A 65,039-nucleotide genomic window follows, 5' to 3' on the forward strand; every position below is an offset into this window, starting at 1 on the left:
TGGTACCAAGATATGATATGTGACAATCGTCTACGAATGTTATCATTTACAGCTGTAGCCATGCTATCGATTTTGATACTGAAAAAGGTGACATATAAAATATGTCAATGCGGAACTCATTCTTGATGGGGCGGTGGGGTGGTCTTGTGGTTAAAGCGTTCGCTTGTCACGCCGAAGACCCGGGTTCCATTCTCAACACAGAGACCAAGTGAAGTTAATTTCTAATCTGACTATAGAGTTTGTGAGTGAGTGAAGTGTGATTTTAAGTCATATCGGCAATATTTCGCGACAAAAACAAATTAAGATGCATAAAAAATAAAGCGAAGGACAGTAGAAACAACTAATATATCACAGAAAATAATTTATAACTATCTCTGCAATTTGATTTCTATTTCGATAGAAATATATTTTATTTTTATTTTTAATATAACAAACTTGTTATTGATCACCAGCAACTGAAGGTAGATTATTATACAAGGGACCGTGGGGACTTGCAGTACTTTAGCGACCCGCATTGACATTAGCTGGATTCACACATCCCTTTAATTAGCCGTAGGCGAGTGTACTTAGCCACACATTAAAAGAACACATATTCTTCGAAGTATGGCGAAATTTGACAAAAGAGGGAATGAAACTGGTCTCACATATCCTCTCAGAGGGACAATATATTTATGATATTTCAACCCACTTTGAAGTTCTTGCCACTAAAAGTCAAAGTTATTTCTTTAAACTACCAAATCATTTACTTATTACAATACAAAATCAAAATTTATCAATCAAGTCAATTTCTTTGATAAAATTGAAAATTAAATAAGGATGAACTTGAGTAAATCATCAGTTACCGTTTTGACATGAAAATATTTATCCCATGTAATGGTAACATCACCACAGTCAAGCATGACATACTTGAGTGAGTGAGGTAAGACTTTTTTATCACATCGGCAATATTTCAGCCATATCGTGACTAAAGTTACTCATTGCTAAGAAATGTTTCATTATAAAATTTGTCAGCTGGGGACTTTAAAATAACAACTAGCTAGTATGTAAGACTAAATTAGAAAACACTATTTAGGACAACACAATATGAAAACTGGCTGTAGATCACCAACAACCGAAGTTAGAACACCATACTAGAGACTATGGGGACTTACAATACTGTTGATACCTGCATGGACTAGAGCTGGATTCACATCTCCCTTCAGCTGTTGGCACTCTTACTGAGGGTTAGCCAATACCTAAAAAAACCCAAATATACTACTATTAAAAACGTCATAGGCTTACATGTACTTTTAAGGTTTCGGGCCTTCTCAGGAGGACAATACTTTTAAAATACTTTCACCCCCCTGGAGGATCTCAGTTATTAATCTAAACTACCAATCATAAAACTACATATATCTACAAAATATATCAATCAGACATTTTCAACTAACTCTATTTCTTTTCAAAACTCAATAAGGAGTGAGTCACTATTGAACGTCACATCGGCAATATCTCAGCCATATCGTGACGAAAACAATCCATACAATAAAAAGTGGAAACATTTTGAAGATTAAAACCTGTCGACGATGGACAGTAAAAAGACTAGAGAATCACAGATATAAATATAAAACTAGCGAGCAAAGTTAAAACATTCCAATCAAAGAAGACAGTACAATATAAAATACGGGCTATAGATCGCCAACAACTGAAGGTAGATCACCATACTAGGGCCCATGGGGACTTACATTACGTTTGACTCAATAAGGAAATGGCTATTAACATTAATAAATTGATCCTCCAATGATTTTATATCGAAATATTTTTCGCTAGTGATGGAAAAATCGACATCGTCGCATAGTAGGTGTAACCGATATAGGCTTCTTGACCATGATTCTTTTATCACAGGCGATGCAAAACGGAAGATCTTCACCTTTCAATAAGTATTCGGGAGTATACCTGCTGTGGCCAGTGCGGCATCGTAGCTAATGACCTCTTCAATTTGGACTGAAAACCCAAGTAGATGCAACCAATACAAGGTTTAATTCCATGTAATTTATTGAAACCTACTTGAGTGTCCCACTTCTTAGGTATCCCATATAACATCTGGCCCCGATTTTACTCAAATTTGAGAAAACGCAGGAAAATGCATTTCCCAGAATAAACTGAAATCAATATTAAACTCAAACTTAGTAGACAATTTAAGTTTGATGGATAGATTACTTAAGTTGTTTGGGCTTATGCAGTTGAGTTAAAAATTCAGCTGTTTCAAATTGTTAATCTCAGTTTGAAATTTGAGTAAAAACTTCATGAAAACGGGACCAGATCACAGATTTGTAATCAGATTATGGAATAAGAATTGGTGTCAGAGCTTCGAGTGCTGCTTAGTATTAGAAACGGCCATTGTGTTGCCAGAAATTCAAACATGGCTGGTTAACCAACATAGGATGATGTAGTATTGGAAAGTAGCAAGATCATTATACAATTCAATTATTTCGATTAAAAGTGAATGTTTACTGGACACAATTTTAATAGCCTGAAGGGAAGAGGGGAGTCCGAAAATGTTGTATATTGTTGATATTTGGGGTGTCTTTTGTATATATTTTATATGTATGAGCTGTTAATATGACGGCTGTTTCTTCTGTGAAGATTGAGCTGTTAGCGGGCAATTGAGAAAATATTGTTCTGGATCGAATGACAATAGCACATCAAGCTGCGCCTCCATCCTTGGATTCATCTTTAAATCAACATTTGTATGAATTATGTTTATTTCTTAGCTGATTAAAGTCCTGCCTGTATTCTAATTCATCAGTTTTTGATTTCATGAATATGAGTCAGTGCGTGAGTTAAGCCATATCGTGACTAAAAACAAGTTATAATTTGATAGTAAAGGTAAAACCATGTCGACGAAGGACAGTATAACAACTGGTTTATCACAGATTTCAATTTAAAACTAACTAGTAATGAACTATTTGTTGAGGCAGATTTGTAAATGTCTCTCAATGGTTCGCATGTTTTCTTCAACGACAAGGCATATTGAAATCATCCACATAAGTAGATCCATCGATTGAAACAGTTAAAACATAGAAAGGCTATTTATTTTAGAACTAAATAACGTGACAGGCAAAATACCGCTTTGTGGAACACCCTGGTCCTGACTGTAATGACCAGACAGCTTTGAACCCACTCGGATTGGAAATTGTATGTGCGACATGATATAAGCAAGTGTTTCAGTAGCTGATAATGGATATTATTATCACCTGCAGCAGTATCACGAAGCTCATGTTTTGAAATCACGGTATTATAGTTTGTCTTTTACTTTTGTTCTTATATCCCTGAAACTTGGGAACATAATTTGACGGTGTAAATATGTTGGCAAGACTTTCGCCAACGTTATTTGCAATTTAATATTTGTCAGTTATTAAGCTGTCACCATCTTCCTTGTCGGTGATGTGTGTGCTGTCATACGTACCGTACGCTCTCGGTAGACTCTCCATGATCCGATATGGCTTTGTTTTACGCAGTGAACGGTATACGTCAAATAGTAACACTATTTGCTAGCAGGAAACAAGACACACTAAAAAGAAAGCATGTCCTTGGTAAATTATTCATGTTCTGGGGAAACACTGCCTCACTGCACGTCATCAATCAAGCAAAGTATATACCTCTTTGTTTATCAGTGATTTGCTCTTTTGGGAAAAGGTAAACAGCTACCACTTCAGATGTGGTCTGGGTACAAGACACGTTGTATCGATTTTTTTCAAGTCTGAAGCTTAAAAATATGTAGACATATTGGAGGCGACAGCGGACGCTTCTTGTAACGGCGCATCATGTTAGAAGCCATACTACTTTTCAATGTGTACCTTCTCATTTTCACAGTTGTCCAAGGTTAGTAGCAACCGTTTTCTATCATTCCATGTAATCAACTGAGTACCAAATCCCTGTGTGAATACATGTTGGACAGATTATAATGAAGTGTACATACTGTGATGGAAACGGTATTTCCTCGCTGTGTGCGAGTTTCATTTCCTCGGAAAACACTTGGCCAATTATGGGGGACACTGAATAGGGAACGCAGGACCTGGCGATTGATAGAGCCGGGCCCATTCTACCACCCTTCTGAGTAAAGTCAGGGTCGAAGTGGTGTGTTGTGTAAGAGGAGCACTGGTCCTGGGAGCAGTGCCCTCATCCACCAGAATCCCGTCCTCCTCCGACACAGAGGCGCAACGTTAACCAACCCCGAACAGGTTGCCCAATTCAGTCGCCTCTTACGACCAGCAGTGGGGTTTTGAGGACCTATTCTGTCCCTGGTCTAAACGGTGAAGAGCTAGTAACGTTACCCAGCACTCAGCACGACATAGATAGATATATAGATAATTTAAAGTTTAATAGGTGTTCGGGCAGCAGGTCCGATTTACACCTTGCCCGTCACAAAGGTTTGCTAGGATTCTAAACTTTTGTAAAGTTGTATAGCTACCACACGCTTTAATGTAAGCAAGAATGACATTCTAAACTCAGCACGAGGAGTTTGCTGTTACCGAGTACCACATTTTAATAGGTATTCATGCATATAATCAAGTATGACCATGACGGCATCGTCGTAAAATTAACTCTTCAAATCAGGACTGACAACACACGCAGATGTCGCTTATAACTGGTTTTATTGCATGAAAGTCATTTATATCTACTTGAGTGTCTTTTGCATTAAATCACGGATACAACGTCTTTCGACAGGTTTATAGTCACTATAAAGTATCAGAAGTGGTGTCACAGACTTGTTGAGTGCTGCCTTAGCAGCAGGATTAGCCGTTGTGTTACCAGAAATTACATTATGACATGGTAAAATTTAAAGTCACATCGGCAGTGACTTTGAAAGATGTAAATTTGTAAATGTATAAATGAATAAAAACAAACGTATAAACAAGTCTATCACAAATTTACTCTTAAAACTAGCATATAAACCATAAAACGCAATTTCTATCTTCAACAATACAATATAAAAAATGGGCTATAGGTCGCCAACAACTGAAGGTAGACCACCATACTAGGGACCATGGGGATAATAAATTTTCTTCCTGCATAGACACTAGCTGGATTTACACAAGCAATTTAGGCGAATATAGCCTGTTACGACGTAAATTGTAATAAAAACGCAAATTGTAATACTTGCAGCAAATTGTAATAAACTTGACGTAAATTGTAATAAAAACGTAAATTGTAATAAAAATTGACGTAAATTGTAATACGCAAATTGTAATAAAAATTGACGTAAATTGTAATACTTTTCGTTGCGGTAAAATGTAATAAATATTTACGTAAATTGTAATAACAGTTTTAATTACTCGTAAATACGCGGGTGTTTGTTTTTCGTTGCATTTCATACATCAAATAAGCTTGTTAGGGCGATAACTCAAGAAAGAAATGATGGATTTTGTTCAAATTTGGTAGCAAGGTATATTGGCGAGATTCACCGACACAAGTGAAATGGAGTGACCTGGAGATAATTTTCAAGGTCACAGCAAAAATCTGAGGGTTTTGCCAATATAAAGATTGTTAGCGCGATAACCCAAGAATGAATTGACAAATCTTAGCTAAATGACAAAAATGATAGTCGTCCTGATATATAATCGATATAAACTGTCCTCTGTATCATGTCTTTTCGCAAATATCTTTTGAGGTTTTGATATGTATAAATATAAAGTAGGGTGGGGTGGGGATGGGTTTCTAACGTGTATATCAAATCAAATCAAATCAAATTAGACATTTGTATAGCGCTACATATCCAGAGCCCTGCTCATGTGCGCTTAGTCGAATGCTCGTTTGAAGAGGATGGTTTTGAGACACGATCGGAAACTGTTGAGATATTTTCCGATTTTCTGACATTTTCAGGTAATCAATTCCAGAGTACAGCACCCGGTCTGCTAAATGATCTGTCTCCGTATGTTGTGGTTCGGACAAATGGAATAGACTAGCTGACTAGCAATGAAATGCATCACAAATTAAACTTCAGGAAACAAAAGATGCAAGAAACATTTTTGCATGTTTGAGATTGGTAGAGGTCGGCTAGAATCAAACTTAGATATTAAACTGCACAAAAAGGCAATTTGAAACTACAATCGCTTGTTCAAATGACTCCCCCTTCGGTTTACTGAAAGAACTCGAGAAAGAAATGATGGATTTTGTTCAAATTTGGTACCAAGCTTTATTGACGAGATTTACCGACACCACTTGAATTTTGTGACATTGAGGTCATTTTAAAGGTCACAGCGAAGGTGTAACAGTTTTGCACATGCCAAGTTTGGTAGCTGCGAACTCAGGAAAGAATCAATAGATTTTGATCCAATTTTATATCAAGGTGTATTGGCGGGAATCCCCCTACACCAATTGAAACAAAATATGCAAAAAACATGTTGTAAGTTGGTAAAAGTCAAACTTAGATATTAAACTGCACAAAAAAGCACTTTTAAACTATAATCGCTTGTTCAAGTGACTCCCCCTTCATGTTTACTGAAAGGGCTTGTTTTGTAGACACTACCCACCCCCTTTCAGTTGACGTCATCATAAGGATATAGCTCATCCTAAAGTTTTCACTTATTCATACATGGTGTCAAGGGTTCAAACTAAATACTGAATGGTCACACAATTGTCAGCTCACAATATGTTGTATATCTGGACACAATGTTTTTGAAAATTTAGAATGAGGGTGTCCTCAGTCCCCGTCTAAATGTAAATCAAGCAATCCAAATCTTTGAATGTTGATGATGACGGGAAGTCATCCAATATTATGCTGAACATATTTTATATGATACTATCTGAGGGTATACCATTATCCAAGAGATAGCGCAATAGTGCAGTTGTAAGGGGTCTGCCTATCACGCTGAAGGGCCTGTTTCGAGGAGGCACCTAGGTTCGGGTCCCGAGATGGGGCACATTTGCGTAGTATCCTTGGACAAGATACTTAGATCTACACTAACTCAGTTCACCCAGCTGTAAAATGGGTACCCGTGAGTATGTGCTGGCAATGTGAGTGTTTAGTGCCTAACAGGCAGCATGGCTGTACAGTCCCCAGGGAGTTGAAAAAGTATCGGAAACAGGGATAGTGTCCTATGATCGGGGATAGTAATGTACGTAGCGCTGTGAGGCAATGTGCCTGGATGTGAGCGCCATATAAGCGGACTATTACTATTACTAGATACCAAATGGGAGATCGTTTTCCATTTTCTGCAAATTTGCAAGAAACATAATACCCCAATGTTGTGATGACTAATATCTCGTTAACCACATTACCCACATGAAATTTTGGATATGACTTTGCTAATGATTCCATCAAAATAAAATGGAAGCTGTTTTTCAAATATTGGACATCGAGAATATAGTTAGTTTGATTACTTTTTCAACGCCCCTCGTAATATACTTAAAAGAAATGAGAACGTCTAAGGAAAAAAGCATTTCGATCTCTGAATACTTCTGAGCTATTTAAATACAAAAAGCAAAGGAATAAAGTAAATAATCTGAAAAGAATAGCCAAGGGGAAACTTTTAAGCTATTTTTGATAACTATTTATCACTTCAGTCTACTCAATCAGGTTGTTACTACTTCATCGGGACCCATTCCCCTTCTTGTCACTGATGATTCTGGGATACCTTTAGGTTTTACAGATTTGGATAAAGCTCAAACATTAAATGAATATTTTGTATATATAATGTATAACAAATGTCATTGTAACCGAAAAGGAGGTATCTGATAAGACCTTACCAGCAAACAAATCTAGTGGACCTGATTGCATTAACATGAGAGTGTTAAAACGAATTTGTACATCTATAGCTGAACCTCTTTGTTTGTTGTATAATATATCACTGAGTGACTGTATTTCCTACATTGTAGAAAACGGGTAATGTTACTCCTATTTTGAAAGAAGGAAATGCATCCCTCCCAACTAATTACAGACCTATTAGTTTAATATTACCTATCCTTTGGAAAATCCTTGAAAGAATAATGGTAAAGCATGTGCACGACCATTTCCATGAACATAACATTTGAAGTAAATTCCAATCAGGTTTTACTGCTAGTCATTCTACTACATCTCAACATAGACATTTATCATAATATATGCTCAGTCCTAGATAATCACCACCTTTACTGTATGCTGTTTTAAATCCTTAACCGGCCTTTAGGTAACCGAACGTTAAATATGCGTTGTTCAGAACATGGTTAGTCATGCCGTTAGCTAACGTCGCCGGAAATGGAAACGCATACTGTCGCCTGAACCCCAAGGAAAAAGAGAAGTCGAAATTTCTCTGCTGACGAAAAGAATGTAATCCAGTCAATGGTTGAGGCCAACTCTATAGTTTATCATAGGCATGCGAATGTCGTAGCGTTACGAACCTTTTGTATTGGAACACAAGGTTCCAGCCGTTTGCATAATTTATATTTCAAAGACATATGATCCCAGCTCTGTGTGGGACTTACTTCAATTCCAGCAACAGAAAAGACATTTTAATGAAAAACTATAGCACAGCTATAGATAAAATATGATGAATCGATGAAAATAATATTAATATTAGAAGCATGTTGTCAGTGGATAGAAAATATATAAATATTACACACAGAGTTACGCTTAGACGGCTACAGTCTTAATGAATCTTTGAATTCCCACAAGACCTATCGCTCACTTTTCACTCCTTAAATTGTCATGACTGTATGGCCAAGTCGTGAAGATGCTATCAATATCATTTATTAATTATTTGCCAAGTCTGTCAAAAATTGTAATGTATGAACGCACATTGCCAAATCTTGTAACATCAAACAATATACATGTACATGTTGTGTAATTAATACCATAGCTTTTATCTGAAATATGCATTCAATACCCATAGAAACTTAATATGTTACTAGCACCACGTGCAATTAATCAAACTGTAATCGTACTATAGGCCCCAGGGCCAACACTGCTGAATAAAATCGATCTATTATCCGACCTTACTTTTGACAAGAATCTCATGAATAATACTGTGCAAAATCGTCATTATCTGAACGCCTTCACAGACGCATATTCCGGAAAGATGTCTTGAAAAACATGAAGCTGCGTCTAATTTATAGATGAACATAATTTCCTCGATACTCATTGATCAGATGAACCTTCATTTAGTTCAATTCACAAGTGACTGCAGAAAATGCATAATTCTTGTTAATGACTTCACGGTCGGAAAACATATATTATATTTCATAAGTGTATTATAGAACACTGCAACGATTCGGCACAGAAATACTATTGTGCCATAGTATTCCTTATATGAACCTATCAGTGTATAACATTAGCATTCAGATATTGTTATAAAATAAGTTAAAAATTCCAAATATTATCGTGTAATATGACAAGAGATAGTGTTGTGTTCGCTGTGACAAAAAGGTTTCGATATTCAAATATAACATTTAATCAAAGTGACTACGAAGTAGGCCTGCATATCACTCACAACAGAAATAGATACATAATAATGTTATGTTTATTTTCCTACACATCAGTTGCGATAGCAATGTTTATGCTAACTAAGTTTTCATCAATCAATGCAGCATTTTTAAAAGATGATTTGCTTCAATTTAAACATTCGAAGAATGAAAAAGAAATTAGGCCTATTGGTGAAATGATTAGTAAAAATATAATTAAAATCCATCTATGGGAAGGGATGCCAGACGGACATATTAAAACAAAATAGGATAATTACTTGGAGTATAGACTTTCAAAAATAGCATATTAATTAACAATGATGTCAGTTTTTAATAAAATCACTAATAATTCTGAAACGTTGCCGATAAGCCTGGAATCGTGTTCAGATGTTTTCATAAATACACTCACACGAACGCCCAAGTGCACTTTGCGCCCTATTGGATAGTGTTTACAAAATCACGTTTCGCGAAGGCCGGTATTGAAACGCCAATTACATCACTTGTATTTCATATTCACGAATCACTGCATTCTAAGGCTGGGACGGGTACTCGGGTACTCGAATCCGGGTCGGGTACAGCTGAAATCGAGTCCTATTTCTAGGAATCGAGTATCCGGAAAGGGAGAGAGCTCTGTAATGACAAGGGCAGACAATAGCTTGTCTTTTTCATTTTTGACGTAACACACATTTACATCATTGAGTGAGTGAGTGAGTTTAGTTTTACGCCGCACTCAGCAATATTCCAGCTATATGGCGGCAGTCTGTAAATAATCGAGTCTGGACCACACAATCCAGTGATCAACAACATGAGCATCGATGTGCGCAATTGGGAACCGATGACATATGTCAACCAAGTCAGCGAGCCTGACCACCCGATCCCTTTAGTCGCCTCATACGACAAGCATGGGTTACTGACGATCCATATTCTAACCCGGAAATTCACGGGTTTGTACATCATTGGTATTGTCCAATTAATGGAGCATAGTTTTAATGACTGTAATTTATCTGTGCATTAGCAGTGAGTAGTTAAGTTACAGTAGCAGCAGGAACAAAACGTTCGTTGTTATAACGAGGAGTGTAAGTAATGGTGTTACTCTCTATATTGGTTAAACAGACGTAAATTAAATAGCTTGGGGTCAGTTTTAATGTCTTATTACCAACTGTTCAAGTGTTCTACAATAATCTCTGTCAAATCGTGATTGAATATTCAGAAAGTTGACCCGAATGTATTTCTGACATTTCCGGGTACTCGATTCCGATTCGGGTACGTACATGCGGGTACTCGATTCCATTGTTTCCTACTCGTCCCAGCCCTACTGAATTCCTCATACATTTAGAATCTATTTACAACTGGTCTTTTTGGCACCAATACCAAGTGTCTAGATAAAGTGAAACGAAAGATATTGGGGGTGGAAACAACTGCTGTGCTCGAAAGACAACACCTGTTTGAAATGTAAACAAAGAAAATTTCGAAAAAACACTGTGTAGCATTTTCTCAAATTTTCAGACACCCATTTGCATGGAAAGAGCATAGTAGCAAGAAATAGGAAATTAAAAATAGATACAATACAGTAATGTGATGTGTTTACACGAAACTGTCAAGTTTCTGTGCTGCGTGACGCCATGACTGACACAAAATCACGCAGAACGACAACGGTAATAATCGGCATTTCTGGCTTCTTCTCTTTCTTAAAATGGGAGTGTATTTGGTAATTTCTCTGAGGTGAAGGTCGGTAGAATAAGAGTATACACAATCACCATATCCCGCCGATTACACTTTCAGTATTATAATGTAATCGTTCGGATATTTTTCCATGAAACTAATTTAATTATCTACATGTAGCCTTGTTCAATATCATATCATACGTGGGTATAGGGTATACGTGTTATATTCTTTTAAAGTGTTTGTTTGAATAATATTTACAGAAGAAATTCACACATTTAGTGTAGTAAAGCTTATATACACCTTTCCACAAGTGTTAAAAGATGAAACGTAGGCATCATGTACTTGTACAACATGTATTTTAGTTCCTATGATGTGCATAGATACAGTTTCGTATGTAACTCTTCGTCAGAATAATTTCCAATATCGAAGTCCAGTCCACGATACACCCTATCCTTTCTTTGCTGAACTGGCATCATGAAAGCAGTGTTAGCCATGAGCGCCATTTGCGAGTTAACCACACTGTTAAGAAGTTAGCGGCGATCCTTAGGTGTGTTAACTTAACGTCACGTTAACAGCCTGTTAAAAGTTAACAGAGTTTTGAACAGCAAGATAACCCTCTGTTATTAGGTAACAGTCGGTTAAATGTACTTAACGGCTGGTTAAAAGATAACCGAGTTTTGAACAATCGGGCCCTGATAGACGACAGTGTGTCTCTATTAATGGAACATTATGAAAAACTAAATGTTACTGCAGGGGTTCCTCAAGGATCTACCCTTGGTTGATTTGTGTTCCTTGTATATATCAATGATTTACCTGGAAATTTACAAAATATCTAAATAATGTTGGCCGATGACACATCAATCGGTGTTGCGGGAAAATATGTAAAATCCATAGAAGCAACTCTCAACTATGATTGAGCCCAATTGAATAAATGGGCAGAAAAGTGGTGTGGTGTGTTCTAACGGTATATCTAGCATACTTTAAGACATAGAGGGGGTGGGGTGGTTCTAACGGTTATATCTCAAATACATGTAGAGGCGGGAGGCCTAACGGGTATGAACAACAATAAAAACTTTCATGCATTTATGACCCACATTTTCGAACCTTTTATCAGTCCCTAAAAGAGAGCTGGCAATAGATTTTAATGAGCTTCGTCCTTCAACCCTGGAAACCTTTTAATATGGTTGATTAATCCTTTGTCATTTATCAAAAAAAGTAGTGAGGTTGTGCTTTATTGTTATAGATTTCTAAAATATATGGACACTATTCGGACGTTGGTAACTGTCATCTCATGGTTTGAATATAGCCGACTTTATAGAAGATAAATATCAGTTTACAACACAACTGCCTAAATCTTGGTATTTTCGAAATCAGAGAAGGGATATGCCGATATTTAGCTCGTTAACCTAGCATATTATGGTCACGAATATAATTTTCTATTTATTAACGAAGTCTTTAATTGCGGAAATTACGCGATAATCTACTTTCCAACAAAGGCAGGCTCCCCGTCATCGTTGTATTTAGAAGGCGGCTTCTTAGAAGCAACGTGACGTCATAATATTGTTCATGATGTCATGTCACCATGACAAAGTGATATTTTACCCGGTGCATATCGCATGAAAACAAATTATCCCCGATAAATTTGCCCTCGTATGTTATAAGCATTGTTATTATCATTCTTTGAGGTTAATGCCACCCGTTGAATTCTTTGTTGTATTTTGAGCGGTGAAACTAAATAAATGATTTCTTTGGTCTACCCATAACAATTAAGGTGTCAACTTCCACTGTATACCTTACAGAAAGAAGTTTTGACTTTACTTTGATAACGAGCACATCTGATCGATTCCTTGAAGCAAATGATGCAATTCAATATCATTTCTACATTTTATTTTAAATGCATCAATCAAATACAACAAATGAGGAGACAGATTGACTGCTATGTGGCAAGGAATAACTAACCAGGCGCCAGCGATTTATGATATCCTTAGCAAATGTAACTTAAAATTCCTCTCATAAAAATACAATAATATGTAGTGATATGATGAAGAAAATAATACGAACCAGGTTAAACTATGACAACGCAATATATGAATGTATGATCGAAACATAAATCATAATAAATCACATATGATTAAAACATTAAATTAACTTCAAATATGTCATTGCGTCAACATTGAAAATAATTCGAAAATAAAGAAAAAGAAACGTACATTTCAAAGCGTAAACAAATAATATCCCGTTATTTTGGGATATGCTATGAAGAACTTCAAAATGTAATAGAAATAAAATAAAATTATTGAAAGCTATTGCTCGTAAAATATGTCCTTGCGTCAACATCGAAAATAACTCCATAATGAAAAACAATTAACTTTAATTTTCGAAACATACACAAATAATCTCTGGCTTTTTTAAGACGTGTCACGAATAATTTCACAGCTGGTAGAATTAACATGAAATTATAGAAACCATATGCTAACAAAAATTGAAAATTAGTAATGACAAAGCGTTTGTCACAAACATATAGCTATTACCTCCGCCACATGTCGATATCTGAATGTAGCAATTATCCTCTGTCTGACCCTGAAAATTATGTAAACGTTACCGAAACTGTCATCTGATGCCTTGATACAAAATGCGAACAAATTCCATCCATTAGGTTTGGAGATATTCAAGAATACTCGCTTTGACCTTGAAAATAATCCGAAGGTCACTGAATTCGACTGGCGTTAGACGATACTCCCAACGCATCTTGGTACTACCTTTAAGCAAAAGTTAGACATGTGCAAAACACTTTTCACTGTGAACTTAAAATGAGCACAAGTTTCCCAATCAATTGGTGTTGGGGGAATCCCGCCAATACACCTTGATATAAAATTGGATCAAAATCTATTAATACTTTCCTGAGTTCGCGGCTACCAAGCTTGGCATGTGCAAAACTGTTACACCTTCGCTATGACCTTTAAAATGACCTCAAGGTCACAAAATTCAAGTGGTGTCGGTAAATCTCCAATCTCCAATCAATAAACCTTGGTACCAAATTTGAACAAAATCCATCATTTCTTTCTCGAGTTCTTTCAGTAAACAGAATGGGGAGTCATTTGAACAAGCGATTGTAGTTTCAAATTGCTTTTTTGTGCAGTTTAATACCTAAGTTTGATTCTAGACGACTTCTACCAATCTCAAACATAGCATATTTTGTTTCCTGAAGTTTGTGATGCAGTTTATTGCAGATTTTACGTTTTTTGGGAGTACCAAGCCAAGATACAAAGTCTTACAAAATGGGATCGTGAGGCTGCAACATAGCAAAACCAATTTGCTTGAGGCTGACAGATACTATGTAGAAAAATAAAACATAAAAACAGCTGCATTTGTATCATATTCTAGGTGAGGCTGACTACTATTTGAACGCCCCTCGTAGTTATACCCGTTAGAACACCCCCCCACCTCTCCGACTCCACATGCATGCAAGTGTGTTAGATATACCCGTGAGAAACCCACCCCCACTTTATATGTATACATATCAAAACCTCAAAAGATATTTGCGAAAAGACATGATACAGAGGACAGTTTATATCGATTATATATCAGGACGACTATCATTTTTGTCATTTAGCTAAGATTTGTCAATTCATTCTTGGGTTATCGCGCTAACAATCTTTATATTGGCAAAACCCTCAGATTTTTGCTGTGACCTTGAAATTATCTCCAGGTCACTCCATTTCACTTGTGTCGGTGAATCTCGCCAATATACCTTGCTACCAAATTTGAACAAAATCCATCATTTCTTTCTTGAGTTATCGCCCTAACAAGCTTTTTTGATGTATGAAATGCAACAAAAAACAAACACCCGCGTATTTACGAGTGATTAAAACTGTTATTACAATTTACGTAAATATTTATTACATTTTACCGCAACGAAAAGTATTACAATTTACGTCAATTTTTATTACAATTTGCGTATTACAATTTACGTCAATTTTTATTACAATTTACGTTTTTATTACAATTTACGTCAAGTTTATTACAATTTGCTGCAAGTATTACAATTTGCGTTTTTATTACAATTTACGTCGTAACATAGCCCTACATTAAAAGCACACATATTCTACGAATAAAAAAATGGTAGGATTGAATATACTTTGAACGTTTTGGAACTTACGTACACTCTCACGGGGACAATAATTTACACTACTTTAACCGCTGTTACGACGTAAATTGTAATAAAAACGCAAATTGTAATACTTGCAGCAAATTGTAATAAACTTGACGTAAATTGTAATAAAAACGTAAATTGTAATAAAAATTGACGTAAATTATAATACGCAAATTGTAATAAAAATTGACGTAAATTGTAATAATTTTGTGAAGCTCGTCGGAGAAGAGCCGGGAATATCAATAAAAAACATCAGAGGTTAGGGGTTTAGAACAAAGAAATTCCTAGCCTGCTCAGTCAGCTTTAGAAAAATTCCATCTTGATCACGGCGAAACATCAGATGGTGTAACGGATTTTAATAAGGTTGGAACGGATTTTAATACGGTTGGAAATTGGTCACTACGATCGAGCACGCTATGGACAGACCATTCAAATTTAATTAGTAAATTAGAATCTCTAACTGACAGATCTACTAATAAGTTCCAGTTGCAGAAAGTAAATAAGTCGTAGAAGCATCATTAAACATGCATAAAGTCCTCAAGTAATTTTCCTTTTGTATTGGTGTCGGTACTACCCCAAAGTGGATTATCACCATTCCAATCTCCCATTACTATCAGGTCTTTGGGAGTTGGTCATGAAGTGTCTAAATATATGAGACTGTCGAAGAGAAAGTAATGTGAACGCAGCACATAATGTTTCACGTGCTGCAACTACATGAAGAGGAACAGGGTTGTGAAGAACACTCTGCATCACCATAACAGAACATCCTCCAGTAGCGTTACTTCCCTGGGGTAGATGGTGATGTTGCCTCAATGTGGTCAATGTTGCCCTTGTACCTCCGCTGAGCTAATTCCCTGTCGATGTGCGCGTTGACAACACCACGACAAGTGTTTGATCATCTTTACATGCCAGTTAATAGGTTTCATTTTACTTTGAAATTAAAGTTACTTATTTGTTCTTTGACGTCGCAATCAACAATATTAATGCTATTTGGGGGCATTCTGTAAATTATCGACTCTGGATCAGAAGTTCCACTGATCAATAGCATGAGCATTGATCGATACGATGACGTGTCAGCGAGTCTGCCCACCGGATCCCATTAGTCACTTCTTACAAGATGCATCGGTTGCTGAAGACCAACTCTAACCCGGATCTTCACGGAACCATCCTCCTACATACCTCCAAGCGATGTATAAGACAAACTAGTTCTGTTATCTCGTATTGTGATTTACAGGCCAAACCCAGCATATGTGTGAACAACGTCTCTACATAATGAGGATGACATAGATATCAAATTTAGATTGGAACTATTAGAACATTATCCGTAACAAGTGAGCTACCGCTGTTTATCTAATAAAGGGATTGTAACCTTATCACAATATTTGACGTCGTCATGTTCACCATTACATCTTTCCCTCTTATTTATCCAGTAAAGGATTTGGCAGCTAATGATATAAATTCCACTACTTGAAGCTGTCGATTCATGTTACTGTTTCAGACTGTTGGTATTATAATCATTTTGACATTAAAATCACACATTTTATTGAAGGTGTTCCTATGGAAGTTTACACAAATGGAGCCAATAAAGTGATCCAAGACTTGACCACTTTAGGAGTTGATGCTGAAGAATGTACAAGTATTGTGTACGAGGTGAAGGCATGCCAGGACCATGGACTCAGCCTCCTAGACACCACCGGTGCAGAGCTCGTTGAATATTTGATTGGTGGTTGGTACAATGGTAGATCCAGACTAGTTATCAGGCCAACTAATGGATACAGGGAATATGGTACAGCCTCCATCCTGCACTGTGACGAATACAGGTAGGTATTCACACCAATGTACCAAATATATTATGTATTATGCTGAAATGGATATATATTATACAGTAAATATCCATTATTCAGAAGGGTTCACAAGCAACAGGCGCTTTACAGCCATTTTCAGCATGAAATGTAAATCATAGATATCCACATGCTTTTTCCAGAATAGTAAAGACAACATGTGCGTTTCTTAGGCAATGTCATCATTATTTAGTGTGAGTGAGTGAGTTACGATTTGTAGTCACATCGGCAATATTTCCCCCATATCGTTATACATTGACAAATAAATACACTTAATAAAAGTAAAACACACAGAATATCACAGATTGAAGTAAACTAACCCTAACATGTACTTTAAAATTATAAAAGTATTTACGACAATACACTACTCAAAATGGCTATAGATCGCCAGCAAATCACCATTCTAAGGGTCCATAGATAATAATGTATCCCGCCTAAAGATGTAAAAATAAAGGCACTACCGCATTGTCAATCAGATGACATTATTTGTCTGAGAAAACAACTTATACGAGTATAGTATATGGAATTCCTGTTAAATGTCACCACCGTCGATCACAAGAAAGTCCTCATTCAGAAGCTTCGGTTCAAAATCATTGACTCCAAATTTCAGTCAACCCTGCAAGGAAATTTGTGTTTGCCCATGTGTCCCCCGGCATTTGACCCAACGTGATTTAGCTGTGTACCAGTTAGTGTCACTTTTCTAAAACGCTTTGTTTCCCTATAAACTAATTTATAATTCCGACCATGTTCGAAACGTGACTACATTCCATTATCACTAATTCCCCCAAACAAACGTAACTGCTCCTAAATCCTTCATATAATATACCAAGTGTGAAATACCATAACTATCACAATATTTAGCAATGTTATCCAAATACATTCAAAGTCAATTTAATCTATCCAGTCTTTTTAATCGCAGAATATATGTTCTTTTAATGTGTGGCTAGATTTGTGTAAATTGTTGACAGCTGAAGGGATGGTGTAAATCCAGCTGGGGGCCATGCAGGAAGCAAGGTCCCCATGGTTTCATAATCTAAAGCCTGCTTTTTATATTGTATTGTCTTCTGTAATTTAACAATTTCAGATTTACATACAAGTTTTATATTCATAACTGTGATATTGTAGTTGTTTTACTGCCCTTCGTTGACAGGCTTTTTATAATTTGCTCATATATATTATAAAATCAAACTTGTTTTTAGTCGCGATATGGCTGAAGTATTGCCGATGCGACTTAAAATTTTAACTAACTCGCTCACTCTAATGTTATCAGAGTGAATGAGAGAGTGCTTTTAGTCACATCGGCAATATGTCAGCCATATCCTGACTAAACAAGTTATTCATTGGTAAGAAATATGTTTCATTATAAAATCTGTCAGGTAAGGACGGTAAACTAACTAGAAGAACACATATAAAAGTAAAACTAGCTAGTATATAACATTAAAATTAGGACAATACAATATACACCGGACTAGTGATCATCAACAACTGAAGTTATACTACGACACTAGAGACCATGGGGACTTACAATACTTTTATAATGTCATCTGGACATATGTCAGAAAATGTCAATTGAGTGAGTTAATATTTATCGTCACATCGGCAATATTTCAATCATATTGTGACGAGAACAATTTATAATTATATCAAAGATCAATAAAGTTTGAAATTAAAAGCCTGTTGACGAAGAACAGTAAAACTACTACTGTATCACAGACCTTCATTTAAAACTAGTAATCAAATCTAAAATATTTCAACTATAATGACAATACAATATAGATAGAGGCTATAGATTGCCAACGACTGAAGGTAGATCACCATACTAGGGACCATGGGGACTTACAGTACATTAGCTTCCTGCATGGACCCTAGCTGGATTTACACCATCCCTTCAGACTTTAGCAATGTAGACACATCTAGCCATACACTAAAAAACCCACATATTCTTCGAGTAAAAATAATGGAGAGTTTGAATTTACTTTGAATGTTTGTAGACTTACAGTACTGTACAGAATTTTATGGTACTTTAACCTCCTTTGAGGATACAGCCATCAATAATCTCAGTTACTAATTTAATCTTCCAATCATAAAATATTTATCTATTTACAAATCAACTAACAAATTTAATTGGAACCCGTGAAGAGACACCACCTCGTGATGGGTGCTGGGTAACGCTAAGCGCTCTTCAACCCCCCGTTGTGGACCCGGGGGTATATTTGGTCCACCAACCTGTTTGCCGTGGGTTGCGCCCCTGTGTCGGTGGAGGACGGGAGTCTGGTGGTTGAGGGCGTTCCTTTGCCCAACACACCACTTCGCCCCTCACTTCACCTAGACGGGTGGTAGAACTGGCCCGGTTCTATCAATCGGCTGGTCACGCCAAGCCCTGTGCTATAACTATATAATGTTGCACAAAATTTGAAAAGTATTAGATGATATATTTAAGTCTTGGCAAATTTTGAACTGAGAATTTTAAGTACACAATTTCATGTATGTTTTTTGCCTAGAGTCGTATGCCCAGAAGGCAGTGGCTCATGGGCCAATCTGGTGGAATCATTAAAACTTTTAATTTTTCTGCTGGTGTATATCATCCGGGTATCCTTGGTGCTGCAAGTCGGAGATCCGCTTGTTTTTAGCATTGTACTTGTGATACTCCGTGGTGGGTGGGAAGCTCGGATGACGAACCTTGAAAACTTAACCATGGCTTACGAAACCCCCTTGAAAAAAACCAAACGTTCACTGGACACTGATCCAGTTGATAATGATCAACGACTGTCCACGTCCATTGAATACTGGCCACGATTTCTTGTAATTGAAATTGTTGACAAGACACCATTAAATTTGAACCCTTTTGCCATATCTAAGGGTATTCAAGGCATTGCCGGTGAAGTCAAAAATATTAACCGTTTACCTTCCGGTGCTCTGCTGGTTGAGTGTGGAAATCGGCAACAAGCCACCAACCTTATGAGTACAGAATCGTTTGTCGGCGTTCCAGTCACAGTCACAGCTCATAAAACATTAAACACAAGCACAGCAATCATCAGAGACCGTGATCGATTGTTTGCAGATATGTCAGAACTTGACATTGTCTCTGAGATGAAAGATCAAGGCATACTCTGTGATGCTGTTCTAAAAAACAATACCTACCTGTTTTCATTTTCTTCACCAAATGCTCCAAAATCTCTTAAAGCAGGTTATTGTAACATCAATGTAGAAACGTACATTCCGAACCCTCTAGGGTATTTCAAATGCCAAACGTTCGGTCATGGCGTCAATACTTGCACATTGTCTGTTGTATGTGCTCACTGTTGTGAGAAGACACATACAACAAAAGACTGTGAAAGTAATGTCACAAAATGTACAAACTGTGCAGGGGATCATTCCTCTAACTCTAAAAGCTGTCCTGTTTGGAAACATCAAATGGAGATAAATAAAATACAATTCACCCAAAACATTAGTTTTGCAGATGCCAAAAAACTAGTTCTAAGCTCAGAGCAAAACGAGAGCTATGCTTCTATCACCAGATCACCGTCGGAAGCAACAACTAGAATAACAAAATCATCTGCATGCTGTCAGACAAACTTGACCTTGGTTAAATCTGAATCTCCTCTGATATTCTCACCTGCAATATCTACCCAAACAACAGAATCAGTTCCTAGTACGTCTCAAAGCTAATGTGAAACATCCTCTGATCTTGATGCATCATCTCAGTTGATATCACAGTCTACACAGCCCCTAAAAGGCAAAGGTAAGAAGCAAGATTCTTTGAAAAAACTCAGTGGCAGAGCCCCAAAAGGGTCAGAAAATCAAATCAACTTATACAACAAATATGGATCCCTTGAGGAAACTCAACTGTCCGTTCTAGGGCGTACAGTTTGTCGCCCATCAAAAAGGTTCGGGGAAGATCCCCAATAAATCCTCCCAAAAGATAGTTTATCACAATCATATTATACAGTGGAATTGTAGAGGACTGAGGACTAATTTCAATGAATTACAACTTTAAGTCCAGGATTTAACACCATCAGCATTCTGTCTGCAGGAGACCTATTTAAAACAGACAGATGTTTTTGTCCTACGTTCTTTCAATGCATATCATTGTTTTTCACCTTCGGGTGACAGGTCCACTGGATGATCTTCCATCCTAGTCAAACAGAACCTTATCCATAGCCCTGTCGATTTAACTACTAATCTTCAGGCTGATTAACGTTGCGTTTACATTATGCTCTCTCTATATATCTCCGTCTTCAACGTTTCACAAAACCGATTTTCAAGCTCTATATGACCAACTCCCGAAGCCCTGTATTATTATGGGAGATTTAAATGGGCACAACCCACTCTGGGGTAGTACAACTACAAACGCTAAAGATAAAATTACTGGAGGAGTTTTGTTCAGATAATGATTTATGTCTTTATAATGATTGGTTTCAACACATATTTACACCCTGGTACAGGAGCCTATTCTGCTCTCGACTTGTCAGTCACACATTCAGAACTATTAAATGAACTTGAATGGTCAGTCCACGACGACCTCTGTGGAAGTGACCATTTTCCTACTATACTAAAACCTGTAACTCCATCTGTGTACCTACATCATCAAGGCGGAATTTTAAATAGGCTAACCGGGCTTTATATGAAACACTGTGTGCTACAAAACGTAAACCTAAACATTTTATTGACGTTCCTGATGCTATCGAATGTTTTGCCGATGAACTGAATATCATAGCTGATGAGTGCATACCAAAATCCTATGCAATTCCACATATTCGAAAATCTTGGTTCAACGATGAGTGCAAACAAGCTAGGAAGGCAAGGAAAAAAGCAGAACGTATTTCCGTTGCCACCCTATGGTGCATAATTTAAACAAATTAAAATGTTTAAATGCTAAAGCGTGGCGTACCTTTAAACAAACTAAACGCCAATCTTGGCAAAATCATGTATCCAAAATAAATTCTCGAACACCCTTGTCCAAAGTTTGGAACATGGTACAGAAAATTAAAGGTAATTGTACTAAATCTAGCGTCCATCATCTTAAACATGGAGATCAATTACTTACTGATAAATTAGATATTGCGAATAAACTGGGTGAAACTCTTGCTAAACACTCTTCCTCTTCTAATTATGTGCCTTAATTCCAACAATTTCAAAAACAACAAGAAAAGAAAACTATTAATTTCAATTCAGATAATGGGGAAGACTATAATGAACTATTTTCTATTCATGAGCTCCATACTGCTCTTGAACAAGCTCACGATACTGCTACAGGGGCTGATAACATACATTATCAACTCCTGAAGCACTTACCAGAATCCTGTCTAGAAACTCTTTTAAATATTTTTGATGATATTGGACATCTTGTAACTTTTCTCCCTCATGGCGTGACGCTATAGTAGTACCAATACCTTAACCTGGACGTGATCATACAGATCCGTCAAATTATAGACCTATTTCACTAACTAGCTGTGTTTGCAAAACCATGGAACGAATGATAAATAATCGACTTGTTTGGTACTTGGAAACAAATAACCTTATAACAGATATACAATGTGGTTTCCATAAAAATAGAGGTACTGTCAATCAGTTAGTGCGTTTGGAAGCATTTGTTAAAAACGCTCTAATTAATAAACAACACGCTGTGTCTATCTGTTTTCATCTTGAAAAGGCATATGACACTACGTGGAAATATGGCATTTTAAAAGATTTACATGGCTTCGGATTGCGAGGCAGTTTTCCTCAATTTATAGCCAACTTTTAAAAGACAGACAATTTCAAGTCCGCGTGGGTTCTACCCTGTCTGATCATTACAATCAGGATCAGGATGTTCTACAAGGCAGAATTTTGTCTGTCACACTATCTAGTATAAAGATAAATAGTTTATCAAAAGTTTTAAATGATTCAATAGATGGATTGTTATTTGTGGATGATTTTGATATTTCTTGTCGCGGAAAACATATGCATACCATTCAGCGGCAACTGCAGTTGTGTTTAAACAAGATAAATAAATGGTGTCTTGAAAATGGCTGTAAATTTTCTAAATCGAAAACTAATTGCATACATTTCTGCCGTAAATACAAACATCATAAAGACCCTGAAATATCTCTAGATAGTACGCCCAACAAAGTTGTCAAGAAGGCCAAGTTCTTGGGTCTAATTTTTTACTCCCATTTAACTTTTCTGCCACATATTAAATCCCTTAAAACTAAATGCCTGAAGGCACTTGACTTGTTGAAAGTCGTTTCCCATTCTAAGTGGGGAGGGTAACAAGCTACCCTCCTACATCTATATCGATCACTGGTACGTTCCAAACTTGATTATGGTTCCATCGTTTATGGTGGAGCATGCAGAAGTAACCTCAAACTATTAGATTCTGTAGACTACCAAGGTCTATGACTTTGTCTTGGTTCCTTTAGAACTTCTCCTGTTGACAGTCTCTACGTCGAGGCCGATGAGCCATCTCTTACACAACGCCGTATAAAATTATACTTGCAGTATGTAACAAAACTATATTCTAATCAGTTAATTCCTGCATTTAACTGTGTTTTTAATCCTCTTTATGAGAATCTGTACAACAAAAAGCCTTCTCTTGTTCCGCCTCTTGCATTTGGTTTGAGAATTAAAGCATTCATTTCTGCTGCTGGCATTGAGCTGGACTATATATCTCCTTCCCGTCTTCTTTCTTCTCCTTTTGGCAACTGGTGAGGCCTGAAGTTGACCTAACTCTGTTAAAGTTTAAGAAATCTGTAACTAATGAATTACAATATAAAAAAGAATATAATCAATTAAAAAATAAATATAAATACATACAAATCCTTATTTACTGATGGATCCAAGGATGGTGGCGCGGTGGCATGTGCCACTGTCATTGGATCCAGAACAATATCTTCTCGACTACCAAATAACAGCTCTATTTTCACAGCAGAAGCTAACGCCATATTAACAGCTCTTAAATATATTAATAAACACCGTAAATATAAACAACACATAATCTTTTGTGATTCTCTTTCGTGTCTTGGGGCTATTAAAAATCTTTCTTGTAAACATCCACTTTTATTAGAAATCGTTGAATTGTATAATGAGCTTGTTACTGGCCAATGCGACATCGTCTTTTGTTGGTTACCCAGCCACGATGGCATTTCTGGGAATACAATGACCGATCTTGCTGCTAAGACAGCACTCAACAAATCTGTGACACCACTTCTGATCCCATACTCTGATTACAAAGCTGCTATTAGATCTTATATCCGTCATCTGATGCAAAAGAAGTCAGACACCCAAGTAGGTATCAATAAATTACATGCAATAAAACCAACTATCGGTTACACCTACATGGGTTGTCAGTCCAGATTTAAAGAGGTCATCATGCGACGATGTCGTATTGGCCACACAAGATATACTCATGAATACCTATTAAAAGGTGAGGATCCTCCGTTTTGTTTGTATCCCTTGTGATAAAATCACGGTCAAGCATGTCTTGCTTGACTGTGTTGAATATTCAATCACAAGGGATAACTATTTTAAATCACAAACTATGAAGGATCTTTTTACTAATATAAGTTCTCATTTAATTATTGCATTTTTAAAAGAATAAGATTTGTTAAATGATTTGTAAATAGATACATATTTTATTATTGGTAGTTTAGATTAGTAACTGAAATTGTTAGTGGCTGTTCCCCAAAGGGGTTGAAGTAGCGTAAAATTATTGTCCTCCTGTGAGGGTACATAAGTCCCGAAACATTCAAAGGAAATATAAATTTACCAGCTGTTTTAAATGTAGTATTCTTGTCATTTTAATTTTGGCTAAATTTGACTTCAATCGCCAGCGGCTGAAGGGATGATATAAATCCAACTAGGGTCCATGCAGGTAGCAAAGGCACTGTAAGCCCTGGTCCTAGTTTGGTGATCTGCCTTCAGTCGTTGGCGATCTATAGCCTCTATTTATATTGTATTGTCATTATAGTTGAAATATTTTAGATTTGATTACTAGTTTTAAATGAAGGTCTGTGTGTCAGTTTTTAAATTGTATTGTCCAAATAGTGCTATTAGTTTTAATTTTCCACACTACTTGTGATATTCTATTAGTTTTACTGTCCTTCGTTGACAGGTTTTTATAAAATGCATCTATTCCATTTCAATGTCACATATGTTCTCGTCACGGTATGGCTGAAATATTGCCAATTGACGTTAAATAATAACTCACTCACTCACAAATCTATCTCTTTTAAGAATAAAAAAATGAAAGAGATCCTTCATAGTTCGTGATTTGAAATAGATATCCCTTGTGATGGAATATTCAACACAGTCAAGCAGGACATGCTTGACCGTGATTCTTTCATCACAAGGAATGCAAAACGGATGATCCTCACTTTTCAATAAATATTCGTGAGTATATCTAGTATGGCCAATGCGACATCGTCGCATAATGACCTCTTCAAATCTGGACAACCCAAGTAGGTGTAACCGATATAGGGTTTTATTGCATGTGTCCCACTTCTTCTCCATCAGAACACAGATGTAATTCTAATGCTAGCTTTGTAATCAAAGTATGGAATAAGAAGTAGTGTCACAGAGTGCTGCCTTAGCAGCAAGATCGGCCATTGTGTTCCTAGAGTGAGTGAGTGAGTGAGTTAATATTTATCGTCACATCGGCAATATATCAGCCATATCGTGACGAGAACAATTAATGATTATATCACACACCAATAAAATTAGAAATTACAACCTTTTGACGAAGAAGAATAACACTACTTGTATATCACAGAAATCCAGTTAAAACTAGTAATGAAATCTAAAACATGGTAGGTAGAAATGACAGGAAAATGTAAAAAACGGCTATAGAATTGTGTTCCCAGAAATGCCACCATGGCTGAGTAACCAACAAAAGTGAGTGAGTGAGTAAGTGAGTGAGTTAAAATTTATCGTCACATCGGCAATATTTCATCCATATCGTGACGAGAACAATCAATTGTATACATAGTAAGTAATGGTAAATTGTAAAAACCTGTCAACGAAGGACAGTAATATAACTAGATTATCGCAGATTAGAATTTCAAACTAGCATGTCAAACTAAAAGATTTTAATTAAAGAAGACAATACAATATAAATCACGGGCTATAGATCGCCAACAACTGAAGGTAGATCACCATACTAGGGACTATGGGAACTTACAGTACCTTTGCTACCTGCATGGACCCTAGCTGGATTTACACCATCCCTTCAGCTGCTGGCGATTGTAAGAAATGTTAGCCAAAATTAAAACAAGAATACTACGTTTAAAGTACCCTCTCAGGAGGACAATAATTTTACGCTACTTCAACCCCCTTTGAGAGTACAGCCACTAACCATCTCAGTTACTGATTTAAACTACCAATAATAAAATATGTATTTATTTACAAATCATTTAACAAATCTAATTGTTTTAATAATGCAATGATTAAATGAGAACTGATACTATTAAAATGATTCTACATAGTTCGTGATTTAAAATAGTTATCCCTTGTGATGGAATATTCAACACAGTCATTCAAGACATGCTTGACCGTGATTCTTTTATCAGAAGGGATCCAAAACGGAGGATCCTCACCTTTCAATAGGTATTCATGAGTATATCTTGTGTGGCCAATACGACATCGTCGCATGATGACCTCTTTAAATCTGGACTGACAACTCATGTAGGTGTAACCAATATAAGGTTTTATTGCATGTAATTTATTGATACCAACTTGGGTGTCGGACTTCTTCTGCATCAGATCACGGATGTAGGTTCTAATGCTAGCTTTTTAATCAGAGTATGGAATAAGAAGTGGTGTCACAGATATGTTGAGTGCTGCCTTAGCAGCAAGATCCGCCATTGTGTTCCGAGAAATGCCAACTTGGCTGGGTAACCAACAAAAGACGATGTCGCATTGTCCAGTAGCAAGACCATTATACAATATAGTCATTTCTGTTTACAAGAAGGATCTTAATAGCCTGAACGCACGAAAGAGAATCGGAAAAGATTATGTATTGTTTATGTTTAGTTTGTCTTTGAATATACGTAAGAGCCGTTGATATAGCGTTAGCTTGTGGTGTAAAAATGTGGGCAATGGAATGTTAGGAACAACCTAAATCAGCACCCTTTTAAAGGAAATTCGTAGTTTCATTTTTCACGAACAATTCATGTACATGAACATCTAGTTCCAATTGTGATCAACAGAGAGAACGGATGACAACTGAATTATAGCCTTCGTAACATCTTGTTTCATATTACAGATGGTTCTGGGCATATTGGGGCAATGGAAACGTTTCTTATGGAAAAGGCAAAACGATTGGAGTCAACAAAGTCTTCGATGTAACAGACCCGACAGGTGGCTCTGTCAAACGATTAGGCCTGAAGAGTTTCAATGGAACCCCTCATCGAATCCGTTTAGGTAACGTCTCAAAAGTTTTACTTGTGTAGTTCCATCAATTGCAAATAGATAGTCAAACTTCTTGTATTTTCTGATACACATGATGCACAGTAAATAGACTATTATTCACAAACCACGGTTTGCTAAAACATGTTTCATTTCTTGCTGATTCAGGAGAAACATGCAAAGGAGATTTTCGCAGTGTCTCAGGCAAGTGGACCAACGGTCTCATCGAAGACAAATCTAACACAGACTATCTAACCTGTGCCAGAGGGTGCTTTCTACACCCTCAGTGTGGGATGTTCAGTCACAGGAACAGTCAAGAAAGATGTACACTGTTCGACAGGACGACCTCATCTTTCACGCTGATTTCCGACTCTGACTGGAAGTCGTGGAAAATGCGATATTGCAATCCTTAAATTCGTCTGACTGTAATGCTTCACATTTCGGGGTGGTTTGTGGGGGGTAGGGCAGTGTCAGTCACCCATGATCCTGGATGGATGGAAATACAGTGACATGTATTACAGGTAAATCCTTTGCACAAGTTGTTAATTTTGGCGAGATCAGTTCTACTTCACCAACAAATAGCACCTCCTGCCTTTCTTTGTTATGACTTATGAATGACATGGTTTGCAATGGCCGAGTCTATGAAACAACTGTCTTCTGTCATCTACTTCTTCAGATAGACAGAAGCGTGGTTAAATGAAAGGAGAACAAGAGTTTGCCACCAATATGGCAATGTCCCCCACCGCTAAAAAGAATGAAATATTTATAACATATTTACTAGTTTTTCCTTTTTGGTCACATACAAGATTCCTATAAAGACTGGTGTCTGCATATGTAGGCTGTCGACATAAATGAAGACATTGAGTGCTATGTTTTATGAGATATCGCGTTAACAAGTGTCTGAAAAGTGTTAGAGGTGTCGTGGTGAGCTTGAAGATAAGGTCAAGGTCACCCAAATCGACTGGTGTCTGCGTCATGCCCCAATGTAGGTTGTCACCAACCATGAAGACATGGGGTCCCAAAGTTCATGAGATATCGCGTTAACAAATGTCTGAAAAGTGGTCAAAGTGTTGTGGTGACCTTGAAGATAAAGTCAAGGTCACCCAAGTCAACTGGTATCTGTGTATTCCCCCAGTGTCACCAAATTTGAAGATATTGGGAACAACAGGTCATGAGATACCGCGTTAACAAGAATCGGGGCGTACGTACGTACGGACGGACGCTGCTGAATACAAAGTCCCCCGTTCAATAATATATAATTATATATATATATCATCCAAAACTGTTCCACGTGAGATATCGCTTGTGTGAGATCAAACGAGATCGTTTTGACAGTATATTTTGTACAATGCCCTGACAATGCTATGACGTCATGTACATGGTGAGACATAATGACATCGCCATCATTGGACCACCAGTCAACAAAGGTAATCACATCAATGATATCACACAAACTTTCAAACAGTTCATTTCTTTCAATGTCATCACACATTCACCAGATTTGATTTTGCTGACACCGAGTTTTGCTATCGTTGATAAATGTTTACTTTTGCCGGATCATTAATAGTTAGTTTCTATGTATTCAGTATATCATGCTGTCTGATCAAGGCATTTCTATTCAAATCCTTTCTGACAGATATTTGTCACTGTAATGACTTAGTCTCCACTTGCGTTATTCTCTCAGTGATGAAGCGATTCATGACTGGTTTTGATGGTATGACTGAATGATCAATGTAGTTCCGTGGCAGGTCACGCATGTCATGTTTCTTACCAAGTCGAAGAATTTTGAAGAGTGGGGATTTCTTACAGTTATTGTTGTCAATGTTATCACTCTGATGTTGGCCAAGGCGATATTTGGACATCTTCCAAAAATACATGTCACAGTGCGATCTACAGAGTTTTCCAAACATAAGCAGATACATAAAATATCGTTAAAGTTTCTGTAGAGGGAAGATAGAACTGCATGAATCAGATTTAATAGTTGTGATTTTAGTGAGTGGAGATTGGATATATCAATTGATATTTTAAGAGAGCTTCAATGCTCAGTACATAATAAGGCAGATACATGTTTCCACTTCCTTATATAGGGGTGTAAGCTGATTATTTTTCCCAGCTATGCATTTTTCAGTTGTACATATATCATTTAATAACTTAAAAATCCCTCAAAAGAAAGAGCATGTTGTTTCATACTTGAAACATAAATACATCCTTTGGCTCGAAGTATAATGTTCTGAAACTTTATGGAATCTGGTTGAATTATGGATGGTTGACGATCATATGTACTTTTGTTAGAAATACATTCACCCATAATTTACGTTTCTTATTATTCGGAAAATCACTGTGAGTGAGTATGGTGATATGTTATGAAATCAATACTAGTAATTTGTAGCCGAAATATGGATCTTTCTATTTTGCCAAAGAGAGGACTTCCTGAAACAGGTAGTATATTGTGGGTATTATTTAAACAGGTGTTTTGAAACTTAAGAAACCTTAATATTATTATTACTGATCTTTGAGTTGTATACACTGTTTGTGTATCATGGGTGTGTATCATGGATTTTATAGTGTTTATAATTCTATGCTAGAGGTGTAAACTAGTACAGATTTGTTTTGTGTCACTTTCATTTGAAACTAGTAACAAAGTAATCTGTATTTTCTGGAAACGTAGAAACTTCCTTAATTTGCATCACTTGACATTATTGATGCAAATTATCTCCCTTTCTAAACTAGTGTTTTAGGCAATTGGTGATGCGCGCACAGAGCACGTCAGTCAGAGCAACAGAGCAAACATAGAGTACATTTTGCCCAACATATTTTTTGGAGAAATCACTCTTCAGAAAATACCTTCAGATCCACATGGTCATTAAAAGGATATTAGAAGACTCCGCGTTGTTTATTCAAAACATATAATATCATTTAGTATTGTATTGTTTGAGCACACTCCAAATATGATAATGAAGTTTGTACATGTGACATTACATTGGAGATGGGTAAATACAAATTGTTCTACATTATGCCACACGTTTTTAACTAAATCACAGTAAAAACATACATGCGATATGTCTTCTAACGGATTATCTCTTGCAATATGCCTTCATTGTTAACTATTATAATAATACCACTATTGTAATATATGTATTTCTTTCCATGATGTTCATTTTTGCGAATAGGCCGTCATTTTGTCTTCTGTGCCTATTATAAATGTAATGCGTGTAATATTATGCTATAAAGTTACAAATGTAATGCTGCATTAATTAGTTCTGCTTTATGTCCCTGTTTCGCATGTTTTCAACTGTTATATGACTGTATAAATTGATAAATGCATGGTATAAATATTGATATCTACTATCTTTCTTATAATTAGATTAATAATAACTGGGAAAAATGTCCATATTAGAATATTAGGTCCCGATTTATGGCCCCACTTCCCCTCTGTAGTTCTTTTATTGTTAAAATTGTCATCCCAAAACTCTGTGATAACTTTTATTTTAAGGGATGATAATAATGAGCACTGTCTGCAAATGTAAGTACCTGTATTAATAAATATTTTATTCAAACGAAAAAAAAAAAGAAAAAAAAAATGTCTTCTGAGGGAATTTTTACTAAAATTACATATATCAATGTCAACTATCTTCTTCCTCAACAATTATTTCTTTGTATATATTATTCTGTGAAAACATTTGTACTAAACGTCTAACAGCTTACAGTCTTTTGTACATTTCCTGTAATATATGAATACATCGTTCAAAATCACATCATGCTGAAAGACAGTATTCCAGTACTCTAGTACCTGAGGGGTATTATTGTTCTTAATCAATTTATCATAGAATATCCTTGATCATTTAACACTTGAGATCTATATGTGTTGCATATTCCTGCAGAGTATCATGTAATGTATTTTTGACAATTTTTGTGTATTCTTCGTCGCGTAACGGTGCGGTATGGAATTTCCAATAACCACGGCATCTTTCATTAATCAATTTATTTGAAAGAGGTAGTATAATTGGGGAATGGTCTGACTTATAACCTGGGACAATATCAGTTTCATAAGATACATTGAACAGATCCTGAGAGACAAGGAAACAATCGAGTCTAGCTTGCTGCTGATGGTTTCTCTTCCACCATGTAATATTTTTACATCCACTGTTTTGTTCTCTCCAAATATCTAACAAATCAAATTTCTCAATCTTTTCCAGAACGGTATTTCTTGCATTGGGGTTGTTTATGTTCTTGTACTTTTCAAGATCCACTGAAGAGTTAAGCACCAGATTTTAGTCACCACAGATACTAACTGATTCATTTCTGAATTCCACGATATCATGAAATAATTTAGTATAGAATTTAGATACAGGTTAGTTAGGGTAATATTCATTCCATCCATTGTTATGTCAGTTATTATGAAATTGCCATTTTCGTCAATTAGGGATAAATGAACTTTGATTTCAATATTGTTGCATGTGTTATATTTGGGATTACACTTTCTTTGTAAAGTACAAATCTGGGATTCGAACCCGCACCCTCAGAGTCAGGCACCTAATCGCCAGCACACAAAGTCAGCCGCCTAACCCGCTTAGCCACCGCGAATTCCACAAAATGGAAGTCGGACAACTGGTAGTCTAGACTGCGGACTTTGAGTACCCCTCTGAGAAGTGTAAATTGGCACGGCTCCCACGGCCGACAGCTATGGTTACACAATGACATTTGAGAAAGAGGTCAAATGTAACATATGTTATATTTAGGATTACACATCTCTTGTCTTTTATTTCTTTCTGCTAACCCTCTGCAATTAGCTGTTACTATTCTTATACTATAGGTTCTTTATAGTTGTGTTCATTGCAGTTATTGTCTTTAATGGTATTTGCATTAGAAATGGTGTTTAAGTTTTTAAAACGTAAAACAAGGGACATACATGTAAAACAAAGAAGGTTTCCACTCCATCATCCGGAATATATAATCAAGTAGGCAATTACTTAGTCGACATATGATCAAATGCAATACTAAAATACCCAACATAAACGTGTGAGCCTAGTGATCGAAAACTGGACAATTCTTGAAATACCTGCAGATTAGAGAGTTTTAACTCTACACATGTCAAAACAACAGTATTCTATTATCAGAAACTGCACATTGATTGCAAATAATTTTGTCTACCTCGACGTACCTTTCTATCATGTTTATGACCAATAAAAATCAATAGAAAGAAAGAAATCCATAGTGACGTGTGCACAAGTCACCTGAGAGTCACGGGGGTGGTGCAATCAAGTAGGCTATTACTTTGTTTACATATACTCAAATACAATAATAAAGTACCGAACCTCGTGAGCTTAGTGATCGAAAACAGAACTGTTGTCGAAATACCTAGGAATCTGAGAGTTTTAACTCTACACATGACAAAAATCAATGTAATAATATTCTCCTATGAGAGTCATAAGCAGAAATTGCTTATCTATGCAGCCTTGCACACTGATTAGGTCAGTGGTCCAACCTGGTTAGGTGTTTGCTTTGGAAACCCTTGTACCTTTTTTGCAGAACTGTCGTTGGATGGTGTCAAGCATGTCGTTGTCTCAATGGCTAAGTTGTCTCCAGATGAAACATCCATACAGAGCACAAGGCAGGATTACTCTCTCCCACACACGCGTGGATGCTATAGGATTGAGTCCTCCAAAGTCCAGAGTCCAGAGTCCAGAGTTGTGACTGACGATTATCAGTTTCCTGAGTTTTTCACATGTCATTTGTGATCGTTCAAGTGATGATTTCAGACTACTTATATGTACTCCTACATATATGATAGAGTCTATATGGTGAAGTTCATCATCTCCGCAAAACACACGTGGAAACGGGTTGTGATGATGCGGTGGAAGAGTCAGTAGTACTTTTACCTACTTTGTATACTAGTTCTCATTTGCAAGCATAACAGTACACACTATTGAGACTGTTGGGAGAACTGCTTACAACAATCGGATCATCTGGAAGTAGCAGTCCTCGATAGTACATCCAAGGTAGCGAAATCCAAGTCCAGGTTCATCAGGGTCATTAGCAATGAAAACATGGTAATCAATTTAAAATGTCTGACAAAGGACAGTGAAACCAACTATACTAGATATATATTTAAAACTAGTAATTAAATCTACAATACTTTAACTACAGAGGACGATACAATTTAAAAACAGGCTGTTGATGGCCAACAACTGAAGGTTGATCACCATACCAGGGACCATCGGGACTTACAGTGCCTTTGCTACCTGCATGGACGATCTGCTGACGATTGTAGGAAAAGGTTAGCCGAATTTTAAAAGAACGAAAATGCTACGTTTAAAAATCTGGTAAGCTTAAATTTAACTTTGAAAGTTTTGGGACTTACGTACCCTCTCAGGAAAACAATAATCTTACGATACTTGAACCCCCTTTGAGGGTACAGCCACTAACAATCGCAGTGATAATTTATACTACCATGTTTAAAACACTATTTTAGACCGTAAAGAACCAGGCAGACATAACGCGACTCTGTCCAACTCCTTGCTTCATTGGAAACAGTTCTGAGTTTGTGACGTAGGGCTGCACAGATCGGTACATATGACGTAACAGACGCCATGTTTTTTCTTGTTATGCCGAGATCATGTAGCTTAGCAAATAATCCATTTAACAATGCCCTGTCAAACGTCTTGGCCTTCTCCAGGAAGAGAGAAAACGTCCTCTCTGTGTAGTAGGCAAGACTTTCAAAAAGACTCAGCCTCTGGTGAAATTCCAATATTAGAGGATGTGGACCAACACATTTAGAGATAATTCACTTTCCGATTCTCTTCAGTAGGAGGCGTTCAAAGTGAGTGAGTGAATATTTAACGTCACATCGGCAAACTTTCAGCCATATCGTGACGAGAACAATTTTGATTTGATAAAGAATATGTGTATATCATAAAACCTGTCATCAAAGGACAGTAAAACAACAAGATTATCATAGTTAGAATTCACAGTAGTATGTTAGATTTAAAAAATAGCATTTTGTGGACAATGCAATAATAAAGAGGCTATAGGTCGCCAACAACTGAAGGTAGACCACCATACTAGGGACCACAGTACCTTTGGTACATGCAAGGACTCTACCTGGATTTACACCATCCCCTCAGTCGGTGGCGATGGTAGGAAATGAGCCATATTTTAAGATACCAAATATTCTTCGATTGGTAGATCAATGAATTGGTAGAGCCATGGGGACTTACAGTACATTTGCTTCCTGCATGGGCCCTAGCTGGATTTACACCATCCCTTCAGCTGTTAGCAATTTAGACAAATCTAGCCAGACATTAAAAAGACACATATACTACGATTAAAAAGTGGAGAGTTTAAATTTACTTTGAATGTTTTGGGACTTACGTACCCTCTCAGGAGGACAATAATTTTACGATACTCAAACGCCCTTGGAGGACACAGCCACTAACAATCACAGTTGCTAACTACCCCTTCCCCCATTTCAACGTTGAGACCTCAAACAATTCATTTGATTCCTTCAATTTCAAAATCTCTAAGTATGAAAATAGTATGTTATTATGTTTGTAAAGTCTTCTTTTAATATGTTTATATTCAATTGAACTGAATTGCTTATCAACAATTCAACAACTCCACAGTTATATTTTACAAAACATTCAGAATTCTAAATGATTCTTTCTATTTCGAAATGCATGAATGAATCTGCTGTTTTGCAGTCACAGAGTTGTCTCTAGTCAATAAAAATTTCAACAAATGCTGAAATCAAAATCAAGTTTTATCACATTCAGTTATGGATGTAACTTTTTCACTGGAATCTAATCAAGAACAAGATAGGTAATATAATGGAAAAAGTAGTAGCATGGAACAACACCCTGATCTTCGGTATCTCTCTGATAAATACGATCAATAAGTGTTGAAACAGAAAAGAATTAACCTGAAAAAATGCATCTACATCTACATGACATGGAGAGGCAGTATAGCAAATTTGGTGAAGATGGGTCAATTAGTTTCTGAATTTTGCTCCAGAAACGAACGTTGCCATGAAAACAGAAAAAAAATGAAATTGAAAAAAAACCTCAAACCCCCAAAAGGCACATTAACATGATATTGATAGGCAGTATACCAAATTTGGTGAAGATTGTTCAAGGAGTTTTAGAGTTAAGTTGCGGAAACAATGGAAGTGCCGACGCCAACGCCGACGGAAACCCAACCAGAAACAATACGTATCCCGACCCTTCGGGGGGAGACGTAATTTATACTATCATTTATCTATTTACAAAACATTGTTCAAAATTTATCTAATAATTCTATTTTCTTTAATGAAACAATATTAAATGATAATTTATATAATAAATAGATCCTTGATTGTTTTGACACTGAAATATTTATCCCTTGTGATAGAAAAATCAATGCAGTCAAGCAGGACATGCTTGACCGTGATTCTTTCATTACAAGGGATGCAAGGGATCCTCACCTTTTCAATTAGTATTCGTGTGTGTACCGCTCATGGCCAGTGAGACATCGTCGCATAATGACCTTCTCAAATCTGGACCGACAACCCAAGTAGGTGTATTCAATATTGGGTTTAATTTGAAGTAATTTGTTGTTACCTACTTGAGTGTCCCACTTCTTTTTGCATCAGTTCACGAATGTACGATCTAATCAGAGCTTTGCAATCAGAGTATTTATCCCATGTAATTGTCCGGGTCTGTTTTAGTTTTGCCGTGACCTTTGTGGATAGGTAGGATTTTACCGATATGATGAGGAAGGTACACATTCGTAATTTATCTTATCATGATTGACAGGTGAATAGAGTGATCTGCCTGCACGCTTTAAATGTTCGTTGGTAATGTCATCAGGTCTGGTAGTTAGCCTGCTTAGCTAGACATTTCATAAGAATTGTGCATTTTGTGATCAAATTACCAAATTTGGCTCAGATGACCACTTAGGTGTGGGAAGTATTTAAAGATAAGGAGGCAGTCAATATTTCTTAATTTTTGCGCATGCGCATCAAATGAAAACAGCATGTTTAATATACATCTTTAAGTGTTCAAAATATCGCAAAATAGATATGTTTAAGCTAACAATTGATTCTTTCTTTTTCTGTTAGCAGTCATTGAAAGATATTATCTGCCTTTTTTAAAAATACATTGTCGCAGAAAAACAACAGCAATGACTGCTCCCTACAAAATGGCCACTATCAGACGATGCAACAGAGAAATGGAGAAATGTTTCTAATTAAACATACAATGAAAGTTATGAAAATGATTTTAAAATGTTACAAGTAATCATATATATCTTATATGCATCACAAAATAATAACATAATAAAAATCAAAATGGAAATAACCAAATTAGTAGAAAATTGTCCACCTTTGCTCCCTATAAGGAATTCAAGGGAGATAATAAAAAGTTGTCTGCTTTCAGAGACCAGTCATTATTTCTATCTAAAATTTTAGATTTATTTCGTGGGGCTATTTCTATCTTTCAATGACAATGATAATGATCTATTTCCACTAAATCAAGCAGATTCTGTCAACAATTCGAAAAGGACAACGTTGTCTGTCCTTTGAACTTGCGCTTCAAACTTTTTACAGCAGCTGCTGTTGATAACATAGATAACAATACCAGCTCAGCTACAGCAAAAGCGTCTTTTCGTGAAACTGGGTCCAGGCATATCCCACTTTCAACAGCCCCAGTTTGAAAATGAAGGAATAGAACGTGATGTGGTGACTGTAGACATCACAGATACATCGTCAAAGACCTTGAATCATCTACCACAATGTTACACGGAAGTGCCATCTGTAACATCTGATGTAAAATATGCCACAATTTCAAAAATGAACACTTCACTTCTGAAGGAAACTGACTTAGGTGCAAACGTAGATGACGAATATGTGTGGCTAAAGCACACAAAACTGGTTCTGGAAAACTCCCCTTCAAGTGAAACGCTGAACTTTACTTGGGTTGCATATCATGCACAAAACCAAAGTGCAAAGGATATCTTGACATCTGCAGCTCTTCTTCCTTTATTCCATGAAAGTGTTCACTCAGTTGCAATGATCAAACACTCCATGGACGTTGTTCTAGATGCTGTTCATCACCTGAATGAAGGTCAGATACCAATCATTACCTTTGATCAACCTTTGCTTGCATAAGCAAAACTGATTCAGGAAGTGGCCTGAAGTGTATGGCGAAGATCTGATGGTTGTAATGTTCGGTGGTCTACATATTGAGATGGCAGTATTGAAAACCATAGGAGTCTGACCAAGTGGAAGTGGTTGGACACAAGCTCTTGTACAGGCACTGGGATTGCTAAGTCTGGAACTGCAGATTCGTTTTTGAATGCATCACATGTCACACGGACAAGAGGGGCTCATCAAGTCACAGCTACTCCTTTGTACAACCCGCGACATCAAGCTTATGAGAAATACACTGAAACAGCTCATGACAATGGTGAAGTTCCTCAGGTATTTGATACCTGGTGTGCTGCCAACAGAACACTTTATCCAATGGTTTATTACTGAGACACAGTATTGGAATTGGAGCTCTGCATTTTATCACTTGTGCAGTCTTTGAGGAAGCCAACTTTGATTTGTACGTTGAATCTCTTACAAAGCTTACTCCATGTTTTTTTGCTTTGGACCACACAATCTATGTTTGATGGATACCTGTGCATTTGCAAGGCATGTGTGAACTTGGACACAAACATCCCGCTGTGGCAGAAGCATTCCGTTTGGACCACTTTACCGTGCAAAAGACTAAGCGGTTCTTTTCTGCAATGACTTTAGATCAAACTCATGAACAAAACAACGCTTGCATGAAAACAGCGTTCTAAATACCGCCTGCCCGACCACCCGGGACGGGTCATTTTCAGCACGGACTGCCACCTAAATTCACCTGCCCGACGGTCGGGTTAAAATTTAGACATGTATATGAAGATATTCATCATATTTCAGGATAATAAATCATTATTAATTCACTGGCAAAAATAAATGATGAATTCCAAATGGATGATACACTACGTCGCTTGTCAAACCTACATTATTTGTGGGCAGGTATGTTTTGGCCAGGGTTGGCAAGTTTTACATCTAACAAGCCTTGTGGTTTGGCTGAAATTTGTTGGAGTTTCATACCCTGATCAAAGGAGATGGAGGAGCCGTTGGATTAACTGACTACCCTGGTGCACACAGGAGATGGATGGCAGCAGGTCCAGAAGTTGCACATTTTGAATTTGAAGAACCACGACATGACAAGAAAGGCATGAAGACTCAACACCACGTTCAAACTGTCAGCATACAACAGTGCTCTCTTCACCATTAGGGACTTGGTTAATCCCTTTGAAGATGACAGGAAGGATTTGATTGTCTTGGACACGAGAGCTAGTGACCATATCAACAATGAAATCTGTTCACACAGCACATTCATTTGGCAAAGAACAGTTTGACCAGTTTACCAAGGAGCGTCTCATTGATAGAACAACACTTATTCACAACGTCATCTCAGGTACAAGCTACCTCTGGTTGTGACTACAGTGCCAAAAACTGCAAACAAAATAAAAAATCAGCTGATGTCAATGAAATCTGACATTGAACTGTTTTCCCGATTGTACACTGGGTGGCAAACAGGTGATGGAAATCTAGATGAATTATTTTGCCATGAAAACCATCCTTGCTCTGAACTCTGGATTACCTTTGGGACAGGAAAGCATTTTCGTTACTTGGCAGGACACGAAATGTCTTCCTCCCTGGGACCAGATAGATCCAGAACCCTGCCGATCTTTCATGCACTCACAGGGTGTGACACCGTGTCATCCTTTGCCAGACATGGGGCGAAGTCTGCTTGGACAGCTTAGAATCTGGTGCCTGAGCTGACTGAAGCCCAGTTGACACTAGCATCTGCTCCAACCTGCATACCAGACAATACCTTCAGTACAATTGAAAGGTTTGTCATAAAGATGTATGACAAAGCAAGCAAGGGTATTCATATCAACAGTATCAGAAAGTCTATGGTCGTGAGGATAACCGGACTGAGTCGGAACATCACGATTGATACACTTTAGAGTTACCTCCCTTGCACCAAAATGAGCTCAGTCGCTACATTCGATCTGGTAGGCGTTCTCTCTCTCTCTCTATTTTTTAAATAGTTTTCTTGGTAAATTATGTTAGTAGTATCGGGATATATCGTCTCTTGTGGCGATACATCGATGTATCATAGACCCTTGCGATATAAATATCCTGATATATTGCCTAAATGTGTTTTGTATCGATGCACACGTATCGCGTAGTTGACGATGCAAACATCGATACTATCGATGAATCGTTACACCACTATAACACCCCCATCACAATGGATAAATATTTCAATGCTAAAACAGTGAAGGATGTTTTGTAATTATTGGATTTTGAAACGAAATGGAATTATTAGAGAAAATTTGAACAATATGTTTTGTAAATAGATAAATGGTATATTATTATGAATGGTAGTATAAACTAGCAGCTGCGATTGTTAGTGGCTGTATCCTCGAAGGGGATTAAAGTATCGTAAAATTATTGCCCTCATGAGAGGATACTAAGTCCAAAAACTTAAAGTTAATTTAGCTCAACCATGTTTTTTAATCGTACAATATCTACTATTTTATATTTTGGCTAAATTTCCCGACCATCTCCAGAGGCTGAAGGGATGGTGGAAACCCAAATGGGCTCCATGCAGGAAGCAAAGGTACTGCAAGTCCACATGGTCCCTAGTATGGTGATTTACCTTCAGTTGTTGGCGACCTATGGCCTGTTTTTATATTGTATTGTCTTCGTAATTAAAATAGTTTTAGATTTACATGCTAGTTTTAACACCAAATCGTAATTATTGCTTATGCAAAACCTTTTTCGTCACTATATGGCTGAAATATGTCATCTAAATACCCATAACATATAGTCAATATATACACAATAGTCAACCACAGGGGAACCAATGGAAGAATCATACGTAAAATCAGTGGTAACTAAATCTTTGCGCCCGTTAACGATGCAGAAATTGGCATTGATGAGAAAATCAATAAACAAACGACCATTATTATTAACCACTTTGTCTGTGACTTTATTTTATTTTCACCAGCTAAATGAATTTTGCCAAACCTAAAAAATCAACGTCAAGATACTGTACACACGCTTCCCATTACGTATGGTTGTCAGACAGTCCGTCCGCACTCCAGCCCGTCACGTTCCAAAGCCCGCATCGTGCCTAGTCAGAATCGCTTTGATTGGTCCTCCTTGACCTCCCTCGACCCTGCTCCCGCCTTTGACCTTCGTCTGTATGACAACTAAAGTCCTGATTTGCTTGTCCTTGAGGTCACGTGACATCTGTCTATCAACCTCACCACATACGCTGGCCTCCGTGTGCATTTTAACCGCGATCGTCGTTACTGAGAGGGGAGCTGTTTTAACGTTGGTTGCGTCGGCCCCGTGTCTGTCGTTGCGTTGTGTGTCCCGCTTCTCCAGTCGACTACCATTCACCCTAAGGCACCCTTTTCCTACTGTCTCAGCAGTTACCTTCATGTTTGATTCCATTATCCTCTGCTGTAGTGGTGTGTCGATCATGATGTAAGCATTAATATACATAGTACTGTCAGTCACATAGGCTCTTCTGATGATTGAGAATATGTCTTTTGTGGTTGTCCGACAATAAAAGAAAAATGCGTCAGTTATATTGTCCCCTTGTTATATTTATACACGCCACTGGTCTTTACAGTATTCGTGTTAGTACTTCGAAACTTGACTGCCTCGTAACGAACGATTAACTGCAAGATAAGTAAACGCACCATAAGAATGCCACAAAAAAATATTATCCACAACATAACTTATTCAAATTATAGCTTTAACAACTCAATTTTGCTGAAGTTATAACTGCATACCGTTTTGTAGACAGAAACCCGGCCCGTTTTCGACCGGCGCTTTTCTCGTGCAAAACAATAATAGAGTTACTTCTCTTGGTTACATGTAAAGTTAGTGGCTCTTTGCGATCTACATATTTTATCATCCACTGTCCTGCATTTTGTAATAATAACACCGGGATATCTTGACCCGTGAGATTCTCTTCTTTCAGTAGTCTCATTGCTGATATCCATCAGTCGGAGGCCATACTTGATCACACTTTTTATCTTGTTTATCACATTTTCATTTCTAGATTATGGCACGTCCCTAAGAACAATGTTGAGATGCATCGACTGTCAACCTGCTGCATCAGCACATAATTTACAGTTCCTTATTTCTTTTTTAACTCTCTGTTGTTACTTTTCTTGATCATCTTTCAGACGAGTAACTTCAGTGTTTACATGTGTGATGCGCATGTCTATGTCTTCTTTCACAGATTTGATTTCTGTCTTTATGGCCGACTGTAATTTGTCAAATATCTTATTTTCCATGGTCGAAAACCTTTCGTCAACATTCTTTTCCCATCGGAGGAAATCTTTCATAAAATGAATTTATTGCGCATAGAACATCTGATACAGTTTTCGTGCGCTCATCCGGTTCCCTTGCTTCCTGCACATTTTTTACTTTTCTCATCAGAATTGCTCTCACCCTTTTGTTTCTTGGTAGAGATGTGAAAAACGTATTCATCGAGTGAGAGGCTTGCTATGCGGGATCTTGTTTGACCTGCCGAGGAGGCTATCGGCGACGCCATTACTGTGTTTACAAAATCTTGAGGCGAGGGTAGATCCATAAAAGTCACTTTTGTCCGTCGCGAAAAAAATCAATCGGGTAAACTCACCTCACAACCCGTTTCTCCAGAGTTTCCCCCCGTATCATGTTGTCTTCTTCCAGTGATTTTTCTGCACTGATTACTGCACATTTACAATAATTTGTGAGTGTGTGTTGAGTGAGCTTATGAACTTTTCACTGGTCACAGGGTCCATGTAGAAACAGCCGTAAATCTCGGGAGATAGAAACCATAAACAGACAAAATCCACTTTTAAGGTTAACAAAAACCTTCTAAAATTCAATTTTGTGTCTCTCTTCACAATCGTGTCGTGTCGTCCCACCTGACCTTCACATTTACACGCCAGTTACTCTGTTTCATTTTACTTTGAAATTCATGCTACTTGTTTGTTTCTAGTTTGGCGTCGCACTCAGCAATATTAAAGCTATTTGGTGGCGTTCTGTAAATAGTCGATTCTGCATAAGAAAATCCAGTGATCGCCAGCATGAGCATCGATCGATGCGATGACGTGTCAGTGATCCTGACCACACGAATCCGTTAGTCACTTCTTACAAGTAGCATGCCTTGCTGAACACCAACTCTAACCCCAGTACACCTCCAAGCAATGTAAAAAACAAACCAGTTCTGTTATCTCGTATTGTCATTTTGCATTTGCCCAGTATGTGATTAAACCACGACCTAACTAATGAGTGAGTGAGTTAATATTTAACGTCACACGGGCAATGTTTCAGCCATATCGTGAATTTAGTTAAAGAATTACCCAATGCATGCAATACTGTTGATATAAACTCCATTACTGCCCTTTGTACTGAAGGTTTTCGACTAAAGAGACACCTTTAAATCCTAAAAACAAAATTCACTCACTGACGTCAGTCCCCACAGATCACGTTATAGCTGTGATTTGCTGTTCAATATGATTTTCACATGAAAAGACAACAAATATTCATAGTGATGCGAGTAACTGCGTGCTGTGAACATGCTTATAACATGCACTCAGAATTATTCGGCGACGTGTGTGTGCGTGCGTGTCTGGTCTATAGATATACGAGTTCTATATTGCAATATCATGCTACATTTCAAAGTGAAAATCCCCACACAGACACAGTATTGTTTTACAAGCAACTGGTCCTTGGTCTGTACACGGAATGCCGACCGCCAGGTAGGTACACATGAAGCGTCATCATATTAAACGCCTTTTGGTATGACCATCTTCTGCACTCCGTATGTATCCACGAAGACAGTACCAGAAAGAAAGGTCCTAGTTGCAAATAGAAGCAAATCAATAATAGTCTTTCCGAATGCACGTTTTAAGTGGGAATCCCTTTGAATGTGACGTTTTATGCTGGCGTGTTGCACATTACACGGAAATGAGCAAACTTAGACACGACAAAGGAGAATTTACGAGAATTTTTAACGATAAAAAGCGTATTATCTGCTCAAAACAACGGCGTGAGAGAGATCCAGGCTGGTTTGGATAATATATACTAGCCACATAAAGAAACTGTGCATTGTCAAAATATTATCCCAGTGGATAAGTACGATAACAATGTCAAAGGTACATATAAACTTTAATGGAGGGATCATGAGACCATAACAAGTCGGGAGAACTTCAATTGGAAAGTCAATCACAATGACGTCACGAGTCCACAAGCGGGACAGGGGTCAAACGACTATGTCACAAGCTCAATAACGGGTATGTCCACCATCGGCATTGAGAACAGCAGTGCATCGACGACGCATAGAGCCTATCAAACGTGCAAGGAAGGCCAGATTCTCTCAAGTTCTGTTGCAAGGACGTTATCTGGCGGATGAGGAAGACGGCGTAGACGTCGATCCATCTCGTCCCAAACATGCCCTATCGGGGAGAGATCCGGTGAATTTGCAGGCCAAGGCAGTAAGACAACGTTGTGGTGTTGTAAGAAATCCATAGCAACCCTTGCCGTATGAGGGCGGGCATTGTCCTGTTGGAAGGTTAACCCAGGGCCATGACGTTCCAGAAAAGGAATTTCCAGAGGTCGAAGAATCTGATCCCTGTAGCCCACACCAGTTAAGTTGCCCTGAACAATCACCAAAGGAGTTCTTTGGCGTGCTGTTAATCCACCCAAATCATCACGGAACCAACACCAAAGCGATTCCTCTCCAAGACTCAGGCCTGTGCATAACGTTCTCACACGCGTCTATAGGCACGTTGACGTCCATCACTATGGGAAATGTTAAACCTGGACTCATCTGTAAAAACAACATTTCTCCACCAAAACAAGGGTCTGCGGACATGATTTCGGCACCACATTCGCCGAGCTTGTCGATGACGTTGTGTCAGGATAGGCCGTATGGCGGGACGTCGTGGTCTGATCCCGTGATGACGTAAACGTTGTCGAACTGTGTTGGGGTGGATACGGCGAAGTCCTGGGGTGGTTCGGGCAGTCATTTCTGCAGTCTGAAACCTGTGGCGAAGATAGGTCACCCTTATCCATCTGTCCTGTCTTGGCGTTGTTAAGCGTAGACGTCCAGAACGAGGCCGATCGATGACGTCATTTGTGTTCTGGTAGCATCTCACCAGTGCAGGAATGGTGTTCCGGTGGCAGTGGAAATGTGCAGCCACTTGTCGTTGAGACATTCCCCCACGGACCATCCCAATGACCTCATGACGTTGTGCAGACGTGAGGCTTGGCATGCTATGCGTTTCAATAGCCGTTTATTTTTTTGAACGATCGCAAGGGCAGGGGTTGAGCTTTCCAAAGTGACAGTATTGTGTAGCATTCATTTGCTCTGTTTCCAATTCCCGGAATGCACGTGCAACAACGTATTGCACGTCTCAAGGACGAACCCACTGACATCACGGAACGTGGCACGTGCATGCATGTTGGATACATGTCACTAATCTCTGAGTTGAAATCCTTATGTGTCTTAATGTAAGTCCCCATGGTTCCTAGTATGGTGATCTACCTTCAGTTGTTGGCGATCTATAGCCCGTTTTTATATTGTATTGTCTTCATAAATAAAATAGTTTTACATGTTCATGCTAGTTTTAGAATCCATCTGTGATACTCTAGTTATTTTACAGTCCTTCGATGACTGATTATTTAGCAACTTTAATTTATTGTTTATATAAAACATTTCTCGTCACTATATGGCTGAAATATTGCCGATGTGACGTTAAATATTAACTCACTCAACCTTATGTGTCTACACAGGTTTGATAAATTTAGATTTTAAATTTTTGTATGCACAGTTTCTTTATGTGCCTAGTATACATATCCAACGGTAAATACAGCATGCTGCATTACGGATTGACTGAAGGTAGAACACCAGATTGTAAAATATTCCTGCAATAATAGTGCCATCATTATGAGAGAGAGAGAGAGATTTATTTGCATACGACCTAGAGTACAAAAACGTACATTATTTAATTGAGTTACCAAAAGTGTGCATAATATGGATCAAAGAAACGATTTTGCTTACACTGTTTATGATGATGATGATGATGATAATTTGGAGATACGATGCATATTTCGCTCACAGGTCGCAGTGGTTAAAACGTATACCATCTGACACAGGGTAACATATGTCGGATGATATATTACACATATTAAGCTATAAATCTACAAGTCAGATAAAGAATACGTTTTTCTCTAAATATCAAACAGGTTATGATTTCGTAAAGCTGTGCGGTGGTAGATGAGTGAGTGAGTTAAAATTTTAATTCTCATCGGCAGTATTGCAGCCATATCGTGACTATAACGTGATAATATAAATTATAAAACATCTGTCAACGAAAGGCAGTAAAACAACTAGTTTCTCACAGATATGAATTTAAAACTAGTAAATACATTTAAAACATTTTAACTATACATGACAAGACAATATGAAACATGCTATAGATTGCCAGGAACTGAAGGTAGATCACCACACTAGGGACCATGGGGACTGACAATACCTTTGCTTCCTGCACGGTGGGTGGTGGAGGAAGCGTTACTACTGATCCTTACTGTCAGAACACCAAAGCTATTTCTCTGCGGTTTTCTGTACTTGTATGCAGCGGGACATTTGCTCTGGTGTGCAGTAGTCGCCTGTCCAATGGGGCATGACATGCTTACCCTTTTCACAAACACATTCATATATGTTCACAGCAACTTTTCTTTTTACACCTAATGGCATAGGCAAGATTGGTTAACTGAGATTCATCAGAAGCCCAGTGTGTTCAGTCAAATACAAAGGCAAAATTTGGTCCGAGACATTAAATTGACCCCCGGTGTTTTCTAAAACGTCTTTCTCTACCTTCAAACATTGGAATGTCTGTACTTCTGATTGTTCAAAATTATCAAACTGGTACATCAATCATTTGCCTGGTTTGTTTACAGGACGGTGTTGCATAGTAGCATTACGTCAGGCTATGTATACATCAAATTACAGTTTGTGAATGGCGGGTGCTATCGGCAGGCTGGACATGCTTACCCTTTTCATGAACACCCGGTGTCATCGTTGATTTTAGTCATCCACTACGGATTTTTTTCACAACTATATTTTAACCTTTGTACCAAACGGAATTTGTTTCAGGATTTGGTATCCTTGGTTCTGAAACATGTAACCTCATGCCATTAAAGTAGTTTATTTTCTTTAAAACAATAAAATGAGTGAGTGAGTATGGTTTTACGCCGCTTTTAGCAATATTCCAGCAATATCACGGCGGGGGTCACCAGAAATGGCAAAATAAAATGAGAATGAAAAGGTCTTTTACTGCTTGAACACTGTAATATTTATCCCTGCTTGGGAAACACAGTCAAAATGTTACCTTGGCAAGTTTGTCCACTTATCATGACACATACACAGGCGGCGGGACATCATCAAACCCTCGGTGTATATGAAACTGGAAGGTAGATCACCACACTAGGGACTACGAGGACTGACAATACCTTTGCTTCCTGCACGGTGGGTGGTGGAGGAAGCGTTACTACTGATCCCTACTGTCAGAACAACACAGCTATTTATCTGCGGTTTTCTGTACTTGTATGCAGCGGGACATTTGCACTGGTGTGCAGTAGTCGCCTAGTGTTAAAATGACTATAATGAGTGTAATACTGTATGGACACAGGTCGCACTCCACGCCCTAGTGTGGTGATCTACCTTCCAGTTTCATATACACCGATGTCTGAATCAATCGATCAATCGATTGTAGGCATATATCATGTACACTGACAATGTGTGGCTGATATAACATTCTGTCCATTAACAAAGACTTGCGTGAACATTAGGATATGAATACAATACGTTATTGCATTGCATTTTGTTGATTTGAAATCGGGAACAGTTCCGAAAAGCATTTCCCTGTTAGAGCCGAATATCAGAAATTTTAGGTCTTACAAATAAACTCTTTAAAAAAAGAATCGCACAGGCGTTTTCAGCAGTTCTTATATATATTTTGACAGCAATCGTCATTAAGACAATTCCTTTGTTTTAATCACGTTGATCATGTCGTTGTTGTGTATTGCGTTTGTCATAAAAAATGTAAACGATACATGAAAGTGCATGCAGAAAGAAATTCCACGTAATGCGCGTGCAACGTGTCGGAAACAGGAGTGGAGACATCGCCTACAATAAGGGCAAACTAAATTCATCACTTCATTATTAGCAAATTTACGACGCAAACGAAGATAAAAGAAATGCCAAGATTAAATGCTGCTGTCCGAAATAGCACCATTAGACGTTTGGAAGCAAGGGAGTTCAAGTCTGCCGTTGGAAGACACTTAAACGTCCACCACAGCACCATATCTCGATTATGGCATCGATATACCCGCTTCAGTTATACCCAAGATCGTCCCAGAAGTGGAAGACCAAGAGTGACCATTCCTGCTCAGGACCGATTCATCCGGGATTTCACCTACGTTACCGATTCGCTACAGCAACAGACACAGCAAGACAGGTGCCTGGTCTTCGAAGACGTTCCGACCAAACCATCAGAATTCGTCTGAGAGAAGTGGGAATTGGAGCATATCGACCAAAGTGAGTGAGTGAGTTAAAATTTAACGTCACCTCGGCAATATTGCAGCCATGTAGTGACGAGAAATGTTGTAAACACACTATACATACAAGTAGTTAAATAACCAGTCATCGACGGACTGTAAAATAACAAGAGTATCACAAAAAGAGTTAAAACTAGCTAGCATGTATTTGTAAAATTAGAAAACTATTTTTGACAATTCAATGTAAAAATTGGCTATTGATCGCCAACAACTGAAGGTAGATCACCATACTAGGGACCATATCGACCAAAAGTTGGACCTGTCCTGACACGACTACACCGACAACGACGTGTCCAATGGTGCTACAGGGTACGGCATGGAACCTGGGTAACTGGCGACGCGTTTGCTTCAGCGATGAATTGCGTTTCCTCCTGCAACGATGGGATGGGAGACAAGGTGTCTATTGTCTTCGACACAAACGTTTTGCGTCGAACTGCGTTCGACAGGTGGTCAGATTTGGTGGAGAGAGCGTCATGGCGTGGGGACCCGTGTCCTACACGGGTAGATGATGTCTGATGACTAGTGCAATCCTTTCCGAGGCATTGTTGAGCAGTGACGGCTGGTAGTGTCACTGGGTACTGATCTGAACGCCCCCTTGTGTCCACACATATGGAGTTGGTGAACTGAATTTCATGCTGACAATGACAACAATACACATGTTCACCCGTGTTTCGAACTTCCCTCTTCTGTGTTCAAGCTTAATCGAATATACACTTTAATACGTTTAATACATTTCATTATTTTACTCCTGTGTGATTCTTTTCTTTGAAGAGTTTATTATGGTGTCATACAAGCGAGAGTTTGACTCTTCGTTACAAATCAAAGTGAGTGAGTTAAAATTGAAAGTCACTATGGAATATTTTAGCCATATCGTGACTTAAACAGTAGACACATTTTAATTTGATTTTATAAAATCTGTTGCCAACGGACAGTAAAACAACTCGTATATCAGTTAGAAATTTAAAACTAGCACGTAACTTACACCTATATACTATTTAGGACAGTACCGATACAACGGAAAGTATTAACTGACTGACTGACTCACATTGAAAACACACACACACACACCTGTGGTATCAAATGTGGATTGCCTGGATGCAATGTTTCCTGTGATAAATAATTGTCATCATATCGGGCTACTGTTCCTCAGTATGTTTTGGAGCGTGCTAAAATGCACGTGAACACAAAATGTCACCAAACCCTCCGTATGATGCTTTTGGAGTATTGTATCGCCCACACGAAAGCAGTTGAAGAACGGCTTCAAGCAGATACAAGACACACTGTTTTTACATTCTTTGAAAATTATAAACTTGTCTTAACTATTTTCGTTAGCAGAAACACGTTGCACAGTGCTATTATATACACACGTTGTATCGATGAGCTTCAGATAACTACAAAGGGAACTAAAACCATTACTGAGCATACATCACAAATCAGAACCTTTCAAGTTGTACAAATATTAATAATTGTCTAAATGCATAATTAATTAAATCGAATCTGTCCAGTTTTCAATCATTTGAACAAATAAATAAGATATAGTTAAAAAACAAACTCACCAGTGTTTTCCGCGATAACAGTAAACAGTGAGTCTTTGTACAAGCAGCATAATATTGGAAATGTCAACATATGTCTATGTATGTTGATTTTGTAAAAGGGATAAAATAAAACACATGTTGACAGAAGGCTTCCATGTTTGCCGGATTCGTCTTGAAATGAATGTACAGACTCGTGCCAGTTATATTCGGACACTTGACGTAATTTCCATAGAGTTACATGGTATTTCAGTGTAGCATACATAATTTTCATGACATAAGTTTAGGGTGTATTTATGTAAAATTTGACAGGCAAATGTGAAATCATCTCTGCTCTGCGCACATAATTTCAGTTCAAATTTCGACCTCTATTTAACTAATGACATCACATTTATCAACTTATGTATGGTTCCACAATGCACAATCCCACAAGCCGCCATGCTAAAGGAGTTCACGGCACTCTCCTCTATGGCATACACCAGAAGTACATGGACAAGTTACAGCGTGTTCAAAACACAGCTGCCAGGCTCATAACACGCACACATATGTATGTGCACATAACACCAGTCCTGAAGGACTTACACTGTCTCCCTGTAAAAGACAGAGTTGTATTCAAACTTCTTGTGTTTAACGTATGCTATATTTGGGATTACACTTTCTAAGTAAATATAACATAACGTTACACTGACCACTTTCTAAAATGGCATTGTGTATTTCACTTCTCGTGTTTGTTTACAAGTCCATTAATGGGCTTGCTCCGTTCTATCTTCAGGAACTGGTCAACATTCACAAGCCTTGAAGGTCACTCAGATCAGTTAGTCAGCAAAGCTTAGATGTTCTATCTGTCCGAACCACAAACATACGGGAACAGAACATTTAGCAGAGCGGGTGCTGTACTCTGGAATGGATTACCTGAAAATGTAAGAAAATCGGATTATTCCTCACAAATGTGCCAAATTTTACTTGGATCTTACGGAAATTAAATCCATGAAAGTTATTTAAGCTACACTAAATTAACATGTAAGCTTATGTAAATTACGTCAACTGTCCGAATATAACTGGCACGGGTCTGTACTTCCGCTGCTTTGTATCTGAAGACCTCACACTGTTGGAAACAAAGACTGGGAACCTTTCTCCCAGCACTGTAAGTCCCAAAGCATTCAATGTAAATTTAAATCTACTATTATTTTTAATCGTAGAATATATGTTCTTTTAATTTGTGGCTTGAATATCCATAATTGCTAATAGCTGAAGGGATGGTGTAAATCCAGCTAGGGTCCATGCAGGAAGCAAATGTACCCATGGTCCCTAGTATGGTGATCAACCTTCAGTTGTTGGCAATCTATAGCCCGTTTTTATACTTGTATTGTCATCTATAGTTAAACTGTTTTAGATTTAATTACTATTTTTAAATTCGTCTCTGTGATAATCTAGTTATTTTACTGTCCTTCGTAGACAGCTTTTTATAATTTACTATTATTTACTATGTATACCAATTAATTGTTCTCGTCACGATATGGCTGTAATATTGCCGATGTGACGATAAATTTTAACTCACTCACTCACTCTCCCAGCACTGTTATTATAGTGAAGTTGTGCTGAGTCAGTGTAGTAGGCTGCACAGTTAGGCTTAGTGTCATATGGAGTTGTTCAACGTGTACTGTCACAGTAGCGGCTTTTAACAATAGGCAGTGAATGGTGACTGATTATCTGGTGCAAGTCTGGGCTTTCTGATAAATAATGTATAGATGTTATATATCTTCCTCACCGACCGCCTCCGTAGTGTAGTGGTAAGAGCGTCCGCCCGGAGAGCGGAAGGTCGCTGGTTCGATCCCCCGTCATACCAAAAGACGTTAAAATATGGTACTTATTGGTCCCTGCCTGGCGCTCGGCATTAATGGATACATCAAGAACTGGTCGGCTCGGAGTCAGTATAATGTTAGTCAGCCGCACATACACATACACACGCATGCACGTCGTCATATGTGCGAAATATTCTCACGCACAACGTTAAACTCAATTTCACCTCACCTCACCTCTTCTTCACCACAAAGCATCATGGCGTGATACCGGGACGAGATCATACCAACCCTAAAATTATCGACAAAATAATTACTTCATTGCCTGGCTGCGTTTGACATGGTATTTAGAATCCAATAATTCTATTACAAATATTCAATGTGGATTCCGGGAAGTGAGTGAGTGAGTTATCGGCAATATTTCAGCCATATCCTGACGAGAACAATTTCATTTATATCGATATTAATATGAATAAATCTAGAACGTAAAAACCTGTCATCGAAGGACAGTAAAAATACTAGAGTATCACAGCTCTTGATTTAAAACTCGCATGTAAAACTAAAACATTTTAATCAAAGAAGACAAAACAATATAAAACATAACCAACAACTGAAGGTAGATCACCATACTAGGGACCATGGAGACTTACAGTCTTTGCTACCTACACGGACCCTAGCTGGAAGATTCCGGAAAGACTGCAGGGCCCTTAGTCATTTAGTTTGCTTGAGTGAGTGAGTTAATATTTAGCGTGACATCGGCAATATTTCAGCCATATCGTGACGAGAATAATTGAATTTACATCAATATTAAAATCAATACACGTTGATTCAACGTTAATCATGCGACCAAAGAAAATTAGTCGAGATTCGTTTAGTTGTCAACGTTGTTTAAACGTAAGGAACCAAAAAAATGTCAACTAATTGTTTCCTTGGTAAATTTGATACATAATTTATGTTGGTAATAGGTATCCAACTTATCATCTATCATTTCTGAACATGAATTTGATAAAAGATCCAGATCGACATATCGTTTGATTGTGCATCGATCAACGGAAGGAAATGTTACGTAAATCGTAATTGAAAATGAAAAAAAAAAAAAGATTTTAGGCATAAAGTCATCATTTATCCGAATTGCATTAAATTTCCAACACATGCCAGATCGCCTCGTTTGGTCATATCCGGACATGCGCACAATTAACGCGCGCGCAAAGGCAGTTGATCGTTGTCAGTTCGGCGTTACACTTGGGCGAAGTTCAACACAATATCGTTTTATTTTCAACAGCTTCACGGCATGCTGGTGTTTATTTGCTAAGTATTTCCTTCATGTATAATGAAAACGAAAGAATGTAAGAATGTCATTCTGGGCCTGGGTCTCGAAGGGTGAGGACGTGTATTTGCTCGGTCCCCATCGGTATGACACTATATGACCCTTTGATGTTTAAATATCATATACTTGTCAATACAACCAAGTGCATTTGACAAGTATGTGAATTATGTACATATTAACATTTTCTACAAATTGTGGGCAAATTTCAACTTACTTGGGATACCATTTCACCTCGCTGGCAAGCTGAGTGCACAGCCTAATTGATCAACAATGAGCGACGCTGAAGATGTTGAGTACTCTACCCAGTCAAGCGACAGCCAAGACAAAGCAATCTTTGACGAGCTCAAGCGTTATCTGGGACACAAGGACAAGCAATCTTTTGAGAAGTGCTTGATTGAGATAAACAAAAGTGACTCCAAAGAACACAACCATATACGTGAAAGTGTTTATGATCACGCTAAGGACAGTTGCAGTGAATTTCCACCTGGTAAACTTGTATTACGCCGATCCAAGAACAGTGTATTCTCAACAAATATTCACAGGATATTTGTAGGATGACCAGAAATTATTGAGAATTTTAGGAATATGTTTAATTGGATTTCTAGTATAAACAACCTTGACCAGCTATAAAGTGCTTGGTTTCAATTAAGAGAGGCAACTCCGTTAATCCTTTTTCATTAGTTTGTGAAGTGTTATCCCCCTTTGTTTACTTGCTAGCAGACGACATTTTCAATGATCCTCCGTATGGGTGATTTAGAGAAGAGGAAGTTGATTTTTAGAGTATTATAACAAAGACATCAGATCAGCTAAAGTGATTTCAAGTAGAACAGGCATCCCTTTGTCCATTGTTTATCGTGTTTTGAAAAAATATTGCAAATGGATATGGCATTGAGCACCAGGGAGGCGCAGGTAGGCCCGGAAAATTGACTGTCGGTGATAGGGGGCGGCTTGGTATTATTGTTTCTAAAAACAAACAAAGGAGAAAACTTTAAGGCTGGATATGATTGATAGAGGAACTGTGGCTGTCTGTAGGGAGACAATCAGAACTGAGCTGCATGAATGGGTTGGTAGAAAAGTCGAGGAATTACATCACCGATCATGAAACCTGAACAAAAGGAGCGAAGGTTGAATTGGTGCTTACAGCATAGAAATTTTAACTGGGACAATGTGATTTTCTCAGATGAAATTTCTGTGTGGCTGTTTCCTAATACACTGAAATTCTGGACCAAACAAACTGAAACACCTTTGTATCAGCGCCCAAAGTACAATCCGAAATTTAACGTGTGGGGTGGCATATCTGGGTTAGGGGCAACGCCCCTCTGTGTATTTGAAGGGAATATGAACAGTTAGCGGTACACAGATATTCTCGAGGGACATTTACTTCCATCTGCTCACGTGTTCTATGGAAATGTTTGGATTGTCCAGCAGGACAACAACCCAAAACATCGTTCAAAGCATTTACAGGCCTGGTTTCGGACCCAAAATATTACATTATTAGTTTGGCCGACCTAAATCCAATAGCAAATGTTTGGGGACTTATGAAGGAAAGTGTCAATAAGAAAAATCTGACAAATATTGCTGAAATGAAAGAAGAGGTGGTCCGATATTATGACAGCATGGACCACGACTTTCTAACTTCTTTGATCAGTAGTATGCCCCGCCGCATTGAAGCCTGCAGTGAAGCCCATGGTGACTTGACAAAATACTAACTGTTCACCTGTCTTTGAATCTGGAGTTATGTTCTGCTAATATTCACATTTAATACCTGAGTTATGAGTGAAAAAAATATAAAAATTACAATCTTTAAATTCTCAATAATTTCTGGTTGTACTGTACGGTCTGTTTCACTATGTGGAGGTAGGAATACCGGACCATGTACTACAATCCAAAGTGCTCAGTCGAGCGAGTGTTAAATCGGCAGGAAACCTGTCAATGTGCCAACTTGAAGACGATGCTGACACGTCAGAATAAGCAACTGTCGACGACGTCACATATGGTGAGAATGAGTCGGTATCACTTATTCTTAACCACGTCCTTCAACTTAAGCAGAGTGAAAGATTGACTCGCTTAGAGGTGAAACAAAGCAATATCATTAAAACCCTAAGGGGTCACATGCGTGAAACGGATGAACTGATCCAAACGCTGAATCACAAACTACATGAATCTGAAGATCGACGCAGTGAACTCATGGCAGAGTTGAAGCTTTTTAACCAAGAAAATAAGACACAGCATGACTACATCATGCAAATGGAAAACGAACTTTTACGACTGAACTACTCGATTGACCCAAACTTAAATTTATAGAAACCAAAGTATCATCCTTGTCTATATCCAAGAAGAACGCCAACCAGCGCAAGCAGAAAGGCAGTCAAGAGGCAGCGAACCTATCTCCTGACCATCACGTCTTGACTCTACCTGTATCACAAGCTACAAGTGAATCTCAACCCCTTGAGGAAACTACTGCTGCGGATACACCAGGTAGCACTAAGAGAGCATCTTCGCCCACTACAAGACAAGCAAGCGAGAATACCAACAATACTGCATCAGTAAGCTCACAGAGATGCATAGACCTCACAGATCGCAACTACAACTACGACTTCACCTACGACGACAGCGCTAAGGAAACAGAATCGTGGAAACACGTGTCTGCAAGTAGGAGTGAACGCCAAAAGACCAATACAACATCGTCCAAGGAGAATGCTGTGAAATCACATCCCATCAGGTCACTAGGCAAAACATATAGGGCGCTGGAAGGTGTACCAAGAATAAAGACTAAACGACTTGTTCTATATAATATCAAAGCCGAAAGGATCTTATATGTGACTATACCCAGGAAAACCATGTGCGTGTTACCTATGTGCGATTTCTGAAACGGAAAACCACTACAATTACCAGGACACATATACTGTGCAGGTGAACGTGGACTTCGACGACTGCGAAAGGATACTATCACGTAACAATGACTTTTGGCCTCCCGGTATTCGAGTTAGAGATTATACTCCAAGTAACAACTACTTTGACAATGCTAACGATAATCATTCCAGAAAATCGTCAATATTAGCTCTAGCATGCTGATTAGTATCCTTACTATCATGTTGTTTTCTTTACTTATGTCACTCTCATTGCTGACTTGGAATGTGCGGGGTATACTGTATGGCTCAGAATATGTAAGTGATGTACTTTCTAAAACAGTGGACGTTATTGCTGTAAAGGAGCACTGGCTATCTCACGATACTGTTCACCACTTACATTCCTTTGATAACCGTGAGGTCATTACTTACAACTGTTAGTAATAACAGCTATTCACGTGGCTCTCATGGCCTTGCTATTCTCTTACATGACCAGAGTGCATGGACAGCTTGCCCAGTTTCTGTTAACTCTCACTTTGCACTGTATATTAAGCTTAACCAGACTGGATACTCTGATGTGTTTGTTATTTGCTGTCGCCTTCCATCTGCAACTGTTTTATTTGCCACTTACTTCCAAGCTCTTATAGAAGTCATAGACCTATATGATAACTTCCCGGAGATAGCAATTGCCTTTATTCTGGGTGATGTCAATGCCGATATATGCAGACAAACTCTTTCTAAGAAAGACACACTAGTACATGATTTATTGTGCGAAAGGGACCTGCTGCACACTTTAGGTTTGCTTGCTGACCCATCTCCAGGCTTTACACAAGATTCATCCCACCGTAGCATGATCGACTATATTCTAGTTCCATCCTGGATGCGACCACATATCACCAACTGTACTCTTACGGAATCATGCCCTTATGCAGTTTCTGACCACTTGCCCTGCCATATTTCAGTTAATATACCAACAACAAACAGCAGTAAATGTGTAGCGAATCATGTGTTGAAATGGACAAAGGCGTCTGCAATGGACATATTAGTATATCAATCTGAGGTTAAGCAACAACTCAACTCGTGTACTACCCACACTGACATTCTTAGCTGTGTAGATGTATATACGTACTGTGAACATATAAGGAAAACACTACTCGAAGCTGGCATAAACTCCATTCCCAAGTCGAAATATACCCCCATTTAAAACCATACTGGAAACGTGATGGTCCCCATGATCTCCACTACCAAATGCGGTCTACAAGACGACAGTGGCTAGCTGACGACAAACCCAGAGATATCTCGTCACAAGTACGCGCTGCCTATAAAGATGCCAAGAGGCAAGTCCGACGGGCTCTACGCCAATCAAAGCGTTCTGCTAAACGCAATGTACCCCACGAGCTTGAAACTTCAGCTGAACTAGATGTCAACTCTTTCTATATAGCCGTCAAGAAGCAAAGAGGCACTGAACATCTCCACTCTAAGCTATGAAGGGATTTACGCTACGTCATCCAATAATATATGTAAGCTTTGGGGCAATGCAGATCTAGCAAGCCACACCAGACTCACAACTTTGTCAACACTTTCCAAACCCAGATCAGTGACTCTGTGCGACGACTCACCGACGACGATAGCGGAAGTGATCCAGACCTTGATAAATTGTTTACTGTAACAGAAGTCAAAGGAGCAATCACCTCTCTTAGTAAATCCAAATCTCCAGGTCCCGATAACGTGTCTAAGGAACATATCATCTACGGAGGCGACTCTCTCATCCCCTGCATCCTCTTAAATAGTATGATACAACACAAGTATGTGCCCTATGACTATCGACTCGGCATGGTCATACCAATCTACAAAGGAAAAAAAGATAAATCAGACCCCAGAAATTATCGTGGGATAACACTGACGTCAAGTATTGGTGAACTGTTCGAGAAGCTTCTTCTACAACACATAGAGACGAAACTTAACAAAACAAATGCATGCTTCCCTGATATGCTGTAGTTTGGTTTTAGAAAAGAACACGGGGCTGTACTGGCAGTTTATACTTTGATTGAAAGTATAAATTATCACTTACAGAGAGACTTAGTGGTTTGTGCAGCTTTCCTTAATAATGAAAAGGCCTTCGATAGAATATGGCACGATGGTCACTTCTGCAAACTGCATAACTTAGGAATACATGGTCATGTTTGGCACCTACTACACCAGTGTTACACAAATAGTATAGTATTTGTTTCTTATTATGGTGGCCTAAAAAAAATCTACCTCTACTGTGTGGTGGTGTTTACCTTACAAGTTTACCTTACAAGCAATCTTTCTTGTAAAGAAAGAGTTGATAAATATAAGAGCAAGACAAAGTATCAGTTCACTTAGATCACTTGGAATGAACAGAAGCGATCTTCATCCTTCCGCCAGTGTCAACATTTGGCTGCGCATGATCTTAACAACAAGTTTGTATGGATGTGAATTGCTGTATAAAATGAATGGTCAATGTGTTGACCTGATAGAGGGAACACAAATATATTTTGCACGTACGGTACAAGACTAGATAAACGTTCACCATCGGAATCAACCACAGCTAACATTGGCCTCTGGACCCTTCATGGATATATTGACAAATGCAAGTTATTATTTCTAGGACGCCTGTGTAACCTAAACTGTAGCAATACTGCAACGAGCATCTTTTGTGCCTCTGTCACACAGCCTACGTCATCTAATGCTATAACGCCAAATCTTCTAACAGTTGCTAATAAGTATAAGCTGGGCAAATATGTTAGGTCCTATGTGAACCATGGAATATTTCTACCAAAAGATAAATGGCGAAAGGTGGTGTTTGATACAATGCACGGTTATCAGGCGCAACTATGGCTCAACAAGGTTCTATAAACGGCGGTATGTTTCGGTATAGGAAAATCCACTGTAACCTCACATATCATATTCTATTGGAGATCATATTCCTTTATCCACAACACAGATCAATGCTGCAATTTTGTATTCGTATATCATCCCGTCATATTGTTTGTAAAACATGTACACTCCGTGAAACTTCTGCAAAGCAGAAACATATTATTTTCTTATCTAATAGATCACCTAGATGTTGAAACCTATGTCAAATTTGAAATGCTGGACGAACACGACATGTTGTCGTTCCTGTTTGGAGGTGATACTAACCCGATTGAATGTATGGAGATTCAAACCTGGACTGACATTATAATCACAACTGCATTGCTTTGTTATGAGTGATATGTTTCAATTAAAACTCACTGTACTTGTACATATGCTCGTTTGTAAATGAATAATAATGCATATCTTCGGAATAACATCTGGAGGAAATCTCTCTCTCTCTCTCTCTCTCTCTCTCTCTCTCTCTCTCAGGTCAAACAACAAAGTTTTACTTCAAAATGTCTGGTGCAAGTCTTTGTGAAGGGTGTAATTGTATATAATTTATTTGAGCTTTAATTGTTTACAAAATGTGTAACTTCAACAATGATTCTTTGATGGGACAATTAACAAAAGTGCATCTAAAGACTTTCATTCTTACACTGATTTGGAAGGGATGTGATGATTTATATCTCTTAATGGTTAAAATGTTACATATAAAAGAAGTACTTTAGAAAGGAACATTTAATTATGAAAAATAAAATGTATCTTTAATGGAAGATTGGGTGGCATCAATTTTGTTGATCACATGAAAGGTAACAGGTTTTTAACATTTCACTTGTTTGCCAGTATCTCCATCACAAAGTTTAAGAGAAAGACGATAATGCTCTTTCACTACCACCCACTTTGCTTTCTCATCCTTTAATGTAAAAAATGGCTTTGGTTACAATTTATGACTCCTGTTAGCAAAATTGCTACATCAGTACAACACCTATATATTTAAAATAATCATTTCCGTGAATCTCTAAAGAAAACTAAATCTGACAGAATAACAACAAACTTCCATTGTTTTGCAGGACAATGTCAAACAATTTGAAGTCAAGAAAGAATGTTGATGGGCGAAACGGCAAGTTTTCTTTTAAGAATACAAGATTGTATTCAATCATCTCTGGTATGTTAATTACCAAATGCTCTTTGTCAGCATTTTCATTCTGGCCATAGCAAATAATATATTACAGTAAAGCATCGTCTAATTCATTCTAATTCATAGTCTAAATGAATAATCAACTTGCAATTGAGGATTTTCTTTAAAAATGTTTAAGAAGACTTCCATTCCTTTAGTTAAAAATATAAATTGTTTACACTATAAAAGTACTTTTCCTCATATTTTGTATGGTGCTGTCCATATGCATGTTACATAATACATGTTACATGCCAAGATACAGTAGTGAAATGAACCTTTCAAGTGATTGATTAAACAAATACTTGAACCATTTAAGACAATTTATCTTCCATATACAAATGTATTTGTATTTAAATATAAATATTTCAGAATGTGGATGGGAATGGATCCGAAGCAAATTTCAAGAAAGACTAAGGAACCTTTCTGAAGTATCCACCGTCAGAGCTGGGAGTGGCAGAAAGAAGACAAGCTTATAATTGTGTGTTTGGAGTTGTAATTGTGTTGAAAGATCTGAATTGTGGCATTGAAATTGGTTGCGTAAATGTCAGTTTAATGCTACATGCAGTTGATATTGTGATATTAGCACAACAGAGATCACCTACATTATTCTTTAAATTTAGTCTAAAGTAAACATTTTCTCTCTCTGTGATATTGCAGAATGCGGCGTAAAACTAAACTCACTCACTCTGTGCATGGTAATGTTGGATTCCTTTCATGGTGAAAGTAATTGCATTGTATTTATTCAGGGGTCTATGTAATAGCTGAAATTCAGGCAAAATATCATCTCGGGACAATTTCCATCTTTTCAAGATAACAATACAACAGTAAATAGTTTTTCTTCATTTGGAATACTCTTTCCTTCTTACTGGAATTATATACTGAGTCAAAAAAGAAACTTCACAAAATGTAATTTGAAAAATAATGAATAATTTTTCTCTGATGATACATCTATGTATCCGAAATGGGATCCCTATCTTTCGACTCTAGAAAAACGTTAGCAAAACCCACTCAAACCCATCCATTTGTCGTGCAAATGACTTTAGTGCCAAATCAGGTTTTGCACGTGCAGTCGATCACGTGATCTTCACATCGAAGTTTTCTTTATATGCACGTGTTTGCTTTGGGCTCAAGAATTGAAAAAACACTTTTAAACCACAGTTCTAACGGTACTTGAAATGCCACGATTGTCAAATGTGCAACGTGAACGTGCCGTTGGCATGTTGCAAGCGGGAAGATCAGTTATTTACGTCGCAAGAGCAATGGGATGCAGCCGTCGTATTGTGTATGACTTGCGAGGTCGTCTACAACAAACTGGCACCACTTCTGATCGCCCAAGGTCGGGTCGTCCACGTGTGACGTCACGAGCAGAAGACCGTCAAATCGTCCTACGTCACCTACGTGACAGATTTCTGCCGGCTACACGAACCAGGGCTGAGATGTTTAGAGGTCGACTGTCCTCACAGACCATTCGAAATCGGTTGCAGGCTGCCAATCTCCATTCTCGACGTCCATATCGTGGGGCAATATTGACGCCGTTTCATCAACGTCAACGTCTGCTGTGGGCCCAACGTCACCTCCGATGGACCCAGAGAGACTGGAATCGAGTCGTCTTTAGCGATGAATCCAGGGTTACCCTCAGATTCGCGGACGGCAGGCACAGAGCCTTGAGACGACGTCGTGAACGGTATGCCCAATGTTGTGTACAGGAAGTGGACAGATTCGGGGGCGGAAGTTGCATGGTGTGGGGTGCTTTCTGTGGGAACAACCGTTCCCGACTTCTGGTCATCCGTGGAAACCTCACAGCTGCTGCTTACCGCGACCAGGTGCTCACCCCTGAACTCGTTCCTTTTATGGCGGCTCATGGCCCAGGTCTACAGTTCCAGCATGATAATGCTCGGCCGCATACCGCGATGTTGACACGAAATTTCCTTCAAAACGCTGGAATCAACGTCATGGACTGGCCATCGAGGTCCCCTGACCTTAATCCAATACAGCACGTTTGGGATGCACTTGGGAGAAGGCTTCGTGGTCTTAGGAACTAACCTCTGGATTTGCAGGAACTTGGCGCTGCCTTGCAAGAGCAATGGCGCAGAATCCCCAACCACGTTTTCACAAGCATCAGGCAGTCGATGAGGAGACGGTGTTTGGCAGTGGTGAATGCGCGGGGCGGCCATACACGATATTGAACTGAGACATTTCGCATTTTTATTCTTGTGACTTGACATTCTGTATACCCATGTTTTGGAACGGCGGTGTAGCCTAATGGAACTGATTATGGCACTGTCAGTGTATCGAGTACATCACACAGATCTCAGCAATGAAATAATAACAATTTAACCATCTTACCACCTCTTGCTTTTATAGTGCCCTGAAGAAAGAATGTGAAGTTTCTTTTTTGACTCAGTATATTTGCAACCGACATAAAACTTAAATGAACATTATATTGAATGTGGAATTTTAACCAAGTAGTTTATGAGGTAAATATTTTAGTGTAATTTTCTGTTTCACTGTTTATTGCAGGTAGCATTTTTTTGTATTTTAATTGGATGGAGGAGTTTAGTGCTACTTTAGTGTAGTTTAAATCTGAAATTCGAGTCTATTTACAGGAATGCGGAATACAAGTATTGTAACCTTGGTTGAATTTGCGTTTGATTTCTAAATATAAAAAAACTCCCATACACAAACACGGAACAACCGATTTTCAACGTTAATAATATGTCAAACTTCAACGTTGATTCCACGTTGGATATCTACGTTTAACAAACTTTCATATACAACCTTTTTTCAATGTTGATAATAGGTCAAACTTCAACGTTGATTCCACGTCGGATATCCACGTCTAAAAAACTTTCATATACAACCTTTTTTCAACCTAATTTCAACGTTAAGGACCAACCTATTCTCAACGTTGGAACAACGTTGATGTGCCCACTGGGTTATTGCTCATAAACCATTTCATTTCATTTTGTTAATCGTGTGTACATACGTTTCACCTTTCTATTGCATCATTCCATGATCTGTAATTTCAATTAATGAAAATGTAATGAGACTAAAAATTTGTTTGAAAAGTATATAATATAAGTTATCATTTAATTTAACATTTCCGTGAGACTGTAATATACCTGGTGGAAACTCATTCACTCGCTGATCACTTGTAGAAACTGACTGAAAATAAGACATGAAGTTTCCTTAGAAACGTAATTTTAATACACAGCATTATGCTGGCATTTGAAATCACGTGTTCCATCATCTCCGTCGAATTTAAGAAGGAAGTAATAATAATAATGTCCACTTGTATGGCGCCGTTTCCACACACTAGTGTATGCTCATGGCGCCCCGTGTGTAAAGCTAAAAAACACTGCAGCAATTGTACAAGTCATTCGTAATATTTCCTGAAAAGATGGGTCTTCAATGAAGATTTGAATAAGTCAAGAGATTTTGCTGTTTTGATGGTTATGGGAAGACTGTTCCACAGTGAAGGCGCAGCATAGCTGAATGATCTGTGACCATAGTTCTTGAGATTGACAGGTGGTGTTGTCAGGAGGAACTGTTGGTGTGATCTCAGCTGTCGTGGTGGTATGTACACTGAGATGAGTTCAGTGAGGTACTGAGGCGCTAGGTCATGTAGACATTGGAACACAATGGTCAAGATCTTGAATTCGATTCTGGCTTGGATGGGCAACCAGTGAAGAGACTTTAGGACAGGGGTTATGTGAGATCTTTTAGATGTTAGGGATACAATGCGGGCTGCAACGTTTTGGATTTTCTGGAGTTTTGTCAAGTGTGCAGAGCTGAGTCCAAACAGAATGCTGTTTGAATAGTCCAGTCTAGATAGAACGAGAGACCTGACGAGAGTATGGGCTGCATCTGTTGTTAAATTATGACGAATGTTACTGATAGCTCTCAGGTGGAAGAAGCAGATTCTTGAAAAATGGTTGATCTGAGCATCAAGTGATACGTCCTGGTCTATGACCACTCCAAGATCTTTCACGGATGGAGCTAGAGTAATTTCTGCATCAGCTATTGTGATTTTCTCCCAAAAAAAGTATATAGCTGAACACGGAATGCAGGAATGCAGTTTTATTGCCACATATTTCTTGCTGCCAAAGGACTACTTGTCCGGGCCTCGTTGCTATGTTTGAGTATACATTGTCTTTTCTTAACACGTCTTCACTAAAAAGGCAATATAAATTTGACCGTTATATACTGGAAAAAAATAGTTAGGGATATATGTAAATTTTGAAATTATGAATAATGATCTATTTATTCATTGACACACTGATAAAATATAAATCATAAAAATACCAATATCCCTAACTTATTTTGTCCAGTATATATAGATATTGAACCTTCAGTCCTAATTCAGACTTAAGCCTAAACAGAGTCCTCATCTTGCAAGAGTCAAGATATCAGTGATATCTGCTGAGCTGGAAACAAGGCAGAAGAGAATATATCATTTTGAATTTAACTGGTAGAATCTAAAACCTGAATTATAAGTTATTGACACGTCTGCCTCAAAGGTATCTTCCATACAGAGTATAATAGCTCATTGTTTCTTGATGAAATGGTCCTTTGGGAAATGTTCTTTTAGCAGTTAACAGCTACAGCATCAAATAGCATTGTCTTCGGGGCATGAAAGGTGTATGGACAGAAATATCAAATGAAGACATTGTATATGCGTGATTGATTATATTTTATCGATTGCAACTTGCTCATATGTCGCCATCGTGGAGGCGAGAACAGACGCTACTTGGCACGATGTTAGAAGACACTCGGACCTTCAATGTCTTCCTTTTCATTTTCACAGTTGTCCAAGGTAAGTAGCAATCGATTTTACTAACCTTGTAGTCCACTGTGAGTACTCCTTGAATAAAGTTTGATGACAACATTTGGTGTGTTTTCGATTTCCGAAATACACTCGACCAAAAATGGTATTCACACATTGTACCCATGTGGTGAATCGAACCCGGGTCTTCAGCGAGACGAGTGGACGTTTTAGCAATGAGGCACCATCATCGCCCACTCTTTGAAGACCGCCGTTATGGTGCTGGAATATAACATTGCTAAAAGCTACGTAAAACTACACTCACTCTTTGTAGGGTATGTCCAGATCACGCCATTATTGCCATAACCGGCGACTAAAAGGCTTCAGTCTGATGGTTGTGGGCACTTGTTATATGAACACAGTTCATTTGCCCAACACAATACCAGATAGAGAGGTGGTTGGATGGGTCCATTTATTGAGTTGAGTTGGGTTTTACGTCACATCGGCATTATTCCAGTCATATAGTGTCGAG

At 38.1% G+C, this 65,039-nt stretch overlaps 1 protein-coding gene across 1 annotated transcript; it reads left to right on the top strand.

The window, feature by feature from the left end:
• The first annotated feature begins 16,795 nt into the window (after window positions 1-16,795).
• On the top strand, window positions 16,796-28,703 carry LOC124277114. The gene is made up of 3 exons (XM_046712773.1): window positions 16,796-17,058; window positions 27,320-27,477; window positions 27,631-28,703. The coding sequence occupies exons 1-3, from the start codon at window positions 16,796-16,798 to the stop codon at window positions 27,873-27,875; spliced, it is 666 nt and encodes a 221-aa protein (XP_046568729.1). The 3' UTR covers window positions 27,876-28,703.
• Window positions 28,704-65,039: the final 36,336 nt, after the last annotated feature.

This window comes from Haliotis rubra, unplaced genomic scaffold (genome assembly GCF_003918875.1).
Source record: "Haliotis rubra isolate DU_JTF1 unplaced genomic scaffold, ASM391887v1 Scf218, whole genome shotgun sequence".
Classification (NCBI taxonomy): Eukaryota; Metazoa; Mollusca; class Gastropoda; order Lepetellida; family Haliotidae; genus Haliotis; species Haliotis rubra.

Excerpts from the sequence above, each read along its gene's own strand:
- LOC124277114 (XM_046712773.1), top strand. The coding sequence starts at position 16,796 with ATGGAAGTTTACACAAATGGAGCCAATAAAGTGATCCAAGACTTGACC. Across the intron at positions 17,059-27,319 it reads CTGCACTGTGACGAATACAG|ATGGTTCTGGGCATATTGGG; the intron begins GTAGGTATTCAC and ends TTCATATTACAG. Across the intron at positions 27,478-27,630 it reads CCCTCATCGAATCCGTTTAG|GAGAAACATGCAAAGGAGAT; the intron begins GTAACGTCTCAA and ends TTGCTGATTCAG.